Source organism: Amblyomma maculatum, chromosome 1, assembly GCF_055883805.1.
Source record: "Amblyomma maculatum isolate TAMU_Amacu chromosome 1, ASM5588380v1, whole genome shotgun sequence".
Taxonomy (NCBI): Eukaryota; Metazoa; Arthropoda; class Arachnida; order Ixodida; family Ixodidae; genus Amblyomma; species Amblyomma maculatum.
Window position 1 is genome coordinate 331,702,781 of NC_139344.1, and position 72,089 is coordinate 331,774,869.

Genomic DNA, 72,089 nt, shown 5'->3' on the forward strand with positions numbered 1-72,089 from the left:
ATGATGATGTCTCTGGCAGCAGACGGCGGGAAGCGCAGCTAGGTTGAATGGAGCGAGTGCCTTGTCATTTTCGACAGTCCACCGATGATGATGATAAGCTCTTTATTTACTCCCAAAGAAGGGGAACCAGCCGAAAGACTGGTTGCACTGCTTAGAGAAGGTCAGCAGTGATCCCTTGGGACTCTGCGGCCTCCAATGCACGCAAAATGATCTGGCGCTGTTGGGCGAGCTCGGTGGTACGCAGGAGGGACTCCCACGCATCCCTTGTAGCTGTATTGTCTGCGTTGTGTCGTATACATGTCCACACCATGTGAATGAATGTGGCCGGTTGTGAGCAGTGTTTGCAATTAGCTGCAATAAGATTTGGGAAAATTTTGCTATATAGCCATGGGTTTGCAAAGGTTCATGTTTGTATTTTGCGCCAATGGACAGCCTCGCGCCGGGATAGTTCCCGGTGTGCAGGGGGGTCACCGTTCGAGCCGATAATGCTGGAGGATGTCCGTGTATGTAACAAGGCGTAAATGAGTGCTTTGGGGAGCGTCAGAGGAAGCGGCAGGCTGAGGAGGGTGCTCCGCCCGGTAGCTGAGTTCTCGAGCTAGAGCAGGCACCTGTGCGTTCCCGCTGAACGTCTCATGGGGCCCTTATGAGAAGACGAGGCGTAGACGGTAAGGGGAGAGCAAACAAGCGGCTTTTCGAAAGCAGTGCGGCGCGGACCTGTTCACGCTAGGCGCAGACGACTGGCTGTACTATGCGTCTGGACCTGTGGCCGCCCGTCGACATCGCCGCATCGCCGACATTCATGACTTCTAGTTCTGGCAAGTAGTTTGATACTTTCCCGGTTTGGCGTCGATCTCCGTGTGTTGGCCCGTGCGAGCCATTCGCATCGGCACGCTAGAGGGATCCTTTACCTTCCCGCACTCGTGCATACGTACTTTTGGAATTGTGAAGAACCCACAGTCGGTCTGTCTAATCGCGCCAGCATTGTCTGCGCGCACTACGTGACCCTGCAAATGAGGCTAGTGTGAGTGACGTGCTGCGTCGTCTGCTGCCAGCGACAACATCATGGCAGATTACCCAGCATACATCGCTTCATGCAAGCTCCCTATAGGAAAGGAAAGGCACAGTGTCTGTCACATTTTCTATAGACACCTGAATCACATAGCCACAGTTTGTCCACTTGCTGCTTGAAGATCAAATGAAGGTCAAACTGAAGCCCAGGAGAAGACTGGCTCTACCTAGCGTAGTGAAGCCTTCGCTTCAAAATAGAGGAGCGGTCATTCGAAGCATGTGTGTGAGGGGAGTAGTGGCGGGAGTGTAAGGTCGCACAGATACCGTCTGCGCGCGTGCTTGTGCGTTCCTCATCGCATTCGCGCCTCATTACAAATATGAATGGACCAACCAAGGTGTAAATAAAGTCTTCTCACTCACTCACTCACTCACGTCGGCTTTGTCTGCGGGCGGACGTCTTCCCCACGTTCTCTGCAGGTCGTGCCGCTTCTTCCGCGCGCGCTGGCGCGTTTACGTGACGTCACAGCTGACGTCAGTATGCAGCCAACGCCATCTTTGAGTCCTGTTCTGACTAGTACTAGTACGGGGCGGCGGTTAGCTTAGCTGTTCGTCCTCGTCCGTTTGCTTTGTCACTTTGCTTCATGCCAGCACCATCGTTATGAAAACTCAATCGGTATCATGAGTGACAGTTCGAGTTATCGGCAAAGTGCGCGTGACGTGACAGAGACCTGTACGAAACAAAACTTCGGTACCGACCCGTGTGCAGTCGATATGCGCAACTGCACGGTAAGCGACGGCCTGTGCCCACGCATAAATATGTGCGACATTCATGAATTTCTTGTCCTACGGACGGGCTTCGTCACAAGAAACCAATCTCAAGCCTACTGACCGCTCGAAGAACTCTACGTTACAAGCGGCTGGGTTAGGAGCCGTGGTTGAAGCAGACGAACTCGCTCTTTGTGCAATTACGTGCGTGCCGTCCAACGGTCCAACGTTCATACCAACTAAACCGCTGAGTTTTTGTAGCTGATATTCTGCATAGACATGGCGTTTGGTAGTCAGTATCTTTTATACAAAATTTGTTGGATGTACTTGCCTCAATCGATCAGACAGAAGAAGTCAGATGCTTGCATCGTCTGTGGCGGTAAGGAAGCAAAAGAAACCGCTGCCACAGGCCACAGCGATGACACCGGTGGCGCCACCTCGTTGCCTTGCGGGCTCGAAATAACTTTTTACAACAAAACTCTTGAAATACAGCAAAGTTCTGGCCAAGCTAAACTTGATTTGTTATTAGAGATAAATAAGTTTGTAATGTTCTTCAAACCTTCTGCAAAACAACTCTGCCCGCCTACGTTCCTTCGCCGAATCTGCATGCGGTCTGCTTTGATCATCAGCCGACACAGACGAGGCGAACATCCGACTTCTGATCGAATGAGGCAAGTACGGCAAACACAAAGTTTAGCGAGCCCTCTTTGAAGGATTTTATTGCAGCAAAACACGGCGAGGAGGTGTTGGCGCCGCGCTGCATGCATGCGCATGACTGGAAGCAATACATTGCCGCGCTGCTCTTTTAACCGGGAATGTGTCTTCCGAGTGCGTGAAGAACAGTCATGAACGGATAGTGACAAGAGCTGGCTGCTAGGGCACATCCGGAATATTCCTGTCCAGCCCATTCTGACATACATTTCTCATATTCCATCATATACTTGTGCGGATGAGCCGTACGTGCCAGCCATACATGACATCGCATCTCGTGTGTACTTCCGGAACCTTAAAATGCCGAGGTCGTTCGCGCAGCTCTTCAGCTTCCGTTGTTCACACTGTGCAATAAGCGTCTATTACAGTCTACGATAGCTCAATAAACAACATATAGCTGCGGACGCCACTGCTTGTAGAACCGCACGACAGCACTTGATATGTACGTTCGCCCTATATTCGTTCCGTGGACACAAAAATGGCCCACTGCGCCTCAATTACCCACAATGCACCGCGCACAACACGCCAGTGAATATGTAAACATTTTGAAGAAGAGGAAGAGTGCGTTCTTAGAGTAAGCTTTGATCTCGCCAGCAAAGCGAGAGCAACCGCTGAACCCCGATTCGAAGCATCTATCTGCATCTGACGAGTGTTACGCGCCGACGAATAAGCTCTGCGAGAGGATTCCAGCGTGCAAGTGGTTGCATAAGCAAGGGAGTGCAATATGAGGCTCCTAGCCATGACCTTTGCGGTCATTTTCATGCTTTCTTATTATCATATCTAAGGCGAAAGCCTTACTAGACTATGTTGTGCCACAAAACCTGTCATCAAAATGTGTCGCCGGATGTGACTCCCTGTGGCGATTACATATCGAATGAGTGGTCATTAGCGATTAATAATAGGATAAAATAATTACTAAGTGAAGTAGGAGAGCATGGAATGAATGTTTTGTTGGGTATAAATTTCTATGAACCTGGAACTGATGGACCATGCATTGACCTGAAAATAAAATAAAAAGGCAGCAGCAGCAGGGAAAAGTAAAATGTAAGGTAGATAATGAATCAGCATCAGAAGCACGTTCTTTGCTGGCAGGCATTTCTTGGAAGAGGACATTCATTCCAGAGGGCCCTAATAAGCAACACAGATGCAAAGGGGCATTTGTCAGAAGCTTTCTAGAAGTAGTTGAATACCATTCAGCATAGGCTAAGAATGGTATAAAAGAAAGAGGAAAGAACAATAAAAGAAATTGAATAATAATTTAGTGTGAGCTTGTCGGGTACACATATAAATCCCCCATCGGCCGCCCCCACTGCCTCCCAGTCTCCCGCTGCGACGCCGCCGCGGGTTTTCCCTCTTTCCTCCCGGCGTAACCCGGAGACATTCTAGATATGTCTAGACAAGCGCGTCACGCGCGCGGCTCAAACTTTCCTTCGGGGACCGCCTACATCACCTGAGTCAACGGTCATCGTACGCACTGACAGCTGCGGGCCGTGAGCGCGAAGCCCCGCTCCTCTCCTTTTCGCGTGTGCTTCCCCTTTTTTCACCCCCGTACGCGAGCGGGGCGTTCGCTCGCTACGGCGATTGTATTTGTGTTGCATTTTGCCGTGTAATCGGGCAGAATAAAGTCTGTTCCAGTACGCAACCTTTGTCTGTCCCGTCAAGCCCGAACCCGCCGCAGTGGCAACTTCTTGCACAGCGGGTTGGGGGTCCCAGCATCGACTGTTAGGGCTGGCATGCTGAGATTAGAAGGTGACTTCCGCGTCTGGCCCCCATTTGGAACGTTATTTCGAGAATAACCCCCATAAGCCCTACCTGCCAAGGAGAGCATTATCAGAAAGAAAAAAGAAAAAAAGGAATTCAAGAGGAAATAAAATAAACAGTGAAAAACAAAAATGTTTGGAAATACACCTCAGGCTCATGCTGCAGAAGGAAATACTACATGTGCCATAATAAATTCTATAATTCATGCTGTGATTGTCTTCCAGAACAATTAATTATGGCGCATGGGGAATATATATAAGGGATTCCAATTTTCCTTTTGAGATATTTATTCCTGCTGGTGGCAATATTCTAAATTTATGGATTAGAAATGTCTCTGTATTTTCTGCTCCTTGAAGATCTAAATTAGCCTGACTGCAGAATAATTTCATCAAAATTTGGCCATCCTGATTGAAATGCTGGGAAACTGTTTTCGGCAGGTTTTTGTCTGTGTCTACATGATGACCATTTAACCTCATGCTCAATGATTGGCATGGCTCTTCAATGTATGCCGATGTGCAATTAAAGCTTCCTTGTACGTGAAAAATAGAAACATTTGCAGTGCTTTTGACCATGGTGTCCCTTTGCCTTTGTAAATGATTGCACATCCTACGTCTGGGACGAGAACAAGGATGTGGCTGTGTTGAACAGTGGCTGTAGAGCGTAGAATGTACTAAAATACATATGAGGTTTGTACTATGCTTGTTTGTACCTTTGGTGCCTCCAGGAATATTTTCTTCAGGCAGTTGCTACATGTTAGCATGGGGTGGTATTCCCGCATTGTATTGTTTATGTTTGGAAGAGCATTGCCGTATTAAAGCTGGCATTCAATGTCGGATTTTGATCGTGTGTTGAGCACACTGTTGCGATTTAGAATTGATGCTTTCTCAAGGGCCATATTCAAGCAGTTACAGGGATGACTTTTTAATGTTGCTTTTTTTTCGTTGTAGTTCATTCAAGTAATCATTATCCCTTGTCTGGTTGTCTTTGGTACTGTTTAGTCCTCTTCTTTGCCTACCCCATGCAAAGGTCACACTAGGCAAATTAGATTTTCCTGTAACAGACTAGTACTCGTTGACAAGTCCTGGCTCCCACTCCGACAGAAAACGGCATCATGGTCACACGACCTGACAGCACGGGATGCGAACTGCTCACCACGACGCAGCCTTTTGCAGTGAAGATGTACATACGCTTATCCTAATGTCCATGTCATACTGAAGTCCTTATTATGAACAGAACAGGACAGGCCCTTATGCGAAGTGCTTGGCAGAATTCAGATTTGAGGGGTTCATTCAAAGTTGCTGCTCATGGCGAAGTTCGCCCATTAACTAAGTAGCTCAACTTGCTGTGCTCGGGACACAATGAAAAGCAGACGAAAGCGTTAGCGAAAACACAAACGTGAGCTACTGCACCACATGAGCAGTTTGCTTGCGATGCTTTCAGGCCTGCATGCTAACAAAGTCGCAAAACAGGTGAAAGAGCAAACAATCCGTACTCGTACCTCTGCAGTAATGTTTCCATGTGTAATGAATTTCAAGACAAGAAAGCAAAGATGCACGATTCAAAACTAGTTCCTAGAGGCCAGCTATGGATCTCATATCAGGATTTAACGCATGATGCTGTCTGCAAGAGCACACAGGTACTCAGAATGTGCACTGCGTCTAACTCAATATATGGCCACCAACAAGGCACTTGATCCACTTTCCCGAAAGCCGGGATGATGGGAGAGGTTCTGGGCTGCCCGATAAAATGCGGGACTGGAGTCTGCAAGTTATAGTCAGAGACTGACTGTAATTGATGGATTGGATCACGCCACTCATATGCAGTCCGAACACGTAAGCGGCAGCAACCGATCATTCCTGTAAGGTGCTGCGGGTAGGAAGAAAAAGCCATACGAGAGCTGTATGCCGTCCTGTCCCACAGAAATTATCTTATGCAATCATAGTGTATAGTACATACTTCATGGCATTGCATGCTTTTTTGCTGCAGCAAGCTGATCATGGATAGCCAGTGGGCAGAAAAAAGAGAAAGGGTAAACGGTGTTAAATTCTGGCTAAACATGATGCCCTTGTGGCATTGATTCTGGTGAAGATAAATAAAATTACTAATAGAATGCAGCAACATTTGCCTGTAGGGGAACCTAGTATAAGCTGTACTCTGAGGAAATACATTCTTCTGCCTGGGCTTGACAGAAGTGCTCAGCAAATTTTTGCATGTGACCCAGCAAATGTTTGGGGTGGCAGCCACTACCCCTCATCTGTCACTGTGTCACTGTCACAACATTATAAGGACTATTATCATGGCTTAACCATACCAGACAGAATCCATTCATATCTGTAATAAGTTATCATGCCCCATTCCTTGTGCATATATTTGTCACTGTGCTTCATATTCTCTCACTCTAACCTTTTGTGTTTCTGGAATGGCCTGTCCCAAGAAGCCTCATGATATGTATGACCTTGCAACTTACTTGTGAAAAAGACTTTCTGCTAGAGCTAAAACAAACTAAAAGGTCATTCACACTGAATCTGGAAGGCATAGGCAACTTCGTGCAAGCAGTCAGGGTCAGTAATCGATTCTGAGACATTGTTATGAAGCGTAACACGGAATAAAATATTTAATATATGCACCTTGTGTATACAATCCTATGTACAATACAGGGACAAAAATATACATTTGTACATGGCTGTTGCATTTAAAAAGCATACATTCTATACCACAGCTTCTTCACAATAACCAGTGCTTTCCAAACCTATACACACTGTCACCAGAATTCCCCTTGCAACACAGTCATACTTCTCACGTCGCAGTATCACCGCATAGCCTGCAATTATTCACAGTATAAGAAGTTTTGCAGTTTTCACCAACAAGACCACATCAGGTGAGGTACTGGTATGCAAAAAAATTATTGTACACAAAGGCATATAGCAAAGCTCTGATAATATGGGCAAGCAGAGCATTGTGAAGGCCTGACTGTTTAGAACGTCCTTAAGCAAATCCTTTCAGAGCTGAATGTAAAATCCACCATATGTGTTACAAGTTGGCCCTCCATGCATGCTTTATATACCTGCAGACCTCAAGAGTTCAAACTTCCTAAGCCGTACTTTTCAAGTGTTCGATTTCTTCATCACAAGTTTGTAATGAACTCTTGTGTTGAGGATTTTCATTCACCTCAGGATGTTCTAACAGTAGCGAAAAATTGAAATACTAGCTCAAGTGTCAACAGTGCAGCTCTCTGCACAGTAAACTGGTTCAAGAAAAGCTTCCACACAGAAAAAAAAGTAGCAAAAGCCTTATTTTCTACAGCATGTAAGTTTTTTGCAATAGACTTGTGAAATAATTATAGCATGTGTTCCTTCCAGTACTAACTGTTTGGAACTTACCACTAATGTCTTGTCAGCCATCGTTTAAAAACATGGGATCATTATAATGTAATCATTTGAAAAAAGAAAAGTGAAGGGAAAGCTGCGTTAACAGCAACAACAAAAAAAGCACATGTCAACAGAAAAGCGAAACCAAACAAGGCAGGAAAAAGGAAGCCAAAGCACCCCTCTTTTTCATAACATTTATCGGTGCTTGATTAAATGCACTCCTTTAAAACTTAGGGTTCAGCATATGTGGAGTTTTGTAGTGCACTTTACTCACAAAACAACTTGTCCAAGATGACAGGCGATCAGGCCAAATTCACTTACTCAAGGACATCCTAAAACTGATAGGACACTACAGACTCCTAAAAAGTGGACAGCGCCATATATCCGCAACTGATCAGCAATAGCAAAGGCTGGTTCATTTCAGCACCTGGTGAACAACCATTGTCATGACTGCACAAAAACTGCAGGTGTTCAAAAACATGCACCCCAATACAGAAAGCAAAGTCACACATCCTTTTTCACAAGCCATGCCCGCACAGTGTCCACACAAGTCCACCTGCATTGTTCCAAGGTTCACAAACAAACAGTCAGCTGGCACCAACAGCACAGGTTCCCCACAAAAAACTAGGGGAGGGCAAGTCCAAGAGAAGTCAAAGTAAAAAAAACGAACATTGTCAAGTTTGATTAGATGGTTAGATTGGCCCCTGAGTCAAAATGACAGCAAACCTTCTCCCTGTTCTTACCCCACGAATAACAGTGACTATTCTACACAAACTGAGAAAGCATGCTCTCAAAATATACACTGATGCGTGCAAAACGCCAAGTCACCACTTCACATGGTGCTATCTCCGCTAAGCATTGGCACCGATTGATGTCCACAGTGTGAAAGACACCGCTGACAGCAAAGGCTGAACAGCACGACTTAACAACAACACTTGACAGCAAAGCGGCATCGGCAATGGGGACGAAAGAGCATTCCCAAGAACACAGGGTAGACTAGTAGATTAGATTACCATTAAACGTGTATGTTGCAAGAAAAGTCAGGTATAATTTCCTTAATGCTCAGCGACAATTCACACCCTGATCCTTTTTAAGAAGCCAGTTCTGCCCTTTGTACTACCCTGCATGTAACTCCGGCAAGAAGCAACACAATGTCTACACGCGACAAACTCTTACAGCAAAGGCTTTGGCAGTTACCAACATCGACCAGAAGATATAAAATAAAGGTCTGTGCATTGGAAAAATGTTAAGGTGGCAAGTCCACAGGAGTAAAGAAATGGAGTGATTTCTCATCCATCATCATATATTCTGCTTCAAGGAGTTATTTATCCTTCTCAAACTTACAGTAAGAAAGCTTGCCTATTTTGAAACCTCAGAGAAAATCACTTTGCCGATTGACGGTCTGGTTTGGTTGGGTTTACAGCAATGTCCCAAAGCGACCCAGGCTATGAGGAATGCCGTAGTGGAGTACTTCAGAAATGACAACCACCTGGGGTTCTTTATCACGTGCTGACATCGCACAGTACACGAGTGCCTTGCTTTTCACCTCCATTGAAAAGTGGCAGTCGAGCGCCCTAACCACTGAGACACCACGGCACAGCACCAATTAAGGTTGAGAACAATGGAATCATAATTATGGCTGTTGCTCTCTATGCACAGTCGATTAGGAACAAAAGCCAGCAATATTTGCCCAAAGAACAGAAGAACATTATTTCTTACTACACAGTTCACACAACCTTTACTATCACCAGGCTGGATAGTCACTAGCCTCTTTTCCTAACAGGCTCAATCACCATGCTTTACTGGTTTAGTTCATAGGTTTAAAGTTCCAAAACAACGTCAGCTATGAGGAACGCCATAGTGAAATGGTTTGGAAATTTCAAACACCTGATGATCTTTGATGTGCAATGACATTGAACAGTACACGGGTGCATTTTGATGCATCCTCAGGATCAGCAGTCAAGCGTCCTAACCAACAAGCCACCGTGGCAGGGCTCCATACTGTGCCTCTGCCTCAGTACAGTTATGAGCACACTATTTAACTAGCTGAAAGCTTGTGCTGCATTTGGTGCGTAACCTTGGGAAACTCACGTAGATGATTTGCAGCAAGGAACACCATTGAATGGCAAGCCACAGTTAAAAAGACAGGAACTTCCTACGACGAAACAACAAACAGCAAACGAGTTTGTTCATAAACATATCCAAGGGCCCAGCCCCGTTCTCAAGGTTATGGCAGCGGGCTCGATCACACTACGCCCTGAAACTTGAAAGGAGCATGGAGAGAGGAAGAAGTACAATTATTCATAATGGATTACGGTCATCAGACAGCACATAGCACAATTGTGGCTGAAAAATTAGATGGCTTGGCTCAGCAGGCATGCACTTGGGTATTAATTGCTGCGAGATAGCACATACGGAGGTATTAATTTGCATACAATTATGACAACAGAAGACAAAAAAAAAACACTGCAGATGTAAAGACAGCAGAAGTTAAAATACAAGAGACACCGCTTTTTATAATACTGTGCATCATGCAAGCACCACTGCGGGCTACACTGATATCAAAGGTGCTAGACCCTTAAAGCAAGCCTGCAATTCTCAATTGCAGTCAAAGGTCAAAGCATTCCTAATCTATATAAAACAACTAAAAACAGTAGCAGCAAGAACCTTGTGGGTGGCATTAAAATATACAACACAAGTATTCTTCCATTGACAAGAATCTAAAAAGAAAAATAGGAGATGAAGCAGCAATCACTCAACGCTGCTAACATCACCTAAAAATGCCTCAAGGATAGTGAGGAACCTAGAAAATGGCACTCTGTACAAGTGTGGCACTTTCCCCTGTCACTGATTTTTTTTTTTTTTCTGCGCAGTGGTCAGAAATAAAATTGCACGGTACACAAAAGTTCATGCCAGAGAGACCACAACCTTGGGTTACTCAGCATCGCCTCTGTACACTGTGTGTGTACCTTGTATAGTAACCGGTTTACAAGAAGGGAACCGGTGTATGAGGAGAATAAAAAAGCTCGCGACAGGCTCCTTCAGCACCTGCCTCGAGGTCCTCCATGGTCACCGGCACAAAATATATACCATTTTCAAGGAATGCGCGTGATTCGTAAGCTCTTGACCTCGACCCTTCACGTAAACTTATACTGACGATGCTAATGTGTCGATTCACTTTCTACAAACTGCGCTCTGTGATGACCACAGCTGCATTCACATTGTCAGTTTTCCTACAGCATCAGAAGGGCATTAAAAGTGTACCAGAATAGATGGTTTTTAAGTCAATTACCCAGTATCATACATTCCCTTCAGAGTTAACTGACATAAGCAATCTTTATAAACCACCTCTAGCAGTTTCTCTGATCAAAGTTTCATTCAGTGATGAGACAGCAGCAAAGATTTATTAGAGTTGGCATGTAAGATTGCCTAGTAAATTCTTCCTCTAGAGATACGCTACAAGTGATGGGAAGACAGCTAGAATTTGCTAATGATGTGAACATCAGTCAACCTTTGTGATGACACGTGCTGCTTTCAGAGCAGTAAAGGGTTTGAAATACGAAAAACGTACTGTGTCAAAAGTATGTTGAGAAGTTTTGTCGTCTGTTGCACTTCAACTGTACACGATACGACACTTGAAGCTTTGTATCCCTGTACAGTTCAGAGCTATGGCTGATGCTCGACACTCCAGAGCTTACATGAACACGACAAGTTATAACCAGACAGCAGAATAGCGACGACAGACTTCCACGTTGGTGTAGCCGCATTGAGTCCCAAAATTTCTCTACACTCCCAGAAGACGGTCATCAATCCTTTTCTGACCCACTCCCTAAAGCTGCAACAGAATAAAAACAAAACAACAAATAAAGGCTGAGTCATACTCAGTTCTGAGAGCAGAATGAAAAACAAAGGAGAAAATCAACACGACGGAAGCCCATAGAAGGTTGCGTAAAAGGTCACAAGGGAAATGCGATGGCAACTGACCAAGCTACAGTAAAACCTCAGTGATACGAATCCGGTTGATACTAATTCGCGAAATTCCCCGGCCGGAGTGCATTGTGTACAATGTGCAAAATTTCAGATGTTCCGAACACTCCCCCGCGCCACTACAGATGATACGAACACGCGAACTGCGACCGCAGCCTTGAGCACTATGCACAGCCCACACATCGTTGACTCCGCGATCGCCAGCTGCGCTGTATGTACGCATAACGAGCAGTTTGCAGTGACGCGTGGTCTGCACCTTGCCGATGTCGTGATTGTCGGGCTCATGTCGCGAAAAGCTTTCAGCGGCGTGTTGCCCACAAATCGCAGACATCACAACCACAGCAGCTGGCTGCAGCAGACATGGCAGGCGTGCATGGACCGCACAACGCTGGCTCCGCAATTGCGATCAGCGAGCCGTTCCGATGCTGTGCGGCCCACATGTCGCCATCTCCTGTTCTCCCGTACGCGGCGCGAAAGTATGCGGAGGCAGGAAGACCGCACATGGCCAGCATTGTGATCGTTTTCCATGCCGCAAAAAGTTTGCAGCGGCGCGGCCATGAGTAGTAGTCGGCGGCGGGGCGTACGGGCTGCACATCGTAGACTTCGCGACCGCTAGCCGCGATGTACGCATTGCGAGCAGTCTGCGACGCCGCGTGGCCTGCACGTTGCCGGCACGTTGCCATCTCTTGTCGTGCTGTACGTGCCGCGAGAAGTCCGTGAAGGCACGCGGCCCGCATGTCGCCGACGTCGCGATCGCCTGTCGCGCTGTGTGCTCCACGAGTGGCAAGCTGTGACTGCGCGACCGTAATAAACCTTCTCGGAATAGATCTGCGCAACTGCCTTTCCCATGCTTCTGCATAATTATTTTTTTTCGTTTTGGTGATACGAATGTTCGAATGATACGAATTTTTTTGCGACCCCGTAATATTCGTATCACCGAGGTTCTAGCGTATCTAGTGTGCTTGCCTAATTGCTTACAATTTCCAAACCCTGCTGAGGACTTTTCGATGACAGTAAGAAAATCTAAATCGTCTCTTAGGCCTCCAAAACAATATTTCCTACATACTTTGACCATGCATAAAAAAAGTTGGGGATGCGTTTCTTAAGCTCAGCCTTCAAGGGTGTGATGAGACGTCGTTAATAGCTCCTGTCTGGGGCTCCTCTTCCAGATCCTTGTTTACGTATATCCACTTCTCTACTCTCTTAATCTCTAATCCATTAATTGGTGCCTTATTATCTTGCACAGCACATCTGCATTAACATAGAGTCACAAGCTACCTGGTGATGTGGAAGACCACCCGACAAGCCCTTTTTTAACCAAGCCGTATGGTCATTCCTGTGTGGCACTAAGGGTAGTCTGTCTTACTCATCATCCATGAGGAGTGGACGGTTCGATGTCCATCTCATCCGCCCACTGAAAGCAGGAAGCCTGAGTTGGCCGTTCCTGCTAAGCCTGCCATGTCGCGTGGTCTTGCGTCGTCGCACAACCCGTGAACCAATCAGCCTGCGGCTATGTTCCCTGCCAGCTACAGCTACCACCTGCCAGATCTATGCCCATGACTTTTTGCTGACATGCTGAAAACACAGAATTTTCTACAGAATAGGGCCTTTAATGCAACAAAGGTATGAAGTTAATGGATACACTCTGCATAGTGCCACACACAAAACATAGCTGAACCGATTGATGTTTATATATTTACAGTACTCCTAAAACGCTTCCACAACTGGCTCAGCCTAAAGGGTAGCCCTCAAAGATCATGAATATGAGCTAGATAAAGGTTTTGAACAAACTTCCACAATTGAATTAATTTGACCACTTCATGCACAGTGTGCCTATACAGCAAGTGCACAAGTTGGCGCAAGTGCTTGTAGTTTTTCTCAGAGTATTGCTCCGAAGCCACCACGGATAGAATCGCTGTGGATTTTACTGTAAAATCCACCACTGTTTCACTAAATTTGTTCCTTATATCCTATAGAACGTCTCTCGGCAGTCCATGCTTGAAATCAAACATGCACCTTTGTCAAAACTGAAATAGGCCAAGCCATGCACTAAACTTCGTCTCACCCCATTGACTCCCTTCATTCTTCACTTTATAGACTAGCTGGGACAGTTAGTCTGTGCCCTCAGTACTGGCATATTTTCTGCAATTGCTGAGGCATGATTGTGGCCAGCCTCAACACTCCTCGCGCAACTTCTCTGCAGCATATTTTTTTCCTTCACAAACTTCCACTCACCACTTTCAGGACTCCCGTCCATCGTGGCATGCCCAAATTGGAAAGCGTCTCCACCACCAGGCGACACCTCTTCGCCAAAGACACTGCCGTCATCTCGTGCCCAAGGGGCGCCACTCCCACTGCCACCGGTAGACGATGCAAACGAGCAGGGTGAGAAGGAGCGCTCCTCGGATCCAGCTGCACTCGACGAAGTGCGCCGCTTCCCCCGAAGCATGGATACTCCCATCGTAGGCCTCGCCCGGGGGGTCTCGGGCGTCTCAGGTCGCGCCAGGGGTGCCGAGCCAGGCGGAGCAAATACTTCGGCGTAGCAGTGTGACGATGACGATGACGTAACAAAGCTGCCAGCAGAGGTGCTGCTGTTCAGGCTGCTGCTGCTGCCACTTTTGTGCGTGAGTGGTGACGGTGACGTCTCTTCAGGAACCTGTGTTTGAGAAAAAAACAATAACCGTTTTGTGCTTATCTTTTGTCTGCAGTTGTGTCATGGGCTATTTCTATAGATATCCTGTGGCATATCCCCTGGGCAACTAGTCATGGTCCAAATAATCATGCTGAAATGACCTCCACCAGCCAATCCAAAGGTTGCCAGAGTAGTTATTTCTGCACACCTGAACATGCTAAATGCATCGTTGTACAATGCAGAAATGAAGCACATAGGTAAGTGCGGGTTTGTGGAGCAAGTACAATACGAAATCTCGAGGATGCTCCGACTGTATTAAAGTACGACATGACAGTATTCAAGCAGTCCTGTGACGTAGGCAAGTGTGTTGCTATTGTATTTTGTGGGAAAATTCGGGGCATTATCTTGCCTGAGCACCCAAAGAGATCACTAGTATCGTAATATTAAATATTTTAATGTTTTCCAGAAATGATCATGTCAGGCCGATGCTGTCGGCAGGCACCGGCAATTTTTGGGAGAGGTGGCAGCTAGATTGAGTGTTGCCGTTCTGATTGGTTAAGCATCCAGTTTTAACTTTGTTGCTTTGTGCTTCGGAAAATGGATGTAGTATATTATACATGTGAGAGCTGTAAGTGTTTTGCAACGGTCAAAATCTGAAACAAAGGCACAAAGGTGAGCGAAAAGCAAAAACTAACAAGAACAATGTCAGGCTTGACACTTGAAATTTGGCTTCAAGGGTTCGCGAAGGTGAGAGCTGAATGCTGCTGAAATTGCACTGAAAAGCTAAAAACCCTGAGCTTCTGTTCGTGTAGCTTGTTCAGTAGCAGTGGCAGATGAAGCATTTCCACCGGTTGCATCACTCATTCTTCAGAAAGAACTGGCTGAGACTGTTTTACACTAGTTTACTTTTTAGAACATTTACAGGTGGAAGGCAATGCAGCAACTTCATACATATAGGTGGTCATAACAAAATCCTTTTCACAAGACAAGAACACATGAGGAGAGCACAGAAAGTGGAGAGCCAGAGATAGAGAACGTCTAGGGAATTCATTGATGCCGGCCTGGCCTCGGTGAGACCCATACTCTGCCCAGCGCATCTTCTCGTGTGCCTGACAAACAAACTTGTGCCCGCTCCACTTTCTTTCACTCGGCTATGGCAACAGCTATGTGGCCCAATCAATGAATGGTTGCATATGAGCTGCACCCTAAAAAAACAAGCCAGCCGGCACAATCTCGGCCGAAAATGAGAAGAGAAAGGCCAAACAAGAGATGAAGGTGGGGGATTGTTCCAATCCTGCCAACAAGAAAACATGGGGGAAGCTTTCTTTGTTGCATTTATCACCTCTGCCCATTGCCCCTGCTCATGAGCTCTGCCCTGTCTACAGCATGTACGCAGAATAATGACTTCATTAAAATGCAAGGCTTTGGCCTGCCCTGGTGAGGCAGCAATTATATATGCAAGCTTCCGCTGCGCGTGTAGAAGGCACAGTTCTGATTGGCTGCACCCAGACTCAGCACTGGGTGAGAAAAACGTGCTTTTGTCCAATTCATTTCTTTTTCCGAATTTTTCTGAACTCCAGTTTGCATGCTAAGATTTCACTAATGCTTTTGCTTTTGCACTCGTGTCAGGAATGTGCGAGGAAGACAGTCATCCAAAATGATGGGCAATGACTCAAATGTTCTGGTGCTCCTTTAACGACTTCCGTTTGTTGCTCCTTATTAGTGACCCCAAAACAAAACGGAGCATGGGCCTGTAGAAAGGGTGCTCTCCTTCAATCGGGCTGTTGATGAGGCAGACACCAAGAGTGTTAAAAGGAAACTGAGGAGATTTTAGAATTCAACTAAATTAAAGGAGTCGAATGTGTGAAGGCTAAGGTTATTTCACGCCAAGCCGTTTTCCGCTAGCATTTAAATTCACAACGTAATTGCTAAATAAATCTATTTCGGCATTCAGGTTTCTCCGCAGTACACGGTGACAAGTGGGGACACCAGTGATGATGTCATCTCTAGAGATGATGCATTTCCAACGCGGAAATGATTGCTCTGAGGAAGAAAACCAACTTCATGAAGGTAAATGTCGCGAGGCGTCGTTTGGTGTGATCGAGTGACTCACAGAAAGAATTGGGAGAAAGATGTTGAAACTCTAAATGTCACCCATAACGACGTCATTGTGTAGTTTTCCCACACTGCTGCAATGCTGTGAGAAGAAGCCTGAGAATTGTCGCAAATTTAATAGTAGATTACGTCAAAACCTTATATGGTAGCGCCAAACCATTTCCTGAACACAATCTACAACTTCCATATATTTTAATGCGTGCATCTCAGGAAATTGTCAAAAATGCATTTTAGCTTCCCTTTAAGCTGAACATCCGAGTGACCCACATGCACCTAAGCTACAAAATGTGCATTTGCCTGCGCCGCGAAACCAACTTTTGTTCGTTTGTGCGTTCCATTTTATTTTGTGGGGACTAGTTGGGGGGACTAGGAGGGGGCGAGTACACTGCTACTCACTTGATCCCCAATTCCTTAGCCTGTGCCCCTACTGTGTTGTATACGGTCGTCACCATAAGTGTCCCGGGGGTTTCGAACCCCATCTCACCCTCTCATCTCATAGGAGCCAGCTAAATTTGCAGATCCTGTCACCTTGGCCATGTCATCAGGTCTTATGAAATCACACTACATACCGATCCACCAGTGCCTTGTCTTGTCACCTGCCAATTACCACCTGTTAGAAGAATGCTTGTGATTTTTCACTCACAGTGCCGACAACATCAATGCCACATTTTCTGGAGAGGGGCAGCTTTTACCACCACAGTGCCTAGCAATAAGTTATGTTTTTATCACTAAAATATACGAGCAGCAGTCCGCATCACTGTGCGCACACTTTGAAAACACTTCGCTCCTAGAAAAGAATGAAACAAAATCCTAAACTGGAATGTGCGGAACCCCTTCAAATCCTAAGCACCATTTGAAATAACGAAGAATGGACTCTTGTTAATTCAAACTGCTTTAATTCAAACGTGTGGTTTGAATAAATCAACATTCTGGTTCCATCAACTTCAGGTGCATAAAGAATGTCCTCTTCTTAATTTCAATTCTGCATAATTCATGCAAGTTTTTGGTCGTCCTCAAGTTCACATTACGAGAAGTCAATTGCACGTGTGAAAAAAATATATATAAGCCACCAGAAAAGCACACTAACCTTCAGAATACACCAGCAAATGCCACACTTGAGTGAAGTCCCAAAACTGAACACTAAACCAGTTCCACAAAAATAAAAGCGTTTGTCAGTTTTCACTAGCAGCATAGCAGTATAAGGTGCTAAAGCTTCGTCCAAGTGCAGTAGGTTTTCAAAGGCCCACTGTAATCCACACAACTCACCTCTGCCGGTGCAGACGACACTGCAGACGCTGAAGCAGATGACTTGAGAAGCCGCACACCTGCTGAGCGGCTGAGCTTGGGAGATCCATACATGTCCCGCTCTGCAGCCAATTTTTTACGTTCCAGCCTCGGTGAACGAAGGATGTTGGAGAGGCCTTCACGCGTGGAAGACGCAAACTTCTTGAGGAACTTTGGCGAGTGGAAAAAGCGGCTCGATGTTTTGGACGGCGTCGGAGCAGGAGGAGGTGGAGCCGACTGACAGCATGCCGACGAAGGCGCAGAACCTGCCCTCAGGAAGGATGATGACGACAGCTTTTCATTTCCGCTTCGAAGCGCTCGCTCGAGTCCCTGCGAAGGGCTTGGGGCACTACGCGGCACCCAGGGGTCAGTGCCCGCGTCTTCAGGAGCTGGGGCTCGAATGTGAGCCTGGTGGTATTGAGAAGGAATGACATCTGGTCGCTGTGACGGGTAATCGGATGTGGAGTAGTCCCGAAATGAGTAATCTGGTGACTGCACACACCCTTCCAGTGGGGACCCAAGGTCACTGCTGCCCACCGAGGAAAGTGGGATCATCAACTCTTGTTGAGAGCCCCTCCATGAGTTCCGGCGGTTTGTGTACAGGTCTTTTATCTCCTGGCTCGTAGCACAGCGTGGCAGCAGAGAGGTGGCCAACACTGGGAGTGGCACTGGAGACGTCGCAGGGCTGTCTGAAAGGGTGGCTGGGTCTGGAGAGGAAGACACAGAGGGAGACTTCTTGAACACCCTGTTGTACTCCCTGTCAAGCAGGGTCTCCCCCTTCGGTGTCTGGGCTGCCTGCGGGAAGTTGTCGGCAGTCCTGCTTCGTGACAGCTTGGAGCAGTCCGACGGCCGACGCTGCACACCGCGAGTTGGCACCGGAGACGACGGTGCCACTGGTGGCGAACGAGCTGAACTGGAAGCAGCAGCAGTACTGTTGGCTGGAAGAATATGTTCACTCTGCTGCAGCCAGCTTCCAGTTGTTGGCGTGCTGGACGGTTGCGCAGCACCGCTAGTGTTGTGCTTGAAGGCGACATTCACATAGAGGCCTGACGGTGGCTTAGACTTGGCAGCGGAAAAATCTCTCTTCGCTGGCTGCACAATGCCCAAGGCATCACTAAATCGATCCCATGCACCAGACAACCTCTGCTTAGCGGCGAGGCTGCATGTGGATCCGTCACTGCATTCCGAAGACACATCCACCGGCGAAGGAGAGGAGACTGTGGGCGACTCACGGTTTCTCGGCAGTGAGGCATTTGAAGCGCCTCCTGTTGGCGGCTCGCCAGTGGTTCGCCACGGGGAGAGCGTAGCAGACCAATCAGTTAACTGAGGCGGCATCACAGTAGAGCGCAGAAAAATGGTTCTAGGCATGGGCTTTGGAGACGGCTGCCTTGGCCTGTCCAAAGGCATTGGCACTGAGCTGCTGACCTTGGGGCTGGAAAACGACGAGGGTGGCGTTGCTGGTTTGAAACCCGTACCGTCCAAAACCGCGTCTTCGTCGCTGTCGCTCGCCCACAAGCAGGGACCTAATAAAACACACAAACAAAAAAAGAGCAACAAATATTCAGAAGGGAAGTTGCAGAAACTAGTGCCACTTCAATGCACAGGTAAACAAACACATGGCCAAGCAACAAGAATGAACACCTGGCTACTAATTGGTCAAACTATCAATACCTTATTGCAAAGTGACCTTCTTTTTACATCAATCCTAAGATATGTTGCCTTAGAGCTTTGTCAATGTTTTCATCCTGATTTGCACTCCACTGAGTAGATCAATGCATGCATGCCAAGTGAGGTTAAATACTTGGCTCCCTGGCTTAAAAAATAAATAATATAATAAATAAATGAATAAATAAAGAAAACCCTAAAAAGCTGAAATCGTAATGCTAATAAAAGCCTGGAAAAGACATGGCAGTTACCTGAGTAGTTTGGACAAATTCTGACTGCTTGCTGGAGCTTGGTCAACCATCTGGAAAATAAAGCAAGACATTGCTGGTAGAGTGCACAACCTAAACGAGTTTCAAGGTTTTGTAGACCGTCCATGGCAACGTTTACAGACCCTGCTCACAGCACAATTCCTGAAGAAATTAGAATGCACTGCAGTTCATTACCAGCAATAGTGAGTGAAAGTAACCGGCCATTGTCCGCAAACCAAGCAGTCTTCAGTGCACTCGGCGCATGCTAATGCATCTGCATCAAAATAGGAGCCATTCCATGACAAATGGCTCAGTAACTTATCATTGGCTTATACTACTTCCATTTTCCATGCTCAATACTGAGATGGCCACAAGTGACAAATCTTTTCTTGCAGAATTAGACCAGACAACCTTAATAATTGTTCACAGCAAGCCAGCGAATCATGTCACTTGTGAAAATATTTTTTGCTTCAGATATCGCGCATGACAACTCTGATGAACAAAACGATGCCTAAAATCACATCTGTGTCTTTTGATGCAATAGAGGCTTTGTTCACCAAAAATCTAACTCGGGCCTCTGCTTTTTTTGTATGTTGTTCAACTCTTTTCCTACCACGCCCATTGCGCATCGTTAGCCCTCTAACGATGACTTCGCGTGCTGATTTTGAACCCTTCCACATCGCTCACGGACACGCTATACTATCTAGTAGTTAGTCTGATAACTGTACTTTTGATTTTGATGCTGTTTACATTTTTCCCACGAAGCGGCTATTTTTGATCGCACTCCGAACTTGCAGCAGTGTCTGAGTAGCATGCGAGAAAGGCGGCATCCGCGTCGACAACGCGCGCTTTGAAATGTCGCAAATCTGACGACTACGCACTATCTACGATTGGGTTTATCAGTGACTCAAGCAGAAACAACTCTGAAGATGCTGCCAGTTATCGTCAGAATTCATTTCCGACCCCACTGACGATGGAAACCAGCCCGGAACATCGGCGGCTGCACTCCGGTCCGCTAACAACGACTTCGCACGCAAATTTTGAACCTTTCCGCGTCGCTCACGCAGATGCTACGCCATCTAGCGTTTAATTGAATAACTTAAGGTTATATTTTATTGCTGTCTAATTTTTTCCCGCAAGGTGCCTATTTTTGAAAGCGCTCCGAGCACACGGCAGTGTCGGAGTCGCATGCGAGATTGGCGGCATCCACATCAATGACGCGGCATTTGCATCGACGACGCGCGCTTTGAAACGTCGTAAATTTGACGATTCCGCACTGACTATGACCGATTTTATCGATGACCCAAGCAGCAGTGACTCTGAAAATGCTGCTTTATCGTCAGAATTCAGTTCCGTCCCCAATGACGATGGAAACGGCGGCCACACTTTGTTGGCCTGTTTGCATGCGTCTGGGACCGCTCTGGATGGCTTTTTTTTTTGTGTGTGTTGTTCGTGTCACTCATCTCATTTCCAGGATGTCAACATCATTTGGGCACCATATCTTGCCTCCTGCAAAACAGGGAGTGGTGTCCTGCCCAAGAAGGGAACCGGGCAGCCGTTTCGACATGGCGCTCTGCAGCAGCCCTCGTTGATTGCTCATTATGCATCAAGAACACTATTCAATACTAAGCTTTTATTTTTTCACAGGGAGTGGCCAATAAAATGCTCTGCATTTTGTATATCTCAAGAAAATTAAATTTTTGTTGTTTCATTTACATGTGCATTTCCTCAAGTTTTGTTCAATTTTTTTCTAAAATATGGTTTTTGGGAAATTATATTGTGTGTTAAAAGCCACAACTTCATATTCAAAGTGGTATGCCTACAAAGCAAATCTATTTAACTTTCTTTTCCTGTATTGTACAAAATTTTAGACATGATAGTTTTTACAGAAAAAAATATCTACTGAAACCTACAGAAAACGGCCATTTTGCCCACGGTAGGGAAAGAGTTAAACAGCGCTAAGGCCCTACATCATACAAAAAGGGAAGACTACTAGCTGCTCACTGAAAACAACTTTTTTTTTTTTTTTTTTTTTGCTCCACCACGGTGGTGCAGTGGTGACACCTGACTACTGTGCCGGAGTACCTGGGTTCGATCCCGACCGCCAGCAGCTGCGTTTCGATGGAGGCAAAACGAAGAGGTCTCCCTGGATTGTGCGATGTCAGCGCACGTTAAAGATCCCAGGTGGTCGAAATTACTCCAGAGCCAGAGCCCTCCCAGAATTCAATCCCACCTTCCTCCCTGCCCTTATGGCACGGTTCAGGTGTCCACAGAAACAAGTGTGACAGATACTGCGCCTTTCCCTTCCTGTGTGAATCGATTATACATATAATTTTTTTTCACACCATATCCCAATGGGTGCCGCCATAGATAAAAATTTTCAGAGAAACTGCACTTTTAAGGATCAAAAGTTACAACGGTGACTCATCCAAAAATTCAGAACTAATGGTTGTGCACAGCACAGCATCTGGCTCAGTAATGAATGATGCGAAAAAAGATTGTAATTTAAATGCAAAAAATAAATTTGAAACCTAGGGCCAGTAAGTGCAAGACAGATGAAGGCAGAAGGAGTAACCCACTAACGAATGCATGCAAAAGGGCTCATGTAGCCTCAGTGGAAGTGGTAACCTTTCAAGGGAAGTCGAATTATTCCAATAAAAAAAAGACACTTTGCAGGGCCTGCCTTAGTAGTGTGACCCACAGAGGGGTACAGTCTTTGTCAAAAATATACAGCCCAAGGGGGTCGCTTGTCAGCTTTGTAATAGGGCTCCTGGAAGTAGTACTGGAATATAAATGTAAGCTTGAGTAGAGTGACGACGAGCTTTGTCATCTATAAGATATTGAACTCTGTAGAAGTGCAACGAGCTCAGTTACGGGGCTTAGAAGTGAAACCTTTGGGCTATATATTTTTGACAAAGGCTGTATATCTTTTTTTCAGTTGTTGAAAACATGCTGCTGCAAAAAGTAGCAAGAAAAACAACAGATGGTGAAAATATTTAGTCTGACTTATATGCGTGGCATGCAAGGACGCCTTTGCCTTGAGGAAACAATGATTGCTGTTTTGGGACACTGGCACATTCTGCGCTTACCCTAAAATCCCTCTAGATATACGTACCAGCACCCACGAAATAAAATGGAGCACGGTCCTAGGGAAAAATTGCTCTCATTCTCTGGGCTGTTGGTGAGGCAAACACCAAGGCAAGAGTATCAAACTGAACAGAAATTTTGTTCGTTCGTGTGCTCCATTTTATTTTGGGAGTAGTAGTACATCCAATATCAAATAAAAAAAACATCAAGCTGCTTGACAGTTCGCACTAATAAATGCTTTTATCAAGAAATACATGAATTTTATACGGCCACTTCTTAATTTCTGCAAAACTAAAGAACAATGACATAACCTAGGCCCACCTTGATGTGTCTGCTTGAGACTCTGTTGCGAAATAAAAAGTGTTTTCGGAGTTGGAGAGCTTGAAGGCACTGCAAAGAGGATAGAAGGCAATGTACTCCAGCACTAATAGCACGCTAAACCGCATGTGAAAAGAAGAAATGAAGATGCGATGAGCAATAGTTAGAACACTGCTTAAAAAAAATATTCAGATTCCAAAATGCTGTACCTATCAGTAGTACCTGCTAGCTTGTGGTAAGAGTTCTTCAACAAGTAACAAAAGTAGTTGTAGTAGTAACTGATTTTTGTAGCCACATTCGTGTCTAGACTTTGTTGAGCATCATAAAAAGCCTGCTGTGGCTGCACTGGACCATATAGGGCTCAGCTGCCTGCTTTTACTAGCAAACTCGCATCTTCATGAGTACAGGGTCGTCACAATCACTGGTGGTTGCTCTCTTCAAAGTGCCATTCAGTCCAAAGTGGCCGCACACTGGAGCAAAGTGGCACATAAACAGAGGGACCTGCCGGTAGTGCTTTATACGTCCCGCCACTTTGCTTCAATGTGCAGCCAAGTCGCTTTGTATCGCCCATATACAGCTTTCTTTAAACATGTGAGGTGACACATGCTTTTGCAAGAAAAAAAATTCCAAGGGTGCACGTAGAATTTCCCATGCAGAGAATAAATATGTAAGCATGCCAAATTCTAGAGGTGGTCAACCTAAACTTCGAAGTAACACTGAGTTGGCCATAGTCAAAATAGATGGCACCAATTTTAGTCAAGTTCGAACGAAATCAATTTTTGGGGGTCCAGGGGGACAAATTTTGGGGATGGCCCATAAAAATTTAGAAGTTAACAATGATAGTGAGTTGGCCACATTAATTAGGTTAGAAACCAATTTTAGTCCAGCTCAGGTGAGGTCAAATCAAGTGTTCAGGGGCCATACTTTTGGGATGGCCCACCTAAATTTGGAGGTCGCCACTGAATTGGTCATATTCAAATTAGGTTAAACACTAATTTTAGTAAAATTTGGACAGGGTCTTCGGGGGTCCAGGGAGGCCAATTTCGGGAGCATGGACAGACACTTTCTGTAAACACTTTCTGCGAACGCTTTTCTGGGGCATGAGTCTATTAACGCTCACGGTGAAAGAAATATTAAACAGCCGTTATCACCAGCATTGTGAGTCATCGCCATATGCATGCATACTTTGGCTATTTTCTTACCAGTTTTTAGATTTACAGTCGGGCGCAAGGGACACCACAAAACCAGGCACATACAGCAGGCATTCTGCTTTCTGGTCCTGAAATGGCATGGAAATGTTGCTAAATCAGCAGAGATGTTTTTTTAAACTACGGCAGAAAATTTTTGAGAAATTTCTGGTGAGACTGAACACTTCAACCCACGAGAGAGGAAAGTTGTGCACATTTTAGTAATCATTTTCATAATGCAGTATTTTGCTACATCATAATTTAGCATTTTCCAACGATCACCGATTAGGAGGAGAGTACTTTGCACACTGGTCTTGCGTAAAAGTTGTCAGCCATGTTAGGAAAATTTCAGAGATTTGACGACACTCTTATATGGTGTTATAAGGGAGTAATTACTCATTGACATCCACCCAAGCGCAGCCGTTACTCCATTGTTATAAATCTACTCCACCAAGGAGGATTTTCCTATACTTAGTCTCACAAGATATCTGCAGCACTGCGAAAGGCAGAGGAGCCCTTGCAATGTGCTCCTAAGTGCCTCTCGCCCCTGCGCACTGTAATAGAGAATTGTGCTCCTAATGTCACCCCCGTCAATTTGGGGGGCGAGAGGCGCGTAGGAGCACAATTCCCTATTGTAGTGCGAGTTATCCTGATTGGACCAGGGTGCCTCTGCCTTTCCCAGTGCTGCAAACACCTTGTAAGACAAAGTATAGATCTTATATGATGTTGCTTGATGTTTCATCTTTTCCAGACCTCTTGTTGTCAACAACAGAATAATGTCATTGGTGCGCACAGAAATGAGACGCTTTCCCTGTGAGGCTAAAGGTTATTTCCAAGGGGGTGCGAAACTTGAAATTTTCAATAATTTTTGAGGTAATGAGGTGCACAATAAGATGTAATGAAAGCGAAAAGTCTTGGAATAATGGGCCAAAAAGCAGAGACAGTTAATCATTCTCCCTCAAGTAGAGAGGACTTGCCACCACTTCGTCTATCTATTTACCTGCTGACACAAAGCTTCAATTTTGGTACTGATGCAAAGCTTTATGTTCGGTGCATTTGCAGCCAACCATTCGATCACAGTGCATACACAAGTTCAAGCAACTTTTTTTTTTTTTTTTTACCTCAGTTTCTGTCACTGATGGTATGTAAAGCACCACGAATGACTGAAGCTTACATTTGAAATCCCTTCCCACATATAAAATAAGCCCCGCGGAACTACTTCTAGCCAAGTCCACAATACGAAGGCAAATAATTTGTTTTTAAAATGCACACCTCTGTATATTGACGTAGCTGTGGAGTGGCTCTGATGAGTGCGTGTGTTTTTGTTTACTTATTGTGCAAATATGAGTGCTCTACATGGCCTAAAATGAGAAGTATTTTTATAACGTTTCTTCTTATGACAGAAATGATACAAAAAAAAGAAATATAACTGAGCGCTTCAAAATCAGTGTTGAGCCATGATGTGAAGAGCTCACGCGAATAACACTGCACTGTGCGTAATAATCTAGGACAGGTTTTCATTTGTAGCCTCGGCCCGTTCGTTAACAAAGGCCTTAAAGATGACACACACCTGGGGAGTGGCGTAGAGGAAGAGCTGGGGACCCCGGAGGAGGACCCAGCGGCGGCGCCAAGGCGGAGGAGGGGCCATTGCCGGCGCCGCCACCCTCGCCCCCGCTAGGAGGGGGGGGGTTCCTTGCTGCCCCCTCCACTGGCGCCGAAGGAGCCACCCTTCGCACTCGGCCACCCCCAGGTCCGGGCACGGCACCCCACGATCCCCTGCAGACAGCGACGGCACCAGCGACGGCACCCACCGTCACCGCAGCTCCGTACTCCACAAAACACCATGATTTTCCCATCACAAGCTCCGCAGTGCAGAGTTCATTTCGAGACCATTCCGAAGAACTCCCCAATTTTCAGGCTACTTGAGAGATGGATGCGGAAAATTAGTTACCGACACCGCCTCTGAATCACAAGATCGTGCATAGGCACAGCTTCAAGAAAAATTCATATGAGAGCCTTGCTTTTCTTCGCTTTTCATTTTTCCATTTTTTTACATCCTAAAATTGAAAGCCAACACTGACCCTTGACTGACATGTAACACAGCTGGATACAATTTAACAACGAAGCAGTAAAATGTCCCTGAACGAGTGTCTCGAATCAATGATGCCATGCTGGCAGGAGTAAGGTGATCCTCATGGCGATGGTCAACGTCACTGGTAGGATGGCTGCCTTTCAAGGGAGCCTGCCACTTCATTCTCGACCTGTGAACACCTGTCAATGGAGCTTCCAGACAGTTGCAAACTACTCTGTGTAAGAAGCGTGTGTCTGTTTATTTCACAAGTGGCAAGAAGAAACAAATGAGCAAATGGAGAGCTGCACTTCCCGCAATTCGCCTGACATAAAACATGCACCTCATTTTCAGGCGTGCTTTCTCGTGGTGCCATTCAGCACACATTACAGAGTGCGGCAAGGTGTAGTAAGATGCGTCACTGTCAGCCCCACTGCCTAGCTACGTTTATTGCCTCTATGAACTCAATGCTCTGCAGCCCCCAGCTCTATTCACCGTCTCTTGGAGTCCACTTCACTATCCTGAGAGATCACCAATAACCTGCTTCTCTGCAATAACTGCCCTGCCCCTGTCCATTCTCTCTTCCCAATTTCAACTAAGGCATCACTAATAAGAGTGTCTCTCTAACGCACTCCGTCCTCTTCCTGAATCTCGGCATGTCACCATTTTCTTTCAATAGACAACTGCGTTTAAGGGACCAAACGATGGCTAAAATGTGTCATATGATTACAATGGAAACAAAAAGATCTTGCTTGTATTGTATGGACTGAACCCTCTAGCGTCCAAAAAACGAGAATTTATAACCCTAATTTAGCACTGAAAATTGCATAAAACAAACTGAAGTGCCACCTTGTGGCGGAAAAATACTATATCCCGGAAAAATATCGCCGATTTTCTTTCAAGAGTGCTCGTTATGTTATAGTGAAGACAGCTTATCATGTTTTATTAGGTTTTGCACTCTCTCTAGTGTTTTCTGCAATGAAAAGCAATGCTGTCTTCATATCATCAATGCTGTGCTTTTAGCTTTCATCACTAGATGGTGCCACAGTGCTTTGGATTTTTTAGGTGGAGTGGTAACCATGGTCCACTGAAATTTACGCAGCCAACACATATTTCTTTGTGCCATAGTAGCCTTGTGTGTGCAAAGTGAAATGTACTCTACTCTATAATAAGAATGTCTAATTACTGCATTGCAGGTGAGATTTATATTAGTTTTTGGCCCATCACTTTTGCCAACACACAACTGCCAGTGTGCCCGTTGATAATGGTTTCCAGCATCGGCCTACATACAGTTAAACCTCATTACAAGAGAAGCTCAAGGGACCCGAAAATGATGTCTCTTGTAACCAAAAGTTTTTACCAACTCGTATGCATGGCAGTGTAGATTTCCTTAACTAAATTCTGTTCCATATCAGTGTCCTTTTTTGTTGCAATATATCAGGAGTTGAGAAGGAGTGCCTCCTCTTGACTGGAAAGTCAAAATGTCCTTATTGTTTCAGCCACTGTCATCACATTCTTATGTGATTGAAGCAACAGGGACATTTTGACTTCCCAGTCAAGAGGAGGCACTCCTTTTCGATTCCTGAGATATTGCAACAAAAAGGGACACTGATATGGAACAGAATATAGATAAGTAAATCTAAACTGCTGCATATATGAGCTGGTATGAGTCAGCTGCATTGCATGAACATACCTGGGTTAATTGTGTCTCTTATAAATAATGAAAAAGTTACTTCAGGAACCTGCCAAAGTTGTCCTTAGTAACAGAGTGTCTCTTGTAACCATGTCTCTTGTATGCAACGTTGCTAACATGGCAAACATAGGGAAACCAACCAAACCATTTTCAAGTATCTCTTACAACCGAGTGTCTCTTCTATCCATGTCTCTTGCAACGAGATTTTACTGTAAAACCATAAGCATGATCCAATCGAAAAATGTTTGATACAGGTTTTCTACGACGCTTCTAGCTAAACTGTTGTGGAATCGGCAAAAAAAAATTGGACGTTTAACATCCAGTGTTAATTCCCCTAATTTCAAGCTTTTTTGTAAGCGTCCAAGGTTTTGCTCTGTGGCCAAGTACTGGCAATATACAACATAGGCAAACTCTCTTTGTTCCTTTCCTTCTGCTTGTCCACAGAGAGTTCCTCAATGAAGCATCAATTCGCTAACATCGGCCTTTTTTTGTAATTGACAGTTGAGTGAAGCACACTTACTCAAAACAGGACACAAAAATATACAAAACAGGTCTGCAAGAGCAATTCGTACAAATAAAAAAGGGGTAAGAATACCCGCAACCTTTCTTTCTAAAATCTTTTTCATAAATGAAGGCATTAAACTACACATGTATGATTTACAATTTGTTCTTCATTACTGCATTATTGCAAAGTGGGCAAGTGGCACACGACAGCCTAAGCTACTTATGTGACCTAAACCCAAAACAACTATGTGAGCATGTAAGATTGACCTTCATTCAGTTAGCTCGATGTGTCAGTTTCCTAATCACAAGTCATCACAAGAAAGTTCAGCATAGGTCTCTACTACACATAGACACACACATTTACCACACCTTGGCGCTGCACGACTGCATTACGATCTAGTTATGTGTCACTTTATAGAGATGAACATACAGATACACGACACAAACGTACAGTTAACTCACAATCTCACAACATAAATACAAGAAACAACACAAGTAAATCAGGTGCTTGGTGCTGCTGACTCATGTTGTGCTTACAAACATATCTTGGAGAAGAACCTCCCAACAAACTGAGCCTCTCCGCCCAGGAAAAAAATTATCTTCATAACCACGTGTAAAAACTGGCCACGCCGAAGCGAGAACCAGGACACGAGGAGAAAAAAAAGATGAGAGGAAAAAAACGGCAGATGCCGATGGGGCGTGTCGATTGTCAACACACTCACCTAGTCTCTCTGAACATTGTGTCTTTGTGTTCGTGGCTGGAGGCTGTAATGGCAAGTGTAAAAAAAAAAAAAAAAAAAAAAGGAGCAAAAAAAAAAAGAAGTCTATGTAGAAACAAAACACAAACACAGCGACCAAAAAGAGGAAGAGAGCAGCAGCAGCAGCAGCGAGAAAGACAAGCATTCACAGGAAAACTGACAGGCACAACAAAACAGACAAACAGAACAAACTAAAACACGCCGCACAACGTGACTGCACGGTACGGAACATGCATGCATGCATGCGACAAAAGGCACAAACAAAAGAGAGAGCAGGAGCCAATGATAAACATGGCAGACTGCTGCCTCCCAAACGCAATAACACTGCGACACCTTCACTCGGACAGAAAGTGACTGACGATTCACTAACCGCAAGAAAACTAGGCCAAACAAAGAACAACACGGCAAACACCTTACCACACAACACGCAAGCGCCTACTAACAACCTCCGTCATCACAATTTTAGACCCGAACACTAACAACAAAAAGAAAAAGTAGCATCCTCAAATTAATTTGATTCCAGAATGGCAGAAAAGCTTAGTGAAGAAAAATAATCTTTTTTTTTAATAAAAGCTTCCTCTATCATGTCACAAGCTATCAACACAGTGCTACGAAGGAGCACACAGCAACAAAGTCAACTACATGAATAACATGCACAGCTCTCCCTACCACACAAATTACTCTAGATGTGTATGTGTGCGTGTGTGTTATCCCCACCACGTGATTTAGCAACTTCAGATTTCTTATTCAAAAGATCAGCGGCGGTGCAGACTTCACACATGAAGTAACAGTGCCAACATAGTCTGCGAGTACTGCACGCTTGTGCAAAGCCTTTGTATTAAAGCACTGCACTTCTCTGTTCAGTATGAATGATAAAATAAAATGTGCTAAATGCTGTTGCCTTCAGCTCAGCACTCAAATGTCCTCTTCAGGCTACAAATCATCTTAAATTCTTACCAAAAATTAAGAAGGTTCTCACAGGCCAATGGTACACAGCAAGGATATGCTGCCACAAAATGCAGACGTTTGGTTTAGTAAGTTGCTCTGAACATGGTAAGACCAGTATTCATGTGTCCTGCCAGCTTACTGTTATATTTTAGTGCTGGTACCACTTGTCACTATGTTCCAAGCAACCAAATCAGCCGAACTCTTTCTCCTGACACGTGTGCAAATCCTTCCAAGACTGTCCTCAACCTTATGGTTGTGATACCTCTGCAGTTGTAACACAAAGACCATCTTCTGCACCATTCATTGTTCCCAGCTTTTCTGTCCTCGTCTTTTAGCACTGATACTTATGCCGTGTGATGTAAAATGTCACAACAAGACCTCGCTATGCCAAGAGACTGCTCAGGCACACCAAGGAAAGTGATAAAGCCTAGTAAATATTCCCCGACCCCTGCCCAACAGGCACGCCAACAGCAACCCCTCTATCCCAAACCTCGCCTACACTGTTAATCTGGTTCCACATACATGCCGGTTATAAGTGGAACTTCTTAAAGTGAAACTTTAACTTATAGCTGGAACTTATGTGGAACCAGGTTCAGAGTGTAGACACCTGACATTCAGCTACCACTGCTTCACTTGAATTGTCTCAAAATTCACTACATTCATCTAACTGGGCACTGGCATTGGTTATTACTAGTATTGAACACTTAGCCCATGTCAGCAGCAAGCGTATGTAAATCTCCACTGGTTAAATATTCCTGTTTTCCAGCTCAAAGTAAACCTGACTGCTGAAATAGCTGTGTATCAGGAATTGTAGAAACATCTGTGAGCTGCCGGGCGAAACGAAACCATGCTTGCAAGACGCTAGATGCTGACGCTAGAGCATCCCCAAGCAACAAAAGCGCACGTGAAGCATAGATAGAGAGGGGATTTCAAAAGCAAATCAATTTAGGCTCAGCTGAAGAAATTTATGCAAGAATTAAGAAAAGCATTGATGTCACCAGGTCTAGTACATATACTGCCGATATATAATATCAATAAGAACCGAAGAAGGATGGAACTATTCATTCTGAAGACAGGTCAACTCTGCTCTTGAATGTGAGCTAAAGGATATGGCAACTACAGGCACCATGCAACATTAGTATTAAAAGATCAAAGCCCTCTACCACTTATTTATTTTCTGGTTCGCTCTCACAGGACAACAGGTAAAAGTTGAATGAAAAAAAAAATTAACTTTTTTTCTTTTATTTTTTTAAGTGGTGCCCATTTTCAAGCCAGTCATGACTCGGTTTGAGAACTGAAATGCCCTCAGATCAAGACCGGAGGCAAAATATAGTAAAGCTTTCTAAGCAAGCTTGCCTGTTCATGAGTCAACAAAAAGAGTGGCATACTCATAACTATCACTATCGCTAGGCGACACACAAATTCAGCATCACTAAGCAGAGAGCGGCTACACAGCTAGTCAAATATATAGTCAACAGCATACTTTATCAGTCATTACTCAAATGAAAGAAGGTACTGAATTCAACCAGAACGACATCAGAAAGCACAAGAAACAGCCATAATTAAAACAAGGTGCCCATAAAGTGTCATTTCGTGCCATGCTATGCCAGGAGCCATTCTTCCGTTTTTTTTTCTTTCTTTAGATCCTACCTTCCAACTTACGTGGAAAATTCCTTTTCTGTGCATGCATAAGCATCTCCCAAAATTACAAGACAAGCAAAACTAAACAAGAAATAAACTCAGACTCTGGAATAGTGCCTGCACGAGGCGCTCGGAGGAAACAATCTTTTGTCTGCTGCACGTTGAAACTGGTTTACAACAGAGGCTCTCAATGAAGCCCTTTATCAATAGAGGCATGCCACAGCCACTTACGCATGCTAGCCACAGGCCACCGGCACTGCGTTGAAGCAAAGAATATTGCATCAAAGAAATCACTCAGATGCGAGTGTCAGTGTGAAATGTAAAAAATAGAGAGAGAGGTTAACGTCAACAGGTGAAAAGCTACCAAATTTCAGTGACAGGGCTGTAAAAAGTTTCAAAGGGAGAAAAACCCAGGCGATGTCAACCATCGGCCCAATATTGGCACTGTATTCACGATGCACTGACCCCTCTGTTGGGCCGGACATCGCCAACACAGTACCAATATTGGCCAGTGGTTTGTGCTTCCTGGGAAGGTAGAGAGGGAGGGAAGTAGCAGAGGTGTCCTTACTTTGCACAGAGGCAAGACACTGGGTTGTGACGAGCAAAAGAAAAAACCGAGCAGCCCATTTTCGGTCTATTATATTTCATGAGCTGAGCTGAGATGCCAGCGCCTCACGTCTAATTTATGCCCCCTGATAAGTAATGGTTTAAATTCTAAGCAAAGCTAGTAACTGCCCCGCAAAAGAAAGAACCCTTCAGTGAAATGTCTTGCGACTTATGCAGCCTGCATAAGCCTTTACCACCGCGTAAATATAACTGTGCTTCTCACCATACGGTCACCTCAACTGAAAGCAACAGGTTTGGCAGGATTTCGTCACGGTCTATGGCTTTCATAATAACTCGAGTAGTATGCTAAATGCACATTATTAGGAGCGGATAAAGGCCACTGAAGAAGCTTGAATATAACCCGGTGCTTAGAAATTTGGCAATGGCACATCAGTCACCTGAAGCCGTCAAGAACGCAATTAAAACAACGCACTAGAACTTGTCATTCAGAGCGAATTTCCAGAACTCGAACATATTTTTCCTCAAATTCAGGCAATGTGAAAGTCTCTCTTATTCTAGCGCTTTCCAACTGCACCACAAGCCGCAAGAAATTAAGCCTCCCTTATTATAAAACACTAGACTCCATGCACTTAGTATCATCATGCCGCAAGCCCCGAGCAATTCTTCCTCACCCTGAAAAGGAGAAAAAGAGGAGAAAGGGGAGAAGATAGCATGAAATTCCACCTACCTGGGCGAGGGGCCTTTTTGGGGACTCTTTGGCAGCAAAACCAACCTTCGCGCTTGGTGCCTCATTAGCACTCTGTGCGCTGCAACGGGCGAATAAGACGCGGACAGTGACAGTGAGGTTTCAACGCCATCAAACATATGCCAGAATAACAGAAAAACATGGCTCTGAAAACCATCGAGAATACATTTTTGCAGCTCATGGCAAAGTACCACTGGGCCAGAAGCATGCGATGCAAGGTTGAAGTTAAAAGGCCCAGCACTTTGACCCACACCCGAAAATGAAACACTTGGCTCCAAAAAGCCTACTGTCACACGTCTAATTACAGCCAAAAGCCGGCATTTCTTATACATCTATTGAACCGCTACCACACGTGCACTTAGGATCGCAATCAGTAATAATCGTGATTGAAGTTTCAAGCGCGGTCGAGATGGACCATGATACACGTGCCCACTCGATTCGGATCACAAGGTACACCGCTACAGGAGAGATGGCGCTACGCACGCGATGATTTGTTTCTAATATATATACAGTCGCCGACCGATAAATCGGACGCTGATAATTCGGACATGCTCATTTATTCGGACAGCTCTGCGGCACCGCCACTGGCCCCATAAACATGATGTGTAAGGACGACCGATATTTCGGACAGCCTCCGGCTCTATATTCGATAGTCCGGACTCTAAACAGGGTGCCTCGATGCGCGCGCTTCCCCCGCCGCCGTTCCTAGTTAAAAAAAAAAAAAAAAGAAAGAAAGGAGACGAGCGCCTTCCTTTGGCGCCTACTCGCAATAAGCGACTGTGGCCTCCGTGATCGGCGAACGGTGCGCCGTCGGCATTGCTGGAGCTGATCACGGAGGCGGCGGTGTGACAGGACAGTTGCGACGGGAGAACAGCAAGCGGCGCTCCACTCCGCATGACTGGCCCTCGGGCATGTTTGGCCTCCCCGCGTCTTCGCCATCGGCCACCAGTTTGTGCTCGTTTGTTCAGTGCCTCGTGCGTGAGTAGCGTTAGGCTAGGTTCTTTCAAGTGACCATACGACAACGTTTCTCTTGAGTTTGACAACGACAGGCCACGGCAAATGGCGCCAACGGTGCCTTCGCGGTCCGTGCCGACGGCGGCGAAACGTGGGAAATACACGACGCTGACAATGGCGAAGAAAGCAGCCATAATACAGCAAGTGCTGAGCGGCCGTTCTCAAGTCGAAGTTGCCCGTGAGTTCAACATCTCCAAGCAAACGATATCGGACTATATGAAGAATAGGTCCAAGATTCTTGAGGCCATGGAGAAGACAACAACAGCTGAACAGAAAAGGCTGCGACAAGGCCTTTACCCGAAGTTGGAAGAAGCGTTGAACATCTGGCTTAACGCTACTGTCGCCCAGCGTGTTTCTGTTTCTGGCCACCTTTTGAAGCATAAGGCTGAGACACTCGCACTGCGGCTTGGCATCGAAGGATTTCAGTTCAGCGACGGTTGGCTCAGGAATTTTAAAAAGCGGTTCGACCTCGCCTTCAAAAAAATGTGCGGTGAAAGTGGTGCAGTGAGTTGCACGTAAGCGGAAGTGCGTGCAGCAACGCATCGACAAATTCTTCCCGAAACAGGCACCCTAAAATGTAAATAAACAGGTATTTTTTGCTTCATTCGTTTTTTCGGACATTCGATATTTCGGACTGGTTTACATTCCCCGTGGAGTCCGAATTATCGGTCGTTGACTGTATATATATATATATATATATATATATATATATATATATATAAAAATACAAGCCTGATTAAAACTTTGTCCTCCTTTTTCTGATCACAGCTTCAGTGGACGAGTTGCAGCTGTGTCAACCATTGTGCGCGCAAGAAGGGTACCAGGCGACTAGCACATGCGGAAAGTGCCAAACTTGGTTGAGCCCGCATGTGTGTTTACCACTGCCAAACCATGCACATGGTGTTGAGAGTTTGAACATAACAGCTCAAACCACATAAATTAAAGACAACATTATTTATTTTAAAATGATATGTTTTATAATAAATCTTTTTAGCAATCAATTTAGTTGGTATGTTTGATTAATGCCTGTGACCGGAGGGCGGCAACGACACTTCAACCGCGGTCGAGGCGGTCGAGCTGGATCGTGGTCAATCGCGGGTGAATTCGCTGAATAGCAGCACCGGATCCGCATCGAGCTCGACTTCGATCGACTTGATCTTGATCCAAAGTGCCCATGTGGCAGCGGTATTACGATACATTTCACACACACATTCACAAAACAGGAAGCTCAATCTCCTGGAGAATGACAGCAAAGGAAAAATTAAGCAAAGAACGACAAAAACTCTTATGCCCGTTGTGCATGTTATACTTGTGGATGTACCTAGGCTCTGGTGGTTCGCAAAAAGGATGCATTTACCGCATTTTCTACAGTCAATCTGCGACAACATTCACCATTCGAGTTCTTCTTCCCCTTAAGTTCATGAATAGTTTTTCTTTCCCAGAAAATTATGCTGATAAGATTTGCTGACTATTTGTTCCTACAGGTCCCTGTAGTGATCAGCCTTTGCATTCCCTTTGCCTTACACCTGTCATTTTCTTTTCCCTTTACATATACAGTCATGCCTCGTTAATATGGACACTTTGGTTTCCGACCAAAACTGTCCATAAGCGAGTCATCCATAATAAGGAGTCATGAATAAAAACAAAAAGGATTTTATTGAGAAAAGAGAATTGTAATTAACAACTGCTTTTGTACATAACGGTGTGCACTGGACTCAAAATTTCACAGAACACCGGCAATTTTGAGTGCATTATCCTTGTCATTGTTGTCTTCAAAAAATTGTAGTGCAGTCTGAAGCGACTCATTTACCATGACACCCGTGATGTTGGGCTTTGTGTTGGTTGAATTTTCAAACACGAACTCCTCACTGGCCGATGAATCAGCGTCTGATTCTCTACTCTACTACCGCCACTTCCAAAATGGCCTCTTCACTGAGCAAAGTAGCCGCTAAGTAGCTGCTTGAGATTCTCCTGAGGCGAGGAAATAGCTGAGCTGTCGATACTAGTCCCTCGCAGCTAATTGACTGAGATGGCTTTTGCCGCTTGTATTCACAGATTTCTTCGCGCCTACGTTCAGCTCTGTTCTTTTGCCTTTAACTCCCGCCATGCCAAAAGCCAGACTCAAGTTTAGGGTTACAGGCTCCTGATGCTGTGCACTTTTCTGCCTAGTTAACCTTTCTGCCTTTCCGTTCTTCTGATTCTTTCTTTTTTTGCCTTGTACTGTTTCTGTAAGGAAGCAAGGGAGTCAAGTTGGCAAGCTGCTATGCAGAGGGCTATCGAACATCCCATCTTCTTGGCGCCGTTTTTACGTGTTCCCATAAAACAAACAATGCAAGCTGAAGTACAGTTTAGAACGACAGCTAGCCGACTACGACGAGCTCAGACCTTGTCAAGGCCGCATCGCTGACTCAAAGCGAAGCCGACATACGGACCGCCTAGTGTGCAAAGTTTGACAGTTCAGCAGCGCAACAGGGATGAAAACCAGGAGCATGAGAGGGAAGCGCGTCCAGGACAGGACGCCCGGTCCCGGTTGCATGTTCGTACGTCGCCTTTCTTTTGTCGCTCTACTTTGTGAGTGTGTCTTAACTCTCACTGAAAAGCGTTAACGGCTTCATGGAACACATTGCGCTTTGGGAAAGAAAACTTCAGTTCCCACCGCCACTGTAGGCATTTGTCTTTCTTCCTGTCATTTCTTTCTTATGCTTTTACCAGCCTCTCTGTTCACGTTCAGCAGAATTTATTGCAACCACATGTTGCTGTTTTCCCTACTGTGGCGGCACTTCTGCTGCACCCAGAAATCTCCTGGTTCCCCCCTTTCGGGGTCTTTCTTATGCTGACCCTCGGTTTGCTGTGTACGTTCTTCTCCCCCCGTCCCTCCCTCTCCCATTAGAACGGTGACACGCCCGCTTTGGTTCTTTCCAATCCCACAGGACTCGTTCAGGCATCCCGCCGTATCGGCTGTAGCGTAGATTCGTGGGCGGCGCCCTTCTTTAACTTCCGTTCGGACTCCTCTGCTTTTTTTCAAGCACTGTCCATATTAACGAGACAAAAATACATGGGCCCAAGTCGGGCGCGTGCATTCTTCCCCTGTCCATTGTCCGGACAGCGAGTTTCCATATTAACGAGGCATAAATACATTGAAAAGGTTTCGTCCCCAGAAAAACTGTCCATAATTCGGGTCGTCCATATTAACGGGGGTCATATTAACGGGGCACGACTGTACCCACACTTCCGTTGCACTCCTGCCCCAACACAATGTGTATTCATAATATACCAAAATTTATATGACATGATTTTTGAAAAACAATGATATCTCACAACTTCTTCAGCGTGCTGAAAGACACTCTGCCAAAAACCCACAGCATTTTTGTCCAGCCATCAGTTCAGCAGCCTTTGCCCACTATGCCATATTCAAATCTAATCGTTGCTTTCCAGGCAGCAAAGGATTCTTCCTGACCCCCTCTCCTTATAAGCAAGCTAGCTCCTTTCTGGCCACGTCCTAACTGCTTGCAAGGAAAGCAATGAATATATGTACACATCAAGCACAGCAAGTAAAAAATATATATATACATATATACCTAGAGTTAGCCTGGGCATGTGAAGGTGGCTCATGGGCCTTTGCTTTGCCGGATCTGCCGTGAAGGTGGTTTTGCTTCAGGTCCTGCAACAAAAAGCGACACGTTTTCAACTACTGCCTCGTACATGCTTGATGGTTTGGCCTATGAGGTTTAATATCCCAAACATCCTAAAACCAAACACTACGACCTCCTTTAAACGAACGAGCTGGGTTCTTAAAAAGAGGAACTTAAAAACACTGACAAGGGTTAAATTGAAGCAAAAAAAAAAAAAAAAAAGAAAAGCTCTATTTAGCACATTTAGCATTTTCTACAATAACCCAGGTGGCCTCAACCAAATCAGAGTTACCTAGATTTTATTTTATTTTTTTTTTTTTGTCTGTTTCACCTATGGCTCAAACTTGTGACATGAGAAAAATGCAAGGCAATTCAAACTAGGCCGGGTGGTTGATCACGAGCACTGCTGATCATAGTAAAACAGCAACTCTTCCTTCTATGACACCACAAAGCTTGAGTAGAGTAGTAGCAATGACGACCACGGGGCAAACGAATTTTGGCCAATATACAGCTGAAAGGGACGCTTTCATCTTGTTCGAAGAATGGCTCTTTGTTCATGAAAACAATGCTGGCCAGGCCCGACAGCGCACATGTTGCATACCCTGCAGGCTTGGATGACTTAACTTCATCAGATGCCCCAACCTTACCAAATTAATAAAATCTGGCTACATAAACAAGTAGCAAATGATTGTCATACTCCTAACCACAATATGAAAATCAGCACAATAGCAGACCATTACACATCAAAACCGATAAAAACACACCTGTACCACAACATGGCAGAGGGCTACATATTCCTCTCAAGCTACCTGAGGTTCTTCGAAACATACCAAAATCCCATCGCATGACCAATTTTACATCAAGTTTCGTGCTCACAATTATGTCTAGGATGCTGCCATCTCAAAGGAGGACCACTAATCCTCATCCCGATAAACACACACCCAGCAAAAGTTGTTTGAATAATGTTTTTGTTTTTTCTCTCTCTCTCTCTTTCTTGTTCAGTAGTGAAATGCCACAGTCACCTTAGCAGGTAACGTCATGAACAAATAAAAAACCTGCCAATATATATCTCAAGTTAGAGATCACGAAGCAGACCTGCTACTGCATACAGTGAAATTTCGTTACTACGAACATGACATTGACGAATTTTTCAAATTAACGAATTTTTTAAGTTCCCCAGCCGATTTCTTATGTTTTCTATGTAAGACTATTTCAGATTTACGAATTTCAAAAGCGTATATTTCAGAATACCGTTTTCTTCTATAATCTAGGAACATCAGTACTATTATGAATTCGGCTAAAATTAACGGCACCGAAGCTCACAACTCTCGTGTGAAACAAACCGGCGTTTCTGCGTATGGCCCGTGGGCTGTAGCTATCATCATCAGCATATCTAGTGCCAGCTTCTAGCGCCACCACAAAGCTGTGGTTTGTTACGTAGTAGCCAGCAGGCCTAGCGCCGGAGCCACTTGCCATTTTTTCTTCCTGTGTTGTGTGTCGTTTGCCAATCGGTCGTTGGTGCCATTCACGCGTGCGGGACAGTACTTTTTTTGTACTTGAGTAGAGTAGTAGCAATGACGACCACGGGGCAAACGAATTTTGGCCAATATACAGCTGAAAGGGACGCTTTCATCTTGTTCGAAGAATGGCTCTTTGTTCATGAAAACAATGCTGGCCAGGCCCGACAGCGCACATGTTGCATACCCTGCAGGCTTGGATGACTTAACTTCATCAGATGCCCCAACCTTACCAAATTAATAAAATCTGGCTACATAAACAAGTAGCAAATGATTGTCATACTCCTAACCACAATATGAAAATCAGCACAATAGCAGACCATTACACATCAAAACCGATAAAAACACACCTGTACCACAACATGGCAGAGGGCTACATATTCCTCTCAAGCTACCTGAGGTTCTTCGAAACATACCAAAATCCCATCGCATGACCAATTTTACATCAAGTTTCGTGCTCACAATTATGTCTAGGATGCTGCCATCTCAAAGGAGGACCACTAATCCTCATCCCGATAAACACACACCCAGCAAAAGTTGTTTGAATAATGTTTTTGTTTTTTCTCTCTCTCTCTCTTTCTTGTTCAGTAGTGAAATGCCACAGTCACCTTAGCAGGTAACGTCATGAACAAATAAAAAACCTGCCAATATATATCTCAAGTTAGAGATCACGAAGCAGACCTGCTACTGCATACAGTGAAATTTCGTTACTACGAACATGACATTGACGAATTTTTCAAATTAACGAATTTTTTAAGTTCCCCAGCCGATTTCTTATGTTTTCTATGTAAGACTATTTCAGATTTACGAATTTCAAAAGCGTATATTTCAGAATACCGTTTTCTTCTATAATCTAGGAACATCAGTACTATTATGAATTCGGCTAAAATTAACGGCACCGAAGCTCACAACTCTCGTGTGAAACAAACCGGCGTTTCTGCGTATGGCCCGTGGGCTGTAGCTATCATCATCAGCATATCTAGTGCCAGCTTCTAGCGCCACCACAAAGCTGTGGTTTGTTACGTAGTAGCCAGCAGGCCTAGCGCCGGAGCCACTTGCCATTTTTTCTTCCTGTGTTGTGTGTCGTTTGCCAATCGGTCGTTGGTGCCATTCACGCGTGCGGGACAGTACTTTTTTTGTCACAGATTATATTACTGCAAAGTTTGTGTGAGATCTGACAATGACTGCAGCCAGCGAAGTGCCAAGAAGATAGAAACGCAGCTTTCACTGCAAGAAATCGGCACAGGGAAAAAGCTAATCGGCCTCTGCAGACAGCTAGCAATGCCCCGACGACCGTCTCGATCATTTTGAAAGACCAGACAAGATTTTCAAATTTCATGGAACACTGAGGATGAGGTCATATCGAGCGCAGCTGTTTTTTTTTGCACATGGACAAAATCCATACTTTCATCGCTCGGTGCAATCATGCACCCGATGAGGTGTTGCGCAAAGTGGAAGGTGTATGTGCTGTAGTGGTGTAATGTAGTGCGTGGTCATGTTTGCTGCACGCGGTAGAAGAAAATAACTGGTTTCTTCAAATAAATCAGCTTTGGAGTTAGTGCAACATTTTAATTTGAGATTTTGCTTGTGTATACACATGTGCCTACTGCCAAGGTACGTCATTTTCATACCTAGGTTTGACCACAAGCTTATAATAGCAGATTTTTCATTACAACGATATTTCAAAACAGCGAACAATTTTTTGCGGTCCCGCGGGATTCGTTATATTGAGATTTTACTGCAATACATATAATTTGCTACATGTGACTGCTGACGACAGTGGGCAGCAAATAAATTTCCGCTCACAGTTTGTAATTTGCCAGTTTGGTGGAATTTAAAGCCAAGCTGCTTTCCTGCAAAAACTTTGTATGCAATCCCAATGCACCACACTCCATCTGAACTTGTGTTCAGAACCAGTGTGACATGACAACTTTTGAGACAGAAAACAAGAGATCTAGCCTACAAGTAAAAGAGCCAACAGTCACTGGGAGCACGAAAGGCTTGAGTGAAACTCTCTTCACCTGTGACACCTCAAAGGTTGAGAAATGCAAAAATATCCCGAAACTCAAGAAAAGAAACGCCGTTCACTACCTTCCATTCATGTGCGTTCTACGTGAAATTTCAATAAAAAACGTCGATTGGGGGACGCTCAGAAGCTCAGCCTTTAGTGTGATGCGACAGCATTACAGCCACCAGTCTATGGCTCCACTTGCGTTCACGTACATACACTTTAATGCTCGCTTAATCTCTTTATTTGTGTCCCTATTACCTCACACTAATTCATTTTCTCAACGGTCCCAAGTTCACTTTCCATCTCATCTTCTATAGAAATCTAAGGCCCAACTCGGGCTTGTGATCTGATATCCCAGAACCCACTGATCATTCAGTGCCCGGCCGAGTCACCTGCCAATTACCACCTTCTAGAGGTATAATACAGATTTTTCCCTCAAAATGCCAACAGTGCCAGCAATGCTAGATGTTTTGGAGAACAGGACTTTGAACACTGCCATGAAAATACTTCAGTGATATGGAATTCCAAGCTAGAAATTATTCGCAAATTTCACATGATTTTGTGGCGAAAATCTCAACATTGTCTCACAATTTCAGCACACCAAACTAGTAACCACACCAACCTCTATTTTCGGAACCCTGAGAGTGACCATGGGTGAGCGCTTGCCGGTGCTGGGTCCAAACAGCCTCCGTTCCCGCGGTGACTGGCTCCCCACTTCATGACGGATGTCGGCAGGAACACGACTCCCACAGGATGCTGCAGGAGGCCCACTAGACTGTTTCGCAGACTCTGAACGAAAGAAACGGAGCCCAAGTTCACCAAATAACCGATCAATGCAGCGATGAACATTTTATAAGCCAGAGATATGCACGCAAAGGGTTCAGTCCAAAGCATGGAGTGGGGTCGTCACCAGGCCGGTCATGCCCACTGCCGACAAAGGGCCTCTATCAGTGGTTTTCAATTATACTGCCCAAACCGTGGTGCCACACCACCAAAGAAAACCTCACAGCTTCAAAACTCCACCTGATTCTTTGCTTCCCTCGACTTCGCTTCCATGCCTTTGGCGACACTATGAAAATCTTTAAAAACGACTGGGTGTGTATTCTGAATGACCACCGATACTAAGTTATACACGTTACGTACAACTTCACAAGAGAGAACATGGCAAAAACATAAAGGAGACGAAACTAGACATTCAGTAAAACAGTAGTAGTAAAAACTTTCATTGAAGATACATTAGCATGCTTCTGTGCAAGAAACTGCACTCCCACAAGGTGGCTTCGAACACCATTGTGAAGACTAACGGGAAAGCTGTGTTACGTGAGCATGCTTTCTTGAGGGAAGCTTTCTTGAGGGTGCAGAAAAAGGAGGGCGCCATCGCACCTGTACTGGCAGAAATCTTGATATCATGCAGTGACACTGCCTTGCACAGATTACAAGGTGCGTGTGCGCAAAATGTGCCCACTCATTGCCTCAAGGATTAAAACCTGTGGGGCTGCACTTTCAACCGTCGCGGCGTCGCGACATGTGTGTGTTCTCACGAAGTGCAAATGGCCAGATATCAGTGTATGTGCACTGCCTGTAGTCCACATAAAGGCGTGTAGTGTCTATGCTCACAGACTGGAAAATAGCTATGCTGCAGGAAGATATGGGAGACAATGGCTACTTGCTGGGCACCTTACAAGCACTCACAGCAAGAAGAAGAGCACATCTCATAAAAAGAAAAATAGTGACTGCTCTGGGATGCAGTGAGAAAGGTTAGGCAGTGAAAAAAAACTAGCCCAATGCCATTTCCAAGTAGGATAATGTGAGCTGGTTCCCTGCTCTCCATCTTAAGCTCACTTCATGCACAGTGCAATAAATACTCTGTTAGCAATTACTCTCTCTCGGGACGACCATTTTCTTGCTTTTTTTTTTAATACAGCATATTTTCATGTGCCTAGCCCTGCACGGCTGCTGCATTTGGGGACAACGACAACAAAGCAAGGTGTGGACTCACATGCGCTACAAAGGCTTGTGCAAAAAACTGCTACATTGGTATTTCGGACCGTATAAATTCCTGCACTACCTAAACAGCGTCAGAATGTGACTGTCAGTCTTCGGCGTCAGCGGCCTGAAATTGTGATCTGGTGCGCTGAAAGCTGTACTTTTTGCGTGACTGAGCACTGTGTCAACGTTGCGTTTCACAACCTTGACGTTTCCCGCAAATGAGGACTTGACTTATTGTACAGTTCACCTCATCCCTCATTTCTTCTTTTTTTTCTTTTCTTTTCACCCTGTCATCAAGACTACGTTTTTCTTTTGCGAAGGAGGGAGGGGTGGGGGGGGGGGGGAATAATGCCACGTGCCTAGCACCGCGCTGCCGCCGCGCTTGAGGACAATGACAACGAAGCGGCCTTGGCTCGAGAGGCGCACTAAGGCTGAACTCTGATATCAGTGCTGGAACCCGACACGATTCTCGGGTTCTCACCTACCTGTACTTTCACGGCTCCTTGGGACTTAAGTCGTGACAATGTATATGTGCATACCAAGCAAACTCACATATATTCCTTAGAGGCAATTTTCTGACCCCTTCATGTTTGAGAGAGAGTCTGCTATGCACAGATGTGAAGAAAAGTTGGCATACTGGTTCATACTGAAAGGCATAGCACAAAAATAGACGCAAGACGAACAGGAAGAGACAAGTGCTCGTCTCTATGATGCTCTTCCTGTTTGCCTTGCATCTGGTTTTGTGCTGCACCTTCCAATATGTACAAATGTGAGTAAATACATTGTACACCTTGTTCCTGCAGCCTACAAAGGCCTTCAAGCTTAAACCACACAACTTTGTCACACAGAGAGCAACACGAATGCCGAATGTAGCACTACAAAAAACACTGCACTTAATTCCAGTACACAATTCACATTAGCATCACATGCATTTAAATAGTGAGTGTGACTCACCACCTGTTGCCAAACCTCGGACTTCTCTGAGGCGTGAAGAAAGTGTCCCCGCCATTCCAAAGGACCTCCCAACAAGAGGAACCACTGCTGAATCTGAAGCCGTCCTGCCTTTAGACACCACAGGTGACTCCTTTGTGGGCATGTTTGTCGACTGAGGCTCCAGCTTCTTGTCTGACTTTTCAGAAGTTTTCCCGTCAGGCTCCTTCCCATCATCTGCAGCACCCGCACCTTCCGCCACTGTCAGCTTTCCGCCAGCCCCGTGACAACCGGGATCGTGGGAGACCGAACGGAACACAGTGTCCTTCTTCTTCGAACTGCCGCCAAAGAGGCCAGGAATTCCACCAGCGACCAAATCCTGCAGGCTGACGGGAGCCTTTGTGACAGTCGGCGATGCGCCACTGACCGTGGCTCTCCGGTGGATGGCGGCTCGTGACCGAGGAGGAAAGACCTGTGCCCGTATGGATGATGGCGCCGCAACTGAGGTAGTTGTGGTAGACGTGGCGCTCTGCACGGCTGCATCTGGCAGAAAGGCAGAGTCGTCGTCTTCGACTTCTCGCAGCGCCGCTCTAAAATGGCAAGGAGAAAAAATGAACTCAGCCCAGTCCACTTGCAGAGCGACCTTTGAACCAGTCACCTAAGACCTTCATTTCCATTACGTCCCAAAGTGATAATTACTAATGAAGTTTTATAAGCAATGTATCAAATTTTTAAGAGGCAGGCTGACTACTCTTTCAAGCCGCAATTTGGCACAGGTGTTTAGCATTCCCTAAGAAGCGTCATAATAAGGAAGAAGACATACTCGATGCAAGAGCCTGACATGTTCTTTCAGAGCATGAAGTAAACTTCCACTTTTTTTGCAACCCACACAAAGCTGCTGCGATGTGTGTAAACCCAGAAGCACAAAATTCATAAGCTGGTGAATGCTCTTAAACCTCGGGACAAAATTTCCCGGATGTTCTCAATAAGCTTTGGAAGACTTCTAGCCAAGAAAACTGAGAAGGTGTTGTTAAAGTTTTTGCATGCCTTGGGCTTGAAGGTTCTGGCTGTGCCTTTACGGGAAAGACTTCTTCGATGCTGACTGGCTGGACACCGTTCTCCGGCCACATCACCTTGCCATAGGTGACCTTCTTTAGTGGAATCCTGTATGGCCTCAGGACTATGACCTGCATATGGTCGCACACAGTGCAAAGAAACAACTCAGGAACGGATGAGGAGCAAGTCCTGCCCACCCCAGCACCGTTTTGTCATTCTACAGAAATTAAGCGAAGTTCATCACACACACACCCACCTGCCCCAAGATGTTTGTGTGCCGAGGCCTCTTCTTTAAGGTGAGCAGCACTTCCGTGGGATGCTCCTGAAGCATGTACACCAAGTGCTTCAGCTGCCATCCCACCTGGCGCAAGCAAAACCACAGAGAGAATAATTTAGGCGGCAGAAATAAGCTGACACAGCCATCACACTGCAAAGAGCACTGACCCTATAGTCAACTCCCAGCCAACTTGGCGCTAACTGAATGCAAGCGTGACTCAGCCTACGTGCACCTTATGACAGTGCTACACGGTACAATCCCCTACACCATGGGGAAAGGACGACTTACCACAGTCTGGTAGTTAATCTGAACAATTTCGTCGCCCACGTCCACCTTGCCACATCGGTGGCTGGGGCTCTGAAACTTGACGCCGCCAACCACATGGATGCCAGAGTAAGATGAATTGATCTGCATGCCCTGTGAGCAACAAGGAAGAAAAATAAAATCATCACCCTACTCCTTCACAGTCAAAATTATTATTTATTATGGTTATCAATATCGCTGGCAGAATGATTACAGCAAGAACAGATCTGCACCTGAAAGCACTGCCTTCCTTCATTCTCATTCATAAAGTAAAGGAATTCGAACAATGAAATGCAACCCAGCACATGCCACGAATTGGACAAACAAAACAACTGGGTGCATTTAAGAGACTTACTTGTGGCTAATACCTTGTGGTTAATGCCATGGGCCTTCAAGGCCCATGGCATTGCCGAATTAAATTTGTTGCCGCTTCTGAACTGGTTGTCTGTGCTTGTATTGAATTTCATTTCATTTCATTTTATTACCTGACAGACACATGAGGGGTATCACATAAGGGGTGGGTACATATATTTTGATGAGCAAGTGTTAACACAAAGAAACATGACTGGTAACATTATTGGAAATGAATGTGATAGCTGCGATGTCGTTAGGTAAGTCATTCCAGTCTGCTGCAGAACGGGAAAAGAATGATGCCACAAAAGTGGTAGTATGGGCATGAGGTCGAGAAACTTGAAAAGAATGACGAGTGCGATGAGATATGCGGACTGGAGGGACAATGTAGGGTGCGTGGTCTAGTGAACTATGGAAAAATTTATGAAACAAGCAAAGGCTGACAATACGGCAACAAAGAGATAAGGGCAATAAGTCGGATTCAGCTTTCGACCCTGACACACTGATGTAAGAATATGACGAATGAATAAATCTGGCTGCTCTGTTTTGTACTGATTCAAGTGAATTTATAAGGTAAGCTTGGTGCGGGCTTCAAATGAATGAGGCATATTTTAATTCTTGTCTGACAAGAGATTTATATGCTAATAACTTTGCATGCTTAGAGGCTTGGCTGAGATGACGTCTTAAAAATCCAAGTGTTTTATTAGCAGACGAAATGATGTTCGTAATGTGTGTGCTCCAGGATAAGTCACTACGCCTAAATACTTGTATGATAGAGACAGCTGTACAGGGACCTTAGCTATTACGTATGGGAAATGAAGTGGGTTGTGCTGATGAGTGAAGGACAAGATTTTACATTTATGAGTGTTAAGTACCATGAACCAATTGGCACACCATTCCTGAATGCAGTTAAGGTCGTCTTGAAGAGATGTGTGGTCAGAAGCATTAATAGCTTGGCGATAAATTACACAATCATCGGCAAACATGCAAATATTTCTACATAATTTTGTTGGTAAATCATTAATATGAATTAAAAACAAAAACAAACCAAGGACAGACCCTTGCGGGACACCTGATGTTACTGGAATAGTACTGGAATTGTGATTGTTAACAGTGACGTACTGTGAGCAGTTAGTATTAACACGCACGCTGAAACTTTTTTGTACTGAGTGTTGACACCTGCAGTAAAATACTGTTAATTAGAATTGGTAATTAATATTAAACACCAATTTCATTACCATTATTAGCTACCTCAATTTTTCCTGAATGCAGTGATACCGTTATCAGTCATTATGTGACCTTTGTCATCGCATCTGATGTTTGTGGACATCACCTCCACATACTGACGATGACAAGTTTTTGTTTCTATGGGTCTTCGAATGTTTGCACAATAAAATTGTACTTTTCCATTGTTTCACACCGCCAGATCCTGTGAACCTACCACGACTACAGACCATTTATGCACAAAGTTTGCGAACATGTGAGGACGGACAACATTCCAAAACGAAGCTACATTAGCACTTTTCCTAAAAGCATTCTTTTTTAAAGTGAGCAGCATAAAGAATTCACCATCAAAACCTCATTCATGGAACGAGAAGCAGGAAAACCATCTTGTGACAACAGGAATAGCTAAGCAGTGTACTTACTTGGCTTTCATTACTGTAATTATGTTCTACTCTTAGCGCTAAAAAACATTCCATAACAGCACACATTAATGCAAAACGACCAGTAGTTATAATTCTGTGGATAAGGCTATGCTCAGAACTTGTAGATGCGTAGACTGAGACAGATAATGTAATCCAGTTGCTACAATCTAACATTAAACAGCAAGATCTATACCCTCACTAACCATGCTACACAGCAATTAAGACACAAGCTACAAAAGTGACCAAGGCAATGTGTCCATGATAGAGAAAGGCAAGGAAGACGGGATTCCTGATAATGCAAAGTAAAATGAACAAGGGTTGAGTGAAAACCTCACTCTGTTAGCCAACATCTTGACAAGAGGACTCATCTCAACATGCTGGCTAACGGACTGAGGTTCCCCCTTAACACCTAGTTCATATTGGTTAGTTTGGTTTACAGGGTTTAACGTCTCAAGGCGAATCAGGCTATGAGGGATGCCATAACGAGTGCTCGAATATTTCAACCATGTGGGGTTCTTTAGCGTACACTGATAGTGCATAATACATGAGCGTGTTGCTTTGCGGCTGGGATCTAATCACTCGTTCTTTGTTTCAGCAGTCGACTGCGCTAACCACTGGGCTACTGTAGAGGGCCTTGTTCACCTTGTTTTGTGCTGTTAAGATGAGGTATAATAAGGTATAATTAGAAGCCATGTGTGCTACCTTTTTCTTAGGGCAGGAAATAGAGCACCGACAGATTAAGGCTGCAAAGAGCAGAAGGGAAAGCCCGTCGCCACCTGACGTGAGTTGCGAGGTAACGTTATGCATACCCATTCCTCGTCAGTCTTTTTCTTCACAGTGGCTACATCTAGGGAAGCTGGCTGAATGATGAGGGAGTCGTGGCACTCTTGGATGATGATATCACAAATGTCAGCCAGGTTATAGCACTGCAGTAAAATAAGAAAGAGGGGGGTGGGGGAGGAGAAGAGAGAGTTATTTAATGTCAACAACCCAGGTAAACTGCCAGTAAGCATATAGCATCTTTTCCTAGCCACCCCCCCCCCCCCCCCTCCCCTTGCTGATAAATGGAAATCAATATAGAGCCAAGCACTAAATAACATGTTTGAATGCTTCTCAGAGAAAGCCCTCGTTACCAACGTGCACTAAGCGACCACAGTGTTATCACATTTTGAGAAGTTCTTTTCTGACCATGAACTGCCTCAAATGATAACTTCTCAACGCAATAATGCAAATGAAAAAAAATTGCTATGTGAAGCCCAAAGAGAAAGAACAGTTGTAAAAGTATGGGTACTGACAGCGACACTCTGACATAACAGTGCAAGAATAACGATAGACAGTCGATGACAAAATGCAGGTGTGTTGATTTGGTGACAACCCCTCGCGTTTCAGACACAATGTTAATCTTGTAATTGGTGTTTGTTCAGCCTACATCCCATTCCCTTAGTTGAAATGAGAAAAGGGAAAAGAAGGGCACAGCTTTGTGCTACATGAGTAAAAAGACAAAAAAAGTAACAAGGTTTAAGCATCCAGCCAGAGTGTGCAACAAGCCAGGCTATAGAAGAAAGAGCAAGGGAAGGCATAAGGCAAAGCTTTCGTGGCACTTACACTGCTCTGTATGACAGCGTAAGGCTTGGCTGCAAAATGGTCTCGCTGTGCTGTAGATGCCAGCTCAATGCCCAGTTTCAACACCGTCTGCCGAATGTTGGTATAGCGCTCCTGGCCTTCAAAGGGCGCCCTGCAAGTCAAAACAAGGTTAAGGGCTGTACCATCCAATCACCCTGGCAAAGACTACCATAGTCACTACACAGACCATTTTGCTGCCTTCGGTGGATGGCCTAGCACGAATGGTGATGCTAACAATAACATGACTGCTAGGCTCGATAACAAGGCCCACAAGCCATTCTTGACAGACGTGACATGCCATGTTGCACAGACATGCCATATATCACGTTATATGGGTCTGCTACATGGACAGATGATAAGTATTCACGTCAAGCATGGTCCACTTATAGGAGCATTCCCCATGCATTTCAATACCACAGAACACTGCCCATATTTCGCTGCACAGCTGAAAAACTAAACCGCATCACTCAATAAGACAAATAAATAAAGGAAAACCTGACAGTGCACCTTGTTTACGAGGGTCAAAATAAACATGAAATATTTGCAATGCATTGCTTCGTGCCATGCAGCGATGCGAGGGAAAAACTTTGCCGCGGTATACCCTGCATCTCTGGTACAACAGCTGTGTTGCTCAAGTGCCTCGCCACATAAACTCTAATAATGTCGCCCCCACTTCCCCATCTCCACCACTTCCCATAGCTTCACCACCAAACAGCGCCTGCTCCATACGTTGCCATCACTTGGATGGCAACACCCACTGCTAAACTGCGGCTTATTTTATGGCCTAGAAGACCGAAAAGCGCGACTACTAGAACATAGACATGATGTTCATGTTCTCTTGACTGACATATGGCAAAAAATGCAGACACAGCTCAGGTTAGCACGTAGGGCAGTAGTATATCGGCAGCACAAGACAAAATTCTTTCTTGTGCAGTGTGCCAGCATCACAACGATTTCTAGTGGCTCAGGTGTGTAGGCAACTTTACCTTGTAAGCTGTTCACGCCCGAACCACTGAGAAGCCCTCCTTCCTCTTTGCTCTTGCTTCATACGCCATCATAATTACACCACTTTCACCATCATCAGCTAGGCTGCGTCCACGTTAGGATAAAGGCCTCACCCACTGATTTCCGATAACCTCTGCCCATAACCTAAAGCAGAAGAAAAACTGCGCTTTCAGTTAGTGGAGAAGGTGGTGGAGTGTTTCTCTCACCTGTCCAACCAGGAGACAAATGCCTTGACAGAGAGCAGTACTTCAGAGACGTCAGCCAGGATGCTGGTGGCAATCTTGATGGCATTTTCTTGATCCGTCGTTGATATGCGCTTGATGTCATTGTAGACACTGCGAGCCCGGCAGCCTAGCTTCAGTGCCAATGACTGCAGGTTCTCCGTGATCAGCTTGTAGTGCTGCAAGTTTCACACAGGACAGCTGGTGAGTTAGGGCCTTTCTCCGAGGTGCATTGATTGTGTAAAATTGGCCAACTAAAGCCAACCACCTGGTATCACCTTGATGTAATACCATGGAAGAGGTCTTTAAGGTAATACAATGAAAGTGAATAAAATAATGCTTCCGTGTACTGTCCATTAAGCCACCTCTCCAAAATGATATTGAACTCTTTGAAAAAGAAACGGCACCCCATTTATAGAACTGCTGCATCCAGGTCACTTTGTGGCCGTCTATTTAGTGCTCACCCTTTCCCTGCCAAGCGCATATATCCCATGTAACGCCTACAAAGAATATGGCTGCTGGATAGCACAGTTAAGCCCACCAACCTTCATTTGTCCCAGTTTTAAGCTTATAAGGCTTCAATTCATCCCTAGCTTTCCATTGGCTGATGTACAACTACAGCTGAACACTGACAATTCGAACTTGAAGAGGTCTGTACATAGGCTGAAATTAAGCAGAACTCAAATTAAGGGGGCTTTTTAACGCATTTGGTGTTGGTTGAAACAAAGAAGGTAAGGGCACGTTTGTAGATTTAAAGGGATATTAAAGAATTCTCTTTATAATTATTTTGACGAAACACTCCGATAGCAACAACTGCAGATTAAGCAGTGCTGAGTTAGATACTTTGAATCATAAGTGCGGAGCCAGTCCCACGCTGCCTGGGAATACTCTCCAAGCATGCATGTCTTCTGCCTTCTACGGTCACGATGTTGAATTTCACCACGAGGCATCTAACTTACCCCTTCAGTAGTCGGACAGACTAAAATAATCCATCTGATCTTGCTTCCATGGCAAGGTGCTACTTGCCAAGCATGTGCCGCATCACAACCGTTAGGTGCAACCAGCACACGCACCTTTACTGGCACTGCATTTTGACGTGACAATGTTCACTTCAAAAGGCACACAAGGAGAGTTTCCCCTCCAGCATGTTTTCGACATTATGACAGCACCAAGGATAGTAGAGGATACATGCCTGCCAATGAACTTGCTTTGATCTGAGTGGCACGATCACAGCTCGATTAAGCAGCACAATGTTTAAAGTGCCGTTGGTTTGCACGGTGCAAAATAAAGACCCATGTTCCCCAATCAATTCATCCCACAGTAGCAAAGTATCAGGCCTGTGAACAGCTTGTGCTAGGTACCCGGAGGCATTGTGCATTGAACTCCGCATCTACAACTGCACACAAACATGCCACACTAACCAGCTGACGTAGATGGTCGACAGCCTCGAGGATGAGTTCCTGGTGGCCAACCTTGGAGATGTTGAGGCTGGTGAGATCGTCTGGGCCCAGCGTGAGCAAGTGGTGGCCATCGATGTTGTTGTTGAGGAAGAAGTGCACATAAGGGATGATAATGTCGTCCAGGCCTGCACGAGTGAAACAAGGGCGCAGAAAATGCATTAAAAGAGCTGTGGTAGTCCTGAAGCTGCCAGACACCTACTAAGGCAGCTAGCTGCAGCCTGCATTGCTGTTACCACAGGCCCATGCCCGACAGCCACAGGTAACTGCCGCTAGCCTCGCCACAGTTTCCAAAACCCTTATCAGACACTGCACTGCAGTATAAATGCTTCTCACGCTGACCCCAGCCATACCAATATTGCACCCAAAAGCACTGTCGTGTACGAAGGCACAAAAATATGTTTTCCAAATACTTCAGGAACACCAGCCTGCATAACGAAAGTTTTGCAAAACATCCGCACCTCCTAATGGAGCATGCCACAGTGAATGAAAGTTCTCCGAGCACACTAAATTATGTACAGCCTTTGACAAAAATATACGGCCCAAGGGGTTCAATTCTAAGCACTCTAAGCCCCTGGAAACAATACTGAAATACATAGGTAAGCATAGAGAAGAATGGGGACTAGATTTGTCATCGACTAGATCTCAAACAGAGCAGATGCGTACTGAGCCCTGTTACGAGGCTTAGAAGAAAAACCCTTGGGCTGTACAAAAGCTCAGCTTCTGTGCTGCTGTCTCTAAGCCATAGCACCACACAATACAACAAGAGATTGATGAAAAATATGACTGCATTCCTTCCGAGCAAAGTTTCCTGCACTGTGTTCCAAAAAGTAAATTGTTTTGCCTGTGCTAAAGGATTGTCAAGTTGTACACAATCATTATAAAGAAGGAAACTCTGCAAATAGCAGGCAATTCATAAGAAGCAGCAGTCCTGTGATTGCACAATGCACTAACATTTCAGTCCTTTTGGGAGAGCTATGAAGGACCTTCACAAGCACAAATATATCTTGCATGTTAATACACATCCGGCAACAAAAGGAGGGTATGTTCTACTAATATTATGTAATTTTATTTTCTGGACCATTAAAAGTATATGCATGTTTATCACTTCAATATGTAATACCCAGCACTGACATCGGGCAACAATTCCTCCATTTCTACACCTCCCATTAATACTCACAATGATAACGGCCGTCTAAATAAAAGTAAGGAGTCTAAACCTTTGTTCTGCATGAGGGGGTGAGGGTAGACCTCAAGTTTGCTTTATTTATTGCTTTATTTAAATGTTTACGAATTCTGTTTATAGTTTTTTTTGTGTTATGTGATGTATTTAGTAATGCATAAAGAAACTAAATTAAATGGGCAACTTTATATAAAAACACATATATAAGGAGTGACCAACTACATCAAAAGCCTTTGCGCATTCTGTTGATTAATCATAATTATTGAACAGACGGTCAATATGGCTCCTGTTGGGACATGACTGGTCCAGGTCACTCAAAGGAAATGCTTTGTGGCTGGCTCAAAGGCCAGCTAGCTCAGCCAGGGCCTGATTAAGAAATATGGGGGGCCTGAGCTAATGCATACATAGGCCCCCTTCCCCACTGCCCACCTCTGCACTACACTAATTTAATTTTAAGTGCACTAAATATTTGAAATTAGGAGGACGCTTAAGCTTCGCCTTCAGAAATAGTGCCTTGAATACCGGCTTGTCATTTTATGAATTTTTGTCATTGAGAGACTGACAGAGTTTGGGAAAGCGTTAAATGTCTTTAGTTGGTTTGGTTTTTGGGAAAAGGAAGGCGTAGTACCTGCCTCACTTCACAGTGAAGTTTTGCAACGAGGGCTTCCTGGGTGTCACCGCATTGCTCACTGGGCCATTGCTGAGTGCATGTTTTGCTACCACGGCGGTACCAGCAGTGGAACCGGTTTGCAACAACCCAGAGAGCAGGCATTTCGACATCTTCCTCGCCTGATGCAAAGGTCTATAGTACTTACAGTCAACAGCATACAATTGCAGGTACATATCGGTTAGAATCCCTACAGTAGCAAACTAGCCTCTAATTTGACTAGCAGATTGATGCTAAATGGGAACAGAAATGGTTTGACACCCCACTGAGCTCTGTGTAAAAACGGCTGTATAACAATCTTATATGAAACCACATTCATATTTTTTCCGACACATTTTTCTAACAAGTTTTTCAACTTTCAGCCCAACAAAGAGCCCGATATGCTTTCCTGTACAGTAACAAAATGCGATCAACAAGATTTATGCGACTGTAATGTAGTAGTATTAGTTTTACAGGACATAAACGCAACCACCAATGCTTAGGGAAGGAGAAAATAAAGGACTTGTCCGGGAGGCACTGCGGCAGCTCCTTTCTAGTTCCTATTTTGAACGCGGATGAGAAGGAACAATGGAACTGTTAAGTGGTGGAAGGCGCCCGTGGTGGTGGTGGCGGGAAAAAAGCAACATTTTCTTCCTCATTTCACATATTGTCCCCTTTTACATGCAAGAAATCAGTGCAGGTTAAAGATCCCCAGGTGGTCGAAATTACTCTGTAGCCCTTCACTAAGGCTCCTCTTTCTCTTTTCCATTACAGTGTAGTTCAGGTGTCCACAGAAACAAGTGTGACAGACACTGTGCCTTTCCCTTCTTGTGAACCAATTATTATTATTATTATTATCATCGTCGTCGTCGTCGTCGTCATCATCATCATCATCATTATTATTATTATTATTACGGATATTTAGATATCGCTTTCCTTGCACAACTTCCTCCTCTCGCTCCACTGGGAGTACCCCACTGAATCTTCCTTCTCTTAACTGCTGTCATGTGAGAGTAGATATAAATTTTCTGTACAAACTCCTTCTTGGCCATTCCCATTCCCCTCTGGACAGAATGCAGAGGTTGTTTAACTCTTTTTGTCTTCACCTTGACAACTTCCGAAACTCGCTCTATTCCTTTACATTGGATGTTCGTAGTGTTGTATTCTAAACAGTACTTTACCACATATAACTTCCACTTTCTATCCTAAATATTGTATTTACTTACACTTTTGCTTTTTCTGCTGTTCAATGCTGTTTGTATTTTGAACTGCCTTTTATCCGTTTCTTATTTATATTTTAACTTTAAACTTTATATTCTAATCTTACTGTCCCGCATTCAATTGTATTCCTTTATTGTATTTTCCTGTATTTCTAACCTGTGTTTTAGGTACAACGCACTTGTTGTGCCTGGAATGGTTGTTTATTTTATAATCAATGACCGTTATTTGATCATTTTCTCTATCGTTTTTTTTTTCGTGGTGCTCTAAAATTTTCACACCACGCCTACAAGACATGCTACTCACTGATTTCATTCTCTCCGTGACTCTTTTCGTCTCAATTTCATTTTAAGTATTATTTTTTTCTGCTTTTGTGCTTTTATCTGTGTGTGTAAAACTTGTGTGTGCATTTTTTTATTTGTGCTGCAGCACGAACACCATATGGTTGTTCCTGCGCACATTAAATAAGGATTGATTGATTGATTGATTGATTGATTGATTATCATTATTATTTTACATCTTAGTGTGATAGCAGCAAAGGCCTCGTTTAGCGGAAAATCTAGCGCTGTCAGCTTTGTGAGTTAAAAATCAAGGGCATAGCTCTGGCAGGTTGCAGTTGGCAGATGATATGGTTGGGTAATGATCGGTCAGCAGGTTGCAAGACGTCACAAGACCATAGGACATGGCAGGAGTTGCTAACCCAGGCTTTTCTTTTGAGCTCAGTGGTTGAGATGAGACAGTAATGGTCAACTTGATGTTATATTCCTAGACTTCAGCACAGCTTTTGATAAAGTCCCTCATAATAAATTAATTTTAAAACTTAGCAATTGGCCTTCCTGACATGTTGGTTATCTGGATTTCAGGCTATTTAACTAACTACAAACAGTATGTATCAATCAATGGAGAGGAATCGTATGGTCTTGCAGTCACTTCTATAGTGCCCCAAGGAAGTGTACTCGGGCCTTTATTACTTCTTATCTATATTAATGATATTGTTCACGCAGTTGTTCCTGGCGTGGAGAATCATTTGTTTGCAGATGACTGCAATACTGTGCTGGGATATTAAATGCTCTAATCAGCAAACTGATCTTGATATTTCTCTAACGTCCTTACATGTTACCAGAAATGGGGCATGGTCATAAATTAAGAAAAGAGCAATTTCCTTCGTGTGACACGTAAAAAAAAAAAAAAAAAAAAAAAAATATCCCAGGTATCACCCTGAGCAATCACCATTTCATGAAGTATCCAGTTTTAAATAATTAGGTGTAACATTAACTAACAACCTGTCCTGGAATTCACATGTTGAAAATATCTGCTCGCCGCATCTCGCATGCTATGTTTGCAAAACAAACTTTCGAAAGCCCCGCTGAAGTTAAATTACTCGCCTATAATTCACTAATCAGGCCTAAGCTCCAGTATGAATGCGTGGTGTGGGATCCTTATACTAAAAGCAATGTTAAAAACTTGAAAAAGCTCAAAGAAAAGCTGTAAGATTTATTTATTCAAAGTTTTCCCCATTTTGTTTTTTATCTGCTCTTATGAATATTAAAAATATCCAACCCCTTGAGACACGAAAAAAAAGTATCCGTGGAGAATTCCTTTCCTTGCTCATAAATAACAAGTTGGTGCTTGATGGTGCACCCTAAGTATCCTTTTTCACTACATGACCTACACGTCACCCTCATCCTAGTGCCCTTACTCCATACTTTGCTCGCACTGACACATTTAATTTTTCCTTTTTTCCACGTACCATTACAGAGTGGAATTTCCCACACAATGATTGACAGCGCAGAGTGATGCTGTATGTTTCACTTTGTTTATTTTGTTTTTCATTTTACTTTGTGCTTTTGTATCTGTGATATCTACTTATGTATTTGTTCTGCTTGGATCTGTACAATGATCTGCAGTATGAAAAAAATAAAAATAAATTTAAAAAAAGTGAAACCTTCCAGAACCCTTGGGCAATTAATAAGACAGCCTACTTTCAGGCCACACAGGCACATCTGTATGGCTTGGTTAAATAGAGGCTTTATAGGTACCTATGTCAATTGCAAGATAAGCAATTAGAAAAGGGGATGAACTCAAATGAGAATACACGAGAGGAGCTGCAGACGAGATCTATTAACATTATCGCATCATATCCTGAAAGGTGGAGATTAATTGATGGCAAACTATGAAAGACTCTTCCCAATCTGTAAGCAAATGCAGATTACCAGATAAAAACAGGGCCCCCTTGGGTAGCAGGGAATTCGTTTTTGCACGACAGATCCCCAATTGATCAAGCTGAATGAAGTTACATAAGCCTCATCTCCTTTTTCTGGTTTTCTTGCTTGTTTCAGTCCATATGGTTCCATGTAATTCGCATGTTACAATAAATGGAACCCTTTCCCCAGGGGCCTGCCGTGGTCATGCAGTAGCCTGTGCTCAACCGCTCTGCCCAAGGATGCAGGATTGAATCCCGGCCGCCGCAGCGACCACTTTTCGAAAAGTAAGGTGCCCGTGTGCTGTCACTGCACGTCAAAGAACTCTAGGTGGTAGAAATTTCCCGAACCCTCCACTACGGCATCTCTCCTACCATAAACCAACCTTTCCTCAGGTGTCGGTGATGAGGAGCTGTCGAAGGAAGGGGGGGGGGGGGGGGGGGCAGACTCCTTCGCACACGCACCCATTAATCCATCGCTGAGCACAGTCCCACTGTGCTTTACTTTAATAATGTCCTAGAACTGAAGAATCTGTCGGAAACTTGTGCACAAGCATTTGGAGGCTGGGGGGTGCTGCCCCTTTGGAGAAATGTTGCAGGGATGGTCACGCATTTGTTCCCCCTGTTCCGGAGCCCCTGTATACAAGTGCTTACCAGTCAAACTGCACGATCAGAATATTCTTTACCAGCAGCCACGCTATGAAGCATTCTTGCTGCCAATTACCTCCAGTCATGGCTACCACCCACCCTTACAAGTATTTCTCCCTCCAGCTACAGCTCAGTTCGAGAACGGAACAAAAAAAGAAGACTAACTTATTTTCAGTCTGCACATCAGTTCTGTCGTAGCTTGCTCCTAGCAATATTCAACATTCCTTCAAACATAAATTTTAATCTATGCAAGTTGCTAATGTCAATGCAAATCGACATTCTGCATGCCATGCGCCGAGTACAAGATATGTATGACGGCAACTTTATACTGCAACCTGCAACTTCGGTTATGCATACGGTCAAAAAAAAAAAAAAAGAAGAAGAAAAGAAAGAAAGCAGCTGAATAATTACAAACAGCAAATTAGGTCACGGCTTGTCCGCGACAAGAGCCTTATTGTTTCACTGCTGTTTAATGACAGCTTTCAACTACGTAATGTGCGCCTAAGCAAGCTACAAGGACGACAATAAGAACGACCTTCCTCCCCCCCCCCCCCCCCCCTTTTTTTTTTAACATAGTTCTTTACCTCTCCGACTTACTTTCTCCGAGCACGACGTCGCTGGAAAAACTCTTGGCAAATAACAAGTAGCCCGAAAGCAAGAACCCAAGCGACGTGCGCAACAGCGTACAAAGAAACCGCTTCCCGCCGCCCGTGTCTGCAAGCCACGACAAAAAAAGGAAAAAGCGACAGCACGCAGGCAGTCGGAAGCGACGCGCTCTTAATGAGCGCGCAGTATGACTGGCGCGGTAGACCTTGAGTCATCGCGGCGCGAAGCAGCCGCGTCTAATCACCTGACTCACACTAAACAGAAGAGCGGGCACGACAGGCTCGCGCGAAATACACTCATACACAAAATGAATGATGCCAGCCGCGGGAACACCTCACAGGCTGTACTAAGTTCGCAGAGCAGTCGAATGAACACTTAAGTCTAGCACTGTCACGAGGTTACGGAGACGAGCTGCAGGAGAACAAATAGCCATGCGAAAGTAGTCCAAACTTTTAAGGAAAGTCTACACTCGCAAAAATCGATATCGCTTTATAATCCCTGAGAAAGACTCCTCAGACCCCGACTGCGAGTTCTCTCCGACCCCTCTTCATCCGGTGATGTGGTCCTACGTTGGTTTCGTTCCCACGGTTGAAAAAAAAAAAAGTAAACGGAGGCAACGACGGGCGGCAGGCACTGCGACGATCGCAAGCGCAACCAAATCAAATTTCCCTGTGTTCGCGCATGGAGTTTTTCTGCGCTTCAGATGCGCCGGCGCTGGAATGACCACAATGCATAACCTCATTGGCCGGTGACACGGCGGTGTTCGGTAAAAAGAAACCGCGCTATTTAACCAGTATGCAAAATACGGATGACGTAAGCACCACTGAACTGCCCGACTGTGTTTACAAGCACTTGCGAGAAATCCTTTCATACGACGCCGCAATTGACAAGCGCTTTTCTGAGAAGAGCGCGCCGTCGATGTAGTGAGCCGCCGTCCCTTTAAACGGTCGATTTCACGCTAACTCGACCAGCGTTAAGAAGCGCGCAATATTCCACTACGCTAGCAATAGTCTAGCCGGTTTTGACGAAAACCGTCGAAAGCATTCTTCAACTGCGGAGTGCTTAAATCTCGTCGACAGTAAACAGCGATAAACGGAAGAACTCGACCAGATCAAAAATTCCTTCGCAGCGAACATCACCTAGCTAGCGCTACGGTCAACTCCCTTCGACAGCGGATAGCGCGAGACCAATGCACGAGATCGCGTGAATACAGCAGCCCATTTATGCATCTAGGATAATCCGGTATGCTTTCAAAGACGTTACAAACCTAATTCCCGATAGAATTAATGAGTAATTACCTCTTAACCAGTCTGCGACGTGCTCCGGTGTCCATTCTGCTATGTTGATATACGCCATCTTCCCCCTACTACCGTCGCTCGCCGTAAGGTGGCGCCCACTGACTCATGCGCAGTCGGCCGAGGTCCGCTTTCAGTTTCGGAGCGGCCGTGCGCACAGTGCAGGTGCGTCTTCCGGTGTCGAACTTGTTATTTACGCAACCACGCATTTAGATTAGCCCCGGACCGGCGACGCTTCTGTAGCGGTCACACATGAAATACTGCCTTTCCGCTCGCGTGAATGTTCTTCCGGGGCAAATAGCTGGTATATATGAAATGCCATGAATCGCTACGGCATGTCCTTCTTTTATTTAATTTTATTTTTTTTTTGTATCAGCATTTCGCTCAGTATCCAAAAAAAAAAAAAAGTAACAACTTACTTTTCTGAAACAAAAAAAAAAAAAATGTCCTGCAGCCTTCTACTTTTACTTTGTTCCTGGAAATGCAGTCAAAAGCGCGTTGCGTCGTTGGTGGTGTCGGTTCGCACATATACTCACAAAGCGAAACTTCGTTATAAAGAATTTTCAATGCTGACCATTATTTTTGAAAAAAATTCGATGTCGTTAAACATTTCTATGTTACTTATTACAAGAATGTTTGAAGTCAAGGGTCTGACGGAATCCCGTCTGGTCCGGATAGTGCATGATGAAAGTGGAACACACCGACCAAAAGAATGAAGATGGAAGACGTTCCGGCTCCCGAACAGGAGCCTTGTTCACAATAATGTGTTGGCCGTACGCCTTGCAAATATTCTCCAAGTCAAAGGCCTGACGGAATCCCGTCTGGTCGGGGTGGTGCACGATGAATGTGGAAGAGACCGACAAAAAATGGTCTTGGTTTGTGAGGTTTAACGTCCCACAGCGGACAAAACATTTTGGTCAGTGTGTTCCACTTTCCTCATTACAATTGTGTGTATTGCCGTAAGTAAATTCGCTATTCGGTTTACCAACGTAGCGAAATGGGATGAAAAATTTTGAACTGGGATAGGGATTGTTGGAACTCTCAGATTTGTTCAAGTAGTCTCTCGGAGCGCTGCGGTTTATTCTTCTTTCATTGCTCAAAGACGACGGATTCGTGCACTGCACGCCATCTTCGTTTCTTTAACACTGTCCTTATAAAAGTCTTGCTAGATGACGACCACTGAAAGAAGGGAATTAGTTTCGCCACCATTTTTACGACATACAGCCGCTCCGTTCAGTTCATCGGCCTACCCGGCAATGGTCTCGGGGGGCCCTCTTGCGAGTGCGTGCCCAAGCAGGGTTGCCGCCGGCGCGGAGTGCCGGACAACCTGCTCCTGCTGCTGCTGCTGCTGCACTCCCAGAGTTTCTCTCCCCTCTGCCACCGCCACCACCACCGCCGCGGCAGCCCGTCACGATTTTCTCCTCCGCGACCGGAAAAAGCTTTCGTTTTTCGCTTCATTTTATTCAGCTGGGAGATGAGGAGGGGAAAGAGAAAGAAGAAAGGCAGAAAAGCAGAGCGGCGGAGGGGTGTCCCCCGCCCCTTTGTGCTTTCGTTTCTACGCGTATGTCTGTGCCTCCGCACATTGTGTTGCGCCTCGGGGCTTGATCCTCTTTTCGCGTATTATAATGATCCTTCTCGTCGCCGACCCGAGACGAACGCACACACACACAGTGGCCGGAGCTGCAGGGTAATCCAGGACGGGAAGGAGCCGTGTATAAGCCGTCGTGCTGAAGTATAATGCAGCGTCGAAAGCGCAGGCCGGCAGAAACAAAAAGAGGCGGGAATGAAACGCCGCCAAAGTTGCGGGTTGCGTGAGCATGCGATTCGAAGCCGGTGGAGGGACGGTCGGTCGCCCGTGCAGCAGGGAGCTCAACGCTGCTGCTGTCCGCTGCTTCTGCTGCTCGTATTGCTGGAAAGTTATGGAAGCGGCAGCAGCGGGCCTGGTGGGCTGCCGGTGGAGGGGGAATCGGTCGTTTCCGCCGTGAGCGACGCAGCTCCTCTTTTTCCGAGGCGAGCGCGGTGGCGTAGGTATGGCGATGCTCGACTTCCACTTTATGGTCTTTTATTTTGTTTCAGACGGACCGGCTTCACGCCCCCTCTCAAGCTGCGCGTATTCTGTTTCTGGTCGTCGCGCTACTTCCAGGACGGATCGTTACACACCCGGGTCGCCCAAAGCAGCTAGGGCCCCCACGCCGTCGCCTCATCTCCTCTCCCATGTGGCTCGGGTGCAGCCTTTATCGTCCGAAAGGAGATCTCCGCCTCTCGCTAGAGTCGTTTTGTCACCCCCAGCGCCTGGAAAAAGAAGGCGGAACTAGCGTGGGAAAATGGGAAACGCGTCACTCGTCGTCGTCATCGCCGCTTCGCCGGACGTGCGTGTGCGCCCGCAAGTGCAGGCCGCGTTCTCGCCAGGATATGTATGTATACGTATGCATATGCGTATGCATTTCGCTACAACGCGCTGAAGAAATACTCGTTTGTCGACACCCAACGACAGAATGCGTCATGATTGCTCAGCACGTGCGGTACGTGTACGGACAGGCTGTGTCCGTATACCAGGTGAGGCTATGACCAGATAGCACTGATATGTATACGTTGTAACAATATTACAAAAAAAAAAGCATCCCCCCCCCCTTTTGTTTTTCTCCGCTCCGGTATCGTAGCACAAAACTGAGAAGGCGCAAAAATATATTTCGATCACTTCTCGGTGAACACCTCAACCGCGCCGTCAGAGCTGAGACGTACCGAAAAGATGTTGCTAGCTGTCAATTTTTAGCACCACATATTCATTTTCAGGCCTACCTTCTTGTTTTTCCTGTCTAGGTCATCAATCATTCTTGGCACTTCATCCCCTGAGTTACTTAGCAAGGCAATATCAGCGAATCGGAGACTACTGAGGTATTCTCCATCAACCCTTATCCCTAACTGCTCCCACTCCAAGTTTGAATAGTTCCTCTAAGCGAGCTGTGAATAGTACTAGGGAGATCGTGCCTCCTTGTTTAACACCTTTCTTTACAGATATTTTGTCGCTTTTATGATGAACTATGATTGCTGTGCAGCTACTATAGATATATTCCAGTACTTACACATACGGCTCGTCTGAACAATGATTTCGCAATGTCTGAATGACTGCCGAGGTTTCGACTGAGCCAAAATGCTTTTTCATAATCAATGAATGCAATGTATATGGGCTGGTTATATTCCGGCCATTTTTCTATCGCCTAGTTGATGGTATGGACATGATCGATAGTACCCTTGCCGAAAACCTGCTTGATCTTGATCTTTTGCTTAATTTATACAAGTTTGTCCTGATTCTGTTAGGTATTATCTTAGTTAATACCTTATACGTAACAGATAGTAAGCCGATTGGTCTACAATTAGCTTCTGAGCCCCAGCATCGTATGTGGGAAGAGATTGTGCGTGTACACGATTCCGTGGTAAAAAGTACACCGCAGCTTATAACCCTTGAAAGCTTCACTACGCTAGGTAGGGACCTGCAAGAGAACTTGACTTAATTTAGTGGGAATAATATCACAACTGGTTCACAGTACAGGAAATGCTCAGTATCTGACACACTTATTCTGTGGGCACCTTAACCGCGTCGAAAAGGGAGTAAGGTTGGTGTGAAAGTGGAAAGAGAGAAAGGAGTGCCGTAGTGGAGAGCTAATGGTAATTTCGAACATCTGGGGATCTTCAACGTGTGGCATCGCACAGAACACGGACGCCTCTTCGTTTTACCTTTATCGAAATGCAGCCGCCGGCGGTCGTAATCGATCCCGCGATTCTGGTACAGTATCGGGCATGTTAACCACCACGCCACAGCGGCGGTGTTAAGTGTGAATATTATTCAAGGTGGCATCGCACAACCCAGGGCTGTCTGTCAGTTTAAGTTAGATTTGGGGAAAGGAAGGCATAGTATACATTTCGATGAACACCACGAATCGTGGACACCGACACTTAATTAGGTCAAGGTCATTTTGATAGGCAAATTTATTGTCGCAAGACCTGCTATACGGAGAGGGGGGGGGGGGGGGGGGGGAGGTGGTGGAGGGTGGCTGTTCCTGGCTCTACGGGGCTGGGACTGGTAGGTCAACGCCGCTTGCGGCAGGGGCTAGCCCGCCACCAGATTTTTATTTGTTGTAGGCCGACATTGCACCCGCCACCGCTTAGGTGGTGGACGACGGCTGTTGCGGCGCGCGCCTTTCTCTCCTTCTTTTTCTTTCTTCTCTACTTTCTCTCTTCAGTCCGCACTAGGCAGCGGACGCCCCGCCGGGGTGGTGCAACGTGACGTTACCCACGTGATTAATCACGTGCTCCACCCCCTTTCACTTTCTCCTCATCTCCAAGTTTGAAGTATTTTATTTAAAATCAGTTTAAATAAATCAGTTTATTTTTTGCCCCGCCGGTGTGGTGCAGTGGTAAGACGCCCGACTACTGTGCCGGAGTACCCGGATTCGAACCCGACCTCGGCGGCTGCGTTTCGATGGAGGCGAAACGAAGAGGCGTCCGTGTGCTGTGCGATGTCAGAGCAACCTAAATATCCCCTGGTGGTCGAAATCACTCCGTAGCCCTCCACTACGGCTCCTATTTCTCTCTTTCCACCTTCACTCCCACCTTAATCCCCTTCCCTTACAGCGCGGTTGAGGTGTCCGTAGAAAACAAGTGAGACAGTTACCGCGCCTTTCCCTTCCTATAAATCAATAAATCAATCAATCAGGCAGCGGGGGCCCCGCCGTGGTGGTGCAGTGGTAAGACGCCCGACTACTGTGCCGGAGCACTCGGGTTCGAACCCGACCTCGGCGGCTGCGTCTCGATGGAGGCGAAACGAAGAGGCGTCCGTGGGCTGTGCGATGTCAGCGCACGTTAAAGATCCCCAGGTGGTCGAAATCACTCCGTAGCCCTTCACTACGGCTCCTCTTTCTCTCTTTCCACTTTCACTCCCACCTTCCTCCCTTCCTTTACGGCGCGGTTGAGGTGTCCACAGAAAACAAGTGAGCCAGTTACTGCGCGCCTTTCCCTTCCTATAAATAAATCTCAAGGCGCGGTTAGGGTGTCTGCAAAGTCTGGCCGCACCTTTCTTTCTATATAAACCAATTTAAAATTTACAAGAAAAATAAAATCATCATCTTGACCTGGTTAGGTTTAGGTATCCACCATTCCGCGGTGTCCACCCGAAAGTATAAGGTGCCTTCCAATTTTTACAAAATCTAAATTAAAAAGTTTTCAAAAAACCTCAGATTGAAAAGGCGCTGTTACTGGTTCTATCGCAACATTGCAACAGTCGCAGCCTTCACTTCATCAGTAGGTTCAAGCCATGCTTATACATATATCTCGCTTCTTGATGCAAACTACAACTAATGGATTGACAGCATACAATTGAAGGTACATATGTGGTCGGTTCGAATTCCAATCTAGTTTAGTGTTTATAGAGTTCAACGCACCAAAGCGACTCAGGCTATGAGAGGAGCCTCTATCGCAACCGGCGCAGCTCTATGTTCCCAGCCCCTTGCCCGATCGGGGCCAGAAGCAGCATCAACACCCCCTTCCCAGGTATTTAACGCCACACTTGTACAAGACCCTCTTTGCATTTCGCCGCTATCAAATAAAAATTAAAATTTGGTTGAGGAATAAAAATAATCGGCAACTGTCGAAATTCTTGGTGGACACCTCCACTTTGCCGTGATGAAAGAGATGAGAAGAGAGTGACGAAGGTAAGAAAATAGGTTCCGTAGTGGTCTGCACAAAATAAATCAGACCGTGGAGATATGCAACATACATTGACTTGCATACCAAACAGGCGGGTTCTACATTTCGCCTCCATCGAAATTCGGTAACGAGACTCGACTTTCACCTGGCATCGACTGCTAAAGGAGTTCTAGTCGTGTGTAAGGAGTTTTGTGGGTCATGTGATCGATAACAACGACTTTTTGACCTTGACATGTGATGGCGTCATTTCATGATGACAACCACGAGATGCAGCACATATAACGCGCCAAACTCGGCGAATATTAAACCACGCTCGAAGAAGATTAATTACGCCAAGTGAAATAATGTTCATGTTGAGACCAGGGCACAAATTTGAGGAGAGGGACATGCATAACATTTGTCAAAATGTGCCTTGTTCTTGATAGCGCAGGAGATTGTTCATTGTACGCATTGAACAATCTCGCGCATTATCAAAATAATTCTTCAGCATTAAACAGGGATAAAGTCGTGAATTTATCACGTAGGGAGAGTTATGTCATACACAGTGTCCACGAGCTCTTGGAATAAAAAAAAAAAAAAAGTTGCCATAGCATCCATGCTGTCGATCCATGCTGGAGCACGACGCATAACTAGTCTTAGCAGTTAATTTTCTGGTATCATCACTTGGACCGTGGGAGCAGTCATTGCGCCCGTGCAAAATGCTGCGTAAAAATATTCTTGGGCAATCTTCTGCAAGCCAATGAATGCACAAATATCTGTCGCGCGAGCTGTACAGAAATCTATTGCGAAGACGCAGCGGGTGTATATCGAGCACAAATCTACGACACGGCTTGGCTCATTACGGGTAGCAAATTCGTTGTCCGCCTCTCTCATCTCGGCCTCACCCCCTTTAACCGATCTTTGCGCGCAAGGCAAGCAGCAAGGTCACGACCGGGATGTTTTTCTACCACCACCGACGACTAGTGAAATCCCACCTGTGTAACAAAGAAAACGAAGACATTGCTGTTCGAGTGCATGGCAGCACGTGACTGCACAAACCAGCTTTTCCCTGATTCGCATGCGACGGCCAAGCAAGATAAGAAAGAAGAAAGTGTCCGTACGAGAACGTGGGTGGGGGGTCCGCACAGCTGTTCAGGAAAAGTTAAGCAATGGAGAAAGTGCAGCGAAAGGAGAACGGATAGACAGAGTGAAAAGCAGGAAAGAAAAACTGTAGCTTTGAGGTGTGCCCTCCCACGCTCTTCGCTCCGTTGTCGCAAACAGCATGCCATACCGAGACCGTCGGTCGTTTGTATTGTGTGTGCGCGTATGTGCTCTGGACGTTTTCCAGGTAGTGTTGGCGGCAGACAGTACATGTTGTGTATGAGTAACTTGTACGCGGAATACGCGCTAATGCGCGCGCGGCAGTGTTCAGAATATTAATAGTAATGGCAAGCCGCGAAAGGGACACCGAGGCCGGACGCCAACGGGAGCAGCGCGGTACTAAAATAGCAGCAACCGCTACATGCATGCGCTGTTGACTGCTACATGGAACTGGCCAGAAGCGGTTATAGCGCACGGCCATGCGTCTGTGCGCCCGGTTTTGCAGAGATGTATTCTACACGTGTGCTGACTGCGTTGAAGGCTAACTAGCAAACACGTGCCGAGCGAAAGTTGGCGACATGCATACCGTGCACCAAAGCATGTGTTCGCGTGCCCTATTAAAAACAGACCTATTGAAATGGGCAAAAACATAACTAGAACGAATTGGGGACTAAATGGAACCGATTGTATTCCAATTTTTACTCGGCTTTTTATTTGTAACGCATCACTGTGCGTGTTTCTGCTTCGCCCGCATCACGTTGGCGGTTATTGTACCTCCCCATCTTCTTCCAGGTAATTATGACGGCAAAAGCCTTTTTTTTTTTTTTTTTTTTGCCTCATGAGGCGGAAAAGAGGCGTCATCAGAGCCTGTCACTACGAGCTGTGGATGTAGCGTGTCCACAGTCTGAAGTCATTCATTAATTTTAAAAAATGCTGTCCACACCAGAACTCCATGCAGTCATCATCCAGTGCAAGGGGTGACGGGGTCTCGTCAGGAAAAAGTGAATTGCCTTCTTGTCCCGTCACCTCAGACAAAGCTTGCCTAAATCAATCAATCAATCAATCAATCAATCCTTCCGTGTACCATCCGAGCAGGTTCCATTACTCTACACCGACTTCCTGCGAACGTGTCCGTAATTCTTCTTGTCTAGCGTAATCCCGCTGGGGGCGTTGAGGGAAAGAAAAAAGGATATGACTGATGGCAAGTAAAAATGAAGTAAGGCAAAAAATGAAAGCGGTACTCAAAAATAAAAACACGAAAATAATAAAATCAAATAAAGATGAAAAACAAGAAAATGCGGAAATAAAAAGTAGAAAAGTAAACAAAGCAATAACAGGAAAAAATAAAAAACACTAATAAAAAAGTAGATATTAATGCAAGCAAAGTAAAAGCAAAATTGTACACGTCGGAAAAGCAAGAAAACGCAGAACGAGCTCATCACAGAACTATATAGGCCCGGAACTCGCAATGTTTACGTTTCTCCGTGCGTAATTAAGGAAACTTAATGCACTTCTGTGCTTTTTTTTTTTTGGCAGCGTAACCTCCTGACCCCTTCAAGAGACAAACACACGCACACGCAGGCACACACACACACGCATCGACACAGGGAGTTCAGCACGTATATATGTATAATTTTCATATACCGGGTGTTTCAACGAACACTTTGAAAAAATAATGTGCTAGTTTGAAACAGAAAAACGAAAGTATATTTTAGGAACAATCAGTCGCGGCGGACGTAATTTGCGATAAAACTCTTTTTTAAAAATGGCCAATTACCCAAAACGCACCAATTATAAGTTTTAAATGAAATCCGAGTGGCTAGTTAATGCCAATGAGGAGTTCGAAGCAACAGACAAGGCGACGCAATATCAAATCCTAAAACAAAGAAAAGCTCATTTTCTAAAGCTTTGCAGCGCGACGAAATTCGGCGACGCTTGCAAACCGAAACTGAGTCGTCCGCCATGAAGGAAGCTGGATAGAAACGAACGTCCGCTGATGACATACTACAGTGACTAGGCACCAAATTCAAACTTACTGCTCTACCATTCCATGTCATACACTTACGTTTTTTTTTTCGTCGCTTCCAAAAATAACGGCGCAGTTGGCAAATGACCATTTTTCTTGTACCGAGGGGCGAAACAGAACATCTGGTACATGATATAACAATATAGTAAGATATGGTTAATTATTCACGTAATTAGAACATTGCAAAGTAAATTACGTCCATCGCGGTTGAGGGTTTGCTCCCGGTTGTCTTTCTCTTTTTCCCAGGGCCCACCTCGAGCGAAGACCTCTCACCTGGTTTAAAGGTTCCCTCTCTCTCGCTCATTCTGCACATTTAGAAATGTTTAGTAATGTCCGTTAAACCATGTGGTATATATTGCTCTTCTTTCATAACCAAGCCATCGTGTAAATCTCTTTAAAGGATGCTTAGTGAGTCATACTCCTCATTTTATATCTGTCATACCCGCCGCGGTGGCTTATTGGCTTTCAGTGCCCGTAAAGAATCGCTAGTTGCAGAAATGAATCCCAAGCCCTTCCCTGAGGAGAGTCTCTCACTGCTCACGTGCAGATTTTGGACGCTAAATCCACATGATATATCACAATTCGTTTTCTGAATTCCCTCAAATCGCACATACCTGTACACGCCCTAAACCCAGTGTGCTCTTCTTTCGATTCATCTCTTCCCGTGGGTCATAACAATGAGAGCCATCGCTTACTGAACGTCCTTAAGGTTTCGCATGGTGCATCGTAACAGCTAAAAGACACTATCTCCCAGTCATCGGTCTGCACGCGTGCTCCCCTCCTCTGTCATCACCCGCCTGGCACAGCATTGTAGATTCTTCATGGCCACCATTAATGGTCTCCTGCATTCGAGATTTCCCCTCCTCGCGCACTACACGGCAGCCTTCACCCGTAGGCGGCTGCACTCGGTTGCCATCAAGGACCGACCGAGACATTCTTCGCACTGCTTTCCCATTTGTCTGCGCTCTTCCGACGGCCGAGCGTCCTAAATGGCGCGTGTAAAACTTGCCCAAGAGCTCCACGGCCAGCCACCCTCGCAACAATGAGTCGTCCGCCAATTCTGTGCTGTGTTGTTGAAGCCGGAGACGCTGCTGTCCAGCATAAGTGTCATTAAACTGATACTATAGAGCCACCAGAGGGTCCATATTCTCATGAGAGCACCCTCCACACTGTTTTGGTAACTGCATCCGATGGCAGCAGTTATGGTGACGCCTCAAGATAGCCAGATATAGATCGGCGGACATAATACAGGATGCAATCATCTAACAGCAATGGTCGTTTCAGGCCACTGGTTCTAACCGGCGGTTGAGGGTCACTGCTACCATAAAGGTAACTCTCCTTCACGAGTTCAACACCGGGGTGTTTAAAAACAAAGAAATAATCTCTTGAAATAAATCTACATTTCAACGGTTGCTTTAGCAGTGGGTTAGCACAACCTCGATTTTGTGGTGACCCATTCGGCAAGTGTACTGATGGTGGATGAAGACCGCACTTTATCCACGTGCTGTCCACTAAATAAATAAATGACGTCTCAAAAGTATGGTACGATCCTTTTATTAGCAGTAGTTCAAGCATTCTACGAGCTATATATCCAGATACCTACAGTGCCCTTTCAGATTTACGCCTCTGCAGGAGGGCACTCCCGGGACCCGCCAAATGTCTTGACAGATCTAAGGAATGCCACATTAGACGGCTCCAAACCGGGTGCTTTCTAAATCTTGCCATACTAAAACACGTGGACCCGACATTCACGGGTAAGTGCAAATTCTGCGGGCAGTATGCTGGCCTATACCACATGGTGTGGGCCTGCCAGCAAAATGCAAAAATAAAAGTTATAAACAGCCAACTAAGGAGGGCTGGGAGGCGGCCCTGTCCAGCTCGGACCTGGAGGCCCAGCGTGCCCTGGTCCAGAGAGCTCAGGCAGCGGCGGCGGCCAATGGCGTCCCACTCAACTCCACAACCATACGCACCTCCCTTTCAAAATCATTTCATTGCAAATAAATGTTTTCTCCTCCTATAAAACGTCCCGAAGTGCGCACGGGCTGTGAGATGCTCCTGATTAATATAGGACACTTGAGGCTCTTCGTGCGCTGATATCACATAGCACATTTTTTTTTTTCGCCTCCATCGAAACACGGCCGCCGCGGACAGGGTCGAACCTGTGACCTTGGGATTAGAAGCTGAACGCCAAAGCCACCGAGCCAAAACGGCGGGTTATCTTTTGTTTTTAAAAACAAAACAAAAAGAAAAAAAAACAATGCTACTTTCGCTCGTCCCTGAACTGAAGATGTGAGAGTGGCCCATGCGCACGAACCAAAGAGGCGTCCTCATGGCTAGCGTTAGGCACTGCAGTGCATGCTTTGTTCTTTGTTCTAAACTGGTGAAAATTCACATAATATTTACACACCTGTTTTCGAGCGTTTGCATATTTCAACAACAAAAATTGACTGGGTTCAACTCGGTTGAACCTATAATTAACGCGCCTAAGCTCTGTTATTCATGGTTTAGCTTGGTTTCGCAAGGGATTATAGGCGAACTGTCTGTTACATAAAGATGCATTTCTTTTATTGCAAACCAAAAATGCTTGGCTCGGGTGATTCTTGTGATCCGTGAAGTATAGTTTGAGACTGGGCAGATCTCGGTTGCAGGCAAGCAAGCCACGCACCGCATCATCCATGGCTAGACTGAGGAAGCGAGCCGCAGTTAAGCCCTAAGAGAAACATAATACGTAAGTATATATTTCTGTATGGTTAAGCAGCTTATATACCCGCTCTAAGCAGCCGTAAGTGGCGGCGAAAACAGTGGTGTAAAACATATATTTCTGTATGGTTAAGCAGCTTATATACCCGCTCTAAGCAGCCGTAAGTGGCGGCGAAAACAGTGGTGTAAAACAGCAGTGAGGCGGAGGAAGAGCGCATGGCGCATTTGGTGGACGTGAATTGCTAGGCTGATGTCGAGCTCGTGGTTCGGCCAGCGGCGAGCCGAAGTAGCGAGAGCACCGCTCAGCTGTGTCGAGGCGCAGATGAAACTGGCGCATGCGCAGTACCTAGCTTGCGCATATGAATGACCTTGGAGAATAGTATCTATCGGTGGGGATTACGCTCTAAAACAAGACACTTCACTCTTTAACGCTAAAACATTTGGCGAGCAAGCTGATTGAGCTTCGTGCATCGAACAGCATGAACAGGGACACACACAAGCGGCGATGACACAGATGAACACCGCTACGAACACTGCCCGAGACGAGCACCGTCCGAAGAAAGGGATGAACAGTTCGTCCGTTTCTTCATCTCTTGTGCGCATGTCCGTTTGCGCTGCTCGATACAGATAAGTTTATTGGTTACTGGCTAATTAAAGAAAAAAAGAACGATTGCCGTACTTTGGTCAGTTAC

At 45.3% G+C, this 72,089-nt stretch overlaps 1 protein-coding gene across 1 annotated transcript; it reads right to left on the minus strand.

Moving 5' to 3' along the window:
* Nucleotides 1–6,828: 6,828 nt before the first annotated feature.
* On the minus strand, nt 6,829–60,014 carry cnk (connector enhancer of ksr). The gene is made up of 20 exons (XM_084587315.1): nt 59,892–60,014; nt 52,057–52,220; nt 50,621–50,814; nt 49,392–49,521; nt 48,596–48,712; nt 45,775–45,903; nt 45,466–45,570; nt 45,201–45,340; nt 44,178–44,743; nt 41,857–42,023; nt 37,653–37,735; nt 33,043–33,121; nt 29,124–29,166; nt 25,707–25,912; nt 24,152–24,228; nt 22,953–23,021; nt 19,548–19,597; nt 17,614–19,154; nt 13,836–14,256; nt 6,829–11,448 (listed from the first exon to the last, which is right to left on the minus strand). Exons 1-20 carry the CDS (start codon nt 59,947–59,949, stop codon nt 11,420–11,422), a joined length of 4,368 nt encoding a protein of 1,455 aa, XP_084443441.1. The 5' UTR covers nt 59,950–60,014; the 3' UTR covers nt 6,829–11,419.
* Between the last annotated feature and the right edge of the window lie 12,075 nt (nt 60,015–72,089).

What these genes read in the sequence shown, in the direction of transcription:
- cnk (XM_084587315.1), bottom strand. Translation starts at nt 59,949, where the DNA reads ATGGCGTATATCAACATAGCAGAATGGACACCGGAGCACGTCGCAGAC. An exon ending in TCAGGGTTCCGAAAATAGAG is followed by an intron (nt 37,736 to 41,856) that starts GTTGGTGTGGTT and finishes TTTTTGTTGCAG; the next exon opens with GACCTGAAGCAAAACCACCT. An exon ending in AATTTGTCCAAACTACTCAG is followed by an intron (nt 19,155 to 19,547) that starts GTAACTGCCATG and finishes GTGTTTTATTAG; the next exon opens with GTCCCTGCTTGTGGGCGAGC.